Consider the following 68,367-nt stretch of genomic DNA (forward strand, 5'->3'; position numbering starts at 1 on the left):
ATGCTGTGGGGCCCAACTCGCCCTTTGGAAGGAAGCCTAAACGTTGTGCCTTTCAGCTCTAGGGCAATGGAGCACACCCAGAGCAGAAGTCCTACTTCAGCCAGATCAGGCCTGCAAAGAAACTGCGTTTCACAGGCCTTTGGAAGAGATGTTCCCGGTAGGCTGTAAGAGCACTGTGCAGAGCGAGTTATATCTTAGCTTCCCAAAGAGCTGGAAGCAAGATGCTGTGGGGCCCAACTCGGCCTTTGGAAAGAAGCCTGCACGTTGTGCCTTTCAGCTCTAGGGCAAAGTAGCACACCCAGAACAGAAGTCCTACTTCAGCAAGATCAGGCCTGCAAAGAAACTGCGTTTCACAGGCCGTTGGAAGAGATGTTCCCGGTAGGCTGTAAGAGCACTGTGCAGAGCGAGTTGTTTCTTAGCTTCCCAAAGAGCTGGAAGCAAGATGCTGTGGGGCCCAACTCGCCCTTTGGAAAGAAGCCTGCACGTTGTGCCTTTCAGCTCTAGGGCAATGTAGCACACCGAGAGCAGAAGTACTACTTTAGCCAGATCAGGCCTGCAAAGAAACTGCGTTTCACAGGCCTTTGGAAGAGATGTTCCCACTAGGCTGTAAGAGCACTGTGCAGAGCGAGTTGTTTCTTAGCTTCCGCAAGTGCTGGAAGCAAGATGCTGTGGGGCCCAACTCGCCCTTTGGAAAGAAGCCTGCACGTTGTGCCTTTCAGCTCTAGGGCAATGGGGCACACCCAGAGCAGAAGTCCTACTTCAGCCAGATCAGGCCTGCAAAGGAACTGCGTTTCACAGGCCTTTGGAAGAGATGTTCCCGGTAGGCTGTAAGAGCACTGTGCAGAGCGAGTTGTTTCTTAGCTTCCCAAAGAGCTGGAAGCAAGATGCTGTGGGGCCCAACTCGCCCTTTGGAAAGAAGCCTGCACGTTGTGCCTTTCAGCTCTAGGGCAAAGTAGCACACCCAGAGCAGAAGTCCTACTTCACCCAGATCAGGCCTGCAAAGAAACTGCGTTTCACAGGCCTTTGGAAGAGATGTTCCCAGTAGGCTGTAAGAGCACTGTGCAGAGCGAGTTGTTTCTTAGCTTCCCAAAGAGCTGGAAGCAAGATGCTGTGGGGCCCAACTCGCCCTTTGGAAGGAAGCCTGCACGTTGTGCCTTTCAGCTCTAGGGCAATGGAGCACACCCAGAGCAGAAGTCCTACTTCAGCCAGATGAGGCCTGCAAAGAAACTGCGTTTCACAGGCCTTTGGAAGAGATGTTCCCGGTAGGCTGTAAGAGCACTGTGCAGAGCGAGTTGTTTCTTAGCTTCCCAAAGAGCTGGAAGCAAGATGCTGTGGGGCCCAACTCGGCCTTTGGAAAGAAGCCTGCACGTTGTGCCTTTCAGCTCTAGGGCAAAGTAGCACACCCAGAACAGAAGTCCTACTTCAGCCAGATCAGGCCTGCAAAGAAACTGCGTTTCACAGGCCTTTGGAAGAGATGTTCCCGGTAGGCTGTAAGAGCACTGTGCAGAGCGAGTTGTTTCTTAGCTTCCCAAAGAGCTGGAAGCAAGATGCTGACTGCCACAACTCGCCCTTTGGAAAGAAGCCTGCACGTGGTGCCTTTCAGCTCTAGGGCAATGTAGCACACCGAGAGGAGAAGTACTACTTTAGCCAGATCAGGCCTGCAAAGAAACTGCGTTTCACAGGCCTTTGGAAGAGATGTTCCCGGTAGGCTGTAAGAGCACTGTGCAGAGCGAGTTGTTTCTTAGCTTCCCAAAGAGCTGGAAGCAAGATGCTGTGGGGCCCAACTCGCCCTTTGGAAAGAAGCCTGCACGTTGTGCCTTTCAGCTCTAGGGCAATGGAGCACACCGAGAGCATAAGTACTACTTCAGCCAGATCAGGCCTGAAAAGAAACTGTGTTTCACAGGCCTTTGGAAGAGATGTTCACGGTAGGCTGTAAGAGCACTGTGCAGAGCGAGTTGTTTCTTAGCTTCCCAAAGAGCTGGAAGCAAGATGCTGTGGGGCCCAACTCGCTCTTTGGAAAGAAGCCTGCACGTTGTGCCTTTCAGCTCTAGGGCAATGTAGCACACCCAGAACAGAAGTCCTACTTCAGCCAGATCAGGCCTGCAAAGAAACTGCGTTTCACAGGCCTTTGGAAGAGACGTTCCTGGTAGGCTGTGAGAGCACTGTGCAGAGCGAGTTGTATCTTAGCTTCCCAAAGAGCTGGAAGCAAGATGCTGTGGGGACCAACTCGCCCTTTGGAAAGAAGCCTGCATGTTGTGCCTTTCAGCTCTAGGGCAATGGAGCACACCCAGAGCAAAAGTCCTACTTCAGCCAGATCAGGCCTGCAAAGAAACTGCGTTTCACAGGCCTTTGGAAGAGATGTTCCCGGTAGGCTGTAAGAGCACTGTGCAGAGCGAGTTGTTTCTTAGCTTCCCTAAGAGCTGGAAGCAAGATGCTGTGGGGCCCAACTCGCCCTTTGGAAGGAAGCGTGCACGTTGTGCCTTTCAGCTCTAGGGCAATGGAGCACACCCAGAGCAGAAGTCCTACTTCAGACAGATCAGGCCTGCAAAGAAACTGCGTTTCACAGGCCTTGGGAAGAGATGTTCCCGGTAGGCTGTAAGAGCACTGTGCAGAGCGAGTTGTTTCTTAGCTTCCCAAAGAGCTGGAAGCAAGATGCTGTGGGGCCCAACTCGCCCTTTAGAAAGAAGCCTGCACGTTGTGCATTTCAGCTCTAGGGCAAAGTAGCACACCCAGAGCACAAGTCCTACTTCAGCCAGATGAGGCCTGCAAAGAAACTGCGTTTCACAGGCCTTTGGAAGAGATGTTCCCGGTAGGCTGTAAGAGCACTGTGCAGAGAGAGTTATTTCTTAGCTTCCCAAAGAGCTGGAAGCAAGATGCTGTGGGGCCCAACTCGGCCTTTGGAAAGAAGCCTGCACGTTGTGCCTTTCAGCTCTAGGGCAAAGTAGCACACCCAGAACAGAAGGCCTACTTCAGCCAGATCAGGCCTGCAAAGAAACTGCGTTTCACAGGCCGTTGGAAGAGATGTTCCCGGTGGGCTGTAAGAGCACTGTGCAGAGCGTGTTGTTTCTAAGCTTCCCAAAGAGCTGGAAGCAAGATGCTGTGGGGCCCAACGCTCGCTTTGGAAAGAAGCCTGCACGTTGTGCCTTTCAGCTCTAGGGCAAAGGAGCACACCCAGAGCAGAAGTCCTACTTCAGCCAGATCAGGCCTGCAAAGAAACTGCGTTTCACAGGCCTTTGGAAGAGATGTTCCCGGTAGGCTGTAAGAGCACTGTGAGAGCGAGTTGTTTCTTAGCTTCCCAAAGAGCTGGAAGCAAGATGCTGAGGGGCCCAACTCGCCCTTTGGAAAGAAGCCTGCACCTTGTGCCTTTCAGCTCTAGGGCAAAGTAGCACACCCATAGCAGAAGGCCCACTTCAGCCAGTTCAAGCCTGCAAACAAACTGCGTTTCACAGGCCTTTGGAAGAGATGTTCCCGGTAGGCTGTAAGAGCACTGTGCAGAGCGAGTTGTTTCTTAGCTTCCCAAAGAGATGGAAGCAAGATGCTGTGGGGCCCAACTCGCCCTTTGGAAGGAAGCCTGCACGTTGTGCCTTTCAGCTCTAGGGCAATGGAGCACACCCAGAGCAGAAGTCCTACTTCAGCCAGATGAGGCCTGCAAAGAAACTGCGTTTCACAGGCCTTTGGAAGAGATGTTCCCGGTAGGCTGTAAGAGCACTGTGCAGAGCGAGTTGTTTCTTAGCTTCCCAAAGAGCTGGAAGCAAGATGCTGTGGGGCCCAACTCGGCCTTTGGAAAGAAGCCTGCACGTTGTGCCTTTCAGCTCTAGGGCAAAGTAGCACACCCAGAACAGAAGTCCTACTTCAGCCAGATCAGGCCTGCAAAGAAACTGCGTTTCACAGGCCTTTGGAAGAGATGTTCCCGGTAGGCTGTAAGAGCACTGTGCAGAGCGAGTTGTTTCTTAGCTTCCCAAAGAGCTGGAAGCAAGATGCTGACTGCCACAACTCGCCCTTTGGAAAGAAGCCTGCACGTGGTGCCTTTCAGCTCTAGGGCAATGTAGCACACCGAGAGGAGAAGTACTACTTTAGCCAGATCAGGCCTGCAAAGAAACTGCGTTTCACAGGCCTTTGGAAGAGATGTTCCCGGTAGGCTGTAAGAGCACTGTGCAGAGCGAGTTGTTTCTTAGCTTCCCAAAGAGCTGGAAGCAAGATGCTGTGGGGCCCAACTCGCCCTTTGGAAAGAAGCCTGCACGTTGTGCCTTTCAGCTCTAGGGCAGTGGAGCACACCGAGAGCATAAGTACTACTTCAGCCAGATCAGGCCTGAAAAGAAACTGTGTTTCACAGGCCTTTGGAAGAGATGTTCACGGTAGGCTGTAAGAGCACTGTGCAGAGCGAGTTGTTTCTTAGCTTCCCAAAGAGCTGGAAGCAAGATGCTGTGGGGCCCAACTCGCTCTTTGGAAAGAAGCCTGCACGTTGTGCCTTTCAGCTCTAGGGCAATGTAGCACACCCAGAACAGAAGTCCTACTTCAGCCAGATCAGGCCTGCAAAGAAACTGCGTTTCACAGGCCTTTGGAAGAGACATTCCTGGTAGGCTGTGAGAGCACTGTGCAGAGCGAGTTGTATCTTAGCTTCCCAAAGAGCTGGAAGCAAGATGCTGTGGGGACCAACTCGCCCTTTGGAAAGAAGCCTGCACGTTGTGCCTTTCAGCTCTAGGGCAATGGAGCACACCCAGAGCAAAAGTCCTACTTCAGCCAGATCAGGCCTGCAAAGAAACCGCGTTTCACAGGCCTTTGGAAGAGATGTTCCCGGTAGGCTGTAAGAGCACTGTGCAGAGCGAGTTGTTTCTTAGCTTCCCTAAGAGCTGGAAGCAAGATGCTGTGGGGCCCAACTCGCCCTTTGGAAGGAAGCGTGCACGTTGTGCCTTGCAGCTCTAGGGCAATGGAGCACACCCAGAGCAGAAGTCCTACTTCAGACAGATCAGGCCTGCAAAGAAACTGCGTTTCACAGGCCTTGGGAAGAGATGTTCCCGGTAGGCTGTAAGAGCACTGTGCAGAGCGAGTTGTTTCTTAGCTTCCCAAAGAGCTGGAAGCAAGATGCTGTGGGGCCCAACTCGCCCTTTAGAAAGAAGCCTGCACGTTGTGCATTTCAGCTCTAGGGCAAAGTAGCACACCCAGAGCACAAGTCCTACTTCAGCCAGATCAGGCCTGCAAAGAAACTGCGTTTCACAGGCCTTTGGAAGAGATGTTCCCGGTAGGCTGTAAGAGCACTGTGCAGAGCGAGTTATTTCTTAGCTTCCCAAAGAGCTGGAAGCAAGATGCTGTGGGGCCCAACTCGGCCTTTGGAAAGAAGCCTGCACGTTGTGCCTTTCAGCTCTAGGGCAAAGTAGCACACCCAGAACAGAAGGCCTACTTCAGCCAGATCAGGCCTGCAAAGAAACTGCGTTTCACAGGCTGTTGGAAGAGATGTTCCCGGTGGGCTGTAAGAGCACTGTGCAGAGCGTGTTGTTTCTTAGCTTCCCAAAGAGCTGGAAGCAAGATGCTGTGGGGCCCAACGCTCGCTTTGGAAAGAAGCCTGCACGTTGTGCCTTTCAGCTCTAGGGCAAAGGAGCAAACCCAGAGCAGAAGTCCTACTTCAGCCAGATCAGGCCTGCAAAGAAACTGCGTTTCACAGGCCTTTGGAAGAGATGTTCCCGGTAGGCTGTAAGAGCACTGTGCAGAGCGAGTTGTTTCTTAGCTTCCCAAAGAGCTGGAAGCAAGATGCTGTGGGGCCCAACTCGCCCTTTGGAAAGAAGCCTGCACCTTGTGCCTTTCAGCTCTAGGGCAAAGTAGCACACCCATAGCAGAAGGCCCACTTCAGCCAGATCAAGCCTGCAAAGAAACTGCGTTTCACAGGCCTTTGGAAGAGATGTTCCCGGTAGGCTGTAAGAGCACTGTGCAGAGCGAGTTGTTTCTTAGCTTCCCAAAGAGATGGAAGCAAGATGCTGTGGGGCCCAACTCGCCCTTTGGAAGGAAGCCTGCACGTTGTGCCTTTCAGCTCTAGGGCAATGGAGCACACCCAGAGCAGAAGTCCTACTTCAGCCAGATCAGGCCTGCAAAGAAACTGCGTTTCACAGGCCTTTGGAAGAGACGTTCCTGGTAGGCTGTGAGAGCACTGTGCAGAGCGAGTTGTATCTTAGCTTCCCAAAGAGCTGGAAGCAAGATGCTGTGGGGACCAACTCGCCCTTTGGAAAGAAGCCTGCATGTTGTGCCTTTCAGCTCTAGGGCAATGGAGCACACCCAGAGCAAAAGTCCTACTTCAGCCAGATCAGGCCTGCAAAGAAACTGCGTTTCACAGGCCTTTGGAAGAGATGTTCCCGGTAGGCTGTAAGAGCACTGTGCAGAGCGAGTTGTTTCTTAGCTTCCCTAAGAGCTGGAAGCAAGATGCTGTGGGGCCCAACTCGCCCTTTGGAAGGAAGCGTGCACGTTGTGCCTTTCAGCTCTAGGGCAATGGAGCACACCCAGAGCAGAAGTCCTACTTCAGACAGATCAGGCCTGCAAAGAAACTGCGTTTCACAGGCCTTGGGAAGAGATGTTCCCGGTAGGCTGTAAGAGCACTGTGCAGAGCGAGTTGTTTCTTAGCTTCCCAAAGAGCTGGAAGCAAGATGCTGTGGGGCCCAACTCGCCCTTTAGAAAGAAGCCTGCACGTTGTGCATTTCAGCTCTAGGGAAGAGTAGCACACCCAGAGCACAAGTCCTACTTCAGCCAGATCAGGCCTGCAAAGAAACTGCGTTTCACAGGCCTTTGGAAGAGATGTTCCCGGTAGGCTGTAAGAGCACTGTGCAGAGCGAGTTATTTCTTAGCTTCCCAAAGAGCTGGAAGCAAGATGCTGTGGGGCCCAACTCGGCCTTTGGAAAGAAGCCTGCACGTTGTGCCTTTCAGCTCTAGGGCAAAGTAGCACACCCAGAACAGAAGGCCTACTTCAGCCAGATCAGGCCTGCAAAGAAACTGCGTTTCACAGGCCGTTGGAAGAGATGTTCCCGGTGGGCTGTAAGAGCACTGTGCAGAGCGTGTTGTTTCTTAGCTTCCCAAAGAGCTGGAAGCAAGATGCTGTGGGGCCCAACGCTCGCTTTGGAAAGAAGCCTGCATGTTGTGCCTTTCAGCTCTAGGGCAAAGGAGCACACCCAGAGCAGAAGTCCTACTTCAGCCAGATCAGGCCTGCAAAGAAACTGCGTTTCACAGGCCTTTGGAAGAGATGTTCCCGGTAGGCTGTAAGAGCACTGTGCAGAGCGAGTTGTTTCTTAGCTTCCCAAAGAGCTGGAATCAAGATGCTGTGGGGCCCAACTCGCCCTTTGGAAAGAAGCCTGCACGTTGTGCCTTTCAGCTCTAGGGCAAAGAAGCACACCCAGAGCAGAAGTCCTACTTCAGCCAGATCAGGCCTGCAAAGAAACTGCGTTTCACAGGCCTTTGGAAGAGACTTTCCTGGTAGGCTGTAAGAGCACTGTGCAGAGCGAGTTGTTTCTTAGCTTCCCAAAGAGCTGGAAGCAAGATGCTGTGGGGCCCAACTCGGCCTTTGGAAAGAAGCCTGCACGTTGTGCCTTTCAGCTCTAGGGCAAAGTAGCACACCCAGAGCAGAAGTCCTACTTCAGCCAGATCAGGCCTGCAAAGAAACTGCGTTTCACAGGCCTTTGGAAGAGATGTTCCCGGTACGCTGTAAGAGCACTGTGCAGAGCGAGTTGTTTCTTAGCTTCCCAAAGAGCTGGAAGCAAGATGCTGTGGGGCCCAACTCACCCTTTGGAAAGAAGCCTGCACGTTGTGCCTTTCAGCTGTAGGGCAAAGTAGCACAACCAGAGCAGAAGTCCTACTTCAGCCAGATCCGGCCTGCAAAGAAACTGCGTTTCACATGCCTTTGGAAGAGATGTTCCCACTAGGCTGTAAGAGCACTGTGCAGAGCGAGTTGTTTCTTAGCCTCCTAAAGAGCTGGAAGCAAGATGCTGTGGGGCCCAACTCACCCTTTGGAAAGAAGCCTGCACGTTGTGCCTTTCAGCTCTAGGGCAAAGTAGCACACCCAGAGCAGAAGTCCTACTTCAGCCACATGAGGCCTGCAAAGAAACTGCGTTTCACAGGCCTTTGGAAGAGTTCTTCCTGGTAGGCTGTAAGAGCACTGTGCAGAGCGAGTTGTTTCTTAGCTTCCCAAAGAGCTGGAAGCAAGATGCTGACTGCCCCAACTCGCCCTTTGGAAAGAAGCCTGCACGTTGTGCCTTTCAGCTCTAGGGCAATGTAGCTCACCGAGAGCAGAAGTACTACCCTAGCCAGATCAGGCCTGCAAAGAATCTGCGTTTCACAGGCCTTTGGAAGAGATGTTCCCACTAGGCTGTAAGAGCACTGTGCAGAGCGAGTTGTTTCCTAGCTTCCCAAAGTGCTGGAAGCAAGATGCTGTGGGGCCCAACTCGCCCTTTGGAAAGAAGCCTGCACGTTGTGCCTTTCAGCTCTAGGGCAATGGAGCACACCCAGAGCAGAAGTCCTACTTCTGCCAGATCAGGCCTGCAAAGAAACTGCGTTTCACAGGCCTTTGGAAGAGATGTTCCCGGTAGGCTGTAAGAGCACTGTGCAGAGCGAGTTGTTTCTTAGCTTCCCAAAGAGCTGGAATCAAGATGCTGTGGGGCCCAACTCGCCCTTTGGAAAGAAGCCTGCACGTTGTGCCTTTCAGCTCTATTGCAATGGAGCACACATAGAGCAGAAGTCCTACTTCAGCCAGATCAGGCCTGCAAAGAAACTGCGTTTCACAGGCCTTTGGAAGAGACGTTCCTGGTAGGCTGTAAGAGCACTGTGCAGAGCGAGCTGTTTCTTAGCTTCCCAAAGAGCTGGAAGCAAGATGCTGTGGGGCCCAACTCACCCTTTGGAAAGAAAGCTGCACGTTGTGCCTTTCAGCTCTAGGGCAATGGAGCACACCCAGAGCAGAAGTCCTACTTCAGCCAGCTCAGGCCTGCAAAGAAACTGCGTTTCACAGGCCTTTGGAAGAGATGCTCCCGGTAGGCTGTAAGAGCACTGTGCAGAGCGAGTTGTTTCTTAGCTTCCCAAAGAGCTGGAAGCAAGATTCTGTGGGGCCCAACTCGCCCTTTGGAAAGAAAGCTGCACGTTGTGCCTTTCAGCTCTAGGGTAATGGAGCACACCCAGAGCAAAAGTCCTACTTCAGCCAGATCAGGCCTGCAAAGAAACTGCGTTTCACAGACCTTTGGAAGAGATGTTCCCGGTAGGCTGTAAGAGCACTGTGCAGAGCGAGCTGTTTCTTAGCTTCCCAAAGAGCTGGAAGCAAGATGCTGTGCGGCCCATCTCGCCATATGGAAAGAAGCCTTCACGTTGTGCCTTTCAGCTCTAGGGTAATGGAGCACACCCAGAGCAGAAGTCCTACTTCAGCCAGATCAGGCCTGCAAAGAAACTGCGTTTCACAGGCCTTTGGAAGAGATGTTCCCAAGGCTTTAAGACCACTGTGCAGAGCGAGTTGTTCCTTAGCTTCCCAAAGAGCTGGAAGCAAGATGCTGTGGGGCCCAACTCGCCCTTTGGAAAGAAGCCTGCACGTTGTGCCTTTCAGCTCTAGGGCAATGTAGCACACCCAGAGCAGAAGTCCTACTTCAGCCAGATCAGGCCTGTAAAGAAACTGCGTTTCACAATCCTTTGGAAGTGATGTTCCCGGTAGGCTGTAAGAGCACTGTGCAGAGCGAGTTGTTTCATAGCTTCCCAAAGAGCTGGAAGCAAGATGCTGTGGGGCCCAACTCGCCCTTTGGAAAAAAGCCTGCACGTTGTGCCTTTCAGCTCTGCGGCAATGGAGCAGACCCAGAGCAGAAGTCCTACTTCAGCCAGATCAGGCCTGCAAAGAATCTGCGTTTCACAGGCCTTTGGAAGAGATGTTCCCACTAGGCTGTAAGAGCACTGTGCAGAGCGAGTTGTTTCTTAGCTTCCCAAAGAGCTGGAAGCAAGATGCTGTGGGGCCCAGCTCGCCCTTTGGAAAGAAGCCTGCACGTTCTTCCTTTCAGCTCTAGGGCAAAGGAGCACACCCAGAGCAGAAGTCCTACTTCAGCCATATCAGGCCTGCAAAGAAACTGCGTTTCGCAGGCCTTTGGAAGAGATGTTCCCGGTAGGCTGTAAGAGCACTGTGCAGAGCGAGTTGTTTCTTAGCTTCCCAAAGAGCTGGAAGCAAGATGCTGTGGGGCCCAACTCGCCCTTTGGAAAGAAGCCTGCACGTTGTGCCTTTCAGCTCTAGGGCAAAGTAGCAAACCCAGAGCAGAAGTCCTACTTCAGCCAGATCAGGCCTGCAAAGAAACTGCGTTTCACAGGCCTTTGGAAGAGATGTTCCCGGTAGGCTGTAAGAGCACTGTGCAGAGCGAGTTGTTTCTTAGCTTCCCAAAGTGCTGGAAGCAAGATGCTGTGGGGCCCAACTCGCCCTTTGGAAAGAAGCCTGCACGTTGTGCCTTTCAGCTCTAGGGCAATGGAGCACACCCAGAGCAGAAGTCCTACTTCTGCCAGATCAGGCCTGCAAAGAAACTGCGTTTCACAGGCCTTTGGAAGAGATGTTCCCGGTAGGCTGTAAGAGCACTGTGCAGAGCGAGTTGTTTCTTAGCTTCCCAAAGTGCTGGAAGCAAGATGCTGTGGGGCCCAACTCGCCCTTTGGAAAGAAGCCTGCACGTTGTGCCTTTCAGCTCTAGGGCAATGGAGCACACCCAGAGCAGAAGTCCTACTTCTGCCAGATCAGGCCTGCAAAGAAACTGCGTTTCACAGGCCTTTGGAAGAGATGTTCCCGGTAGGCTGTAAGAGCACTGTGCAGAGCGAGTTGTTTCTTAGCTTCGCAAAGAGCTGGAATCAAGATGCTGTGGGGCCCAACTCACCCTTTGGAAAGAAGCCTGCACGTTGTGCCTTTCAGCTCTAGGGCAATGTAGCCCACCCAGAGCAGAAGTCCTACTTCAGCCAGATGAGGCCTGCAAAGAAACTGCGTTTCACAGGCCTTTGGAAGAGACGTTACTGGTAGGCTGTAAGAGCACTGTGCAGAGCGAGTTGTTTCTTAGCTTCCCAAAGAGCTGGAAGCAAGATGCTGTGGGGCCCAACTCGCCCTTTGGAAAGAAGCCTGCACGTTGTGCCTTTCAGCTCTAGGGCAATGGAGCACACCCAGAGCAGAAGTCCTACTTCAGCCAGATGAGGCCTGCAAAGAAACTGCGTTTCACAGGCCTTTGGAAGAGATGTTCCCGGTAGGCTGTAAGAGCACTGTGCAGAGCGAGTTGTTTCTTAGCTTCCCAAAGAGCTGGAAGCAAGATGCTGTGGGGCCCAACTCGCTCTCTGGAGCGAAGCCAGCACGTTGTGCCTTTCAGCTCTAGGGCAATGGAGCACACCCAGAGCAGAAGTCCTACTTCAGCCAGATCAGGCCTGCAAAGAAACTGCGTTTCAAAGGCCTTTGGAAGAGATGTTCCCGGTAGGCTGTATGAGCACTGTGCAGAGCGAGTTGTTTCTTAGCTTCCCAAAGAGCTGGAAGCAAGATGCTGTGGGGCCCAACTCGCCCTTTGGAAAGAAGCCTGCACGTTGTGCCTTTCAGCTCTAGTGCAATGGAGCACACCCAGAGCAGAAGTCCTACTTCACCCAGATCAGGTCTGCAAAGAAACTGCGTTTCACATTCCTTTGGAAGAGATGTTCCCAGTAGGCTGTAAGAGCACTGTGCAGAGCGAGTTGTTTCTTAGCTTCCCAAAGAGCTGGAAGCAAGATGCTGTGGGGCCCAACTCGCCCTTTGGAACAAAGCCTGCACGTTGTGCCTTTCAGCTCTAGGGCAATGGAGCACACCCAGAGCAGAAGTCCTACTTCAGCCAGATCAGGCCTGCAAAGAAACTGCGTTTCACAGGCCTTTGGAAGAGATGTTCCCGGTAGTCTGTAAGAGCACTGTGCAGAGCGAGTTGTTTCTTACCTTCCCAAAGAGCTGGAAGCAAGATGCTGTGGGACCCAACTCGCCCTTTGGAAAGAAGCCTGCACGTTGTGCCTTTCAGCTCTAGGGCATTGTAGCACACCCAGAGCAGAAGTCCTACTTCAGCCAATCAGGCCTGCAAAGGAACTGCGTTTCACAGGCCTTTGGAAGAGATGTTCCCGGTAGGCTGTGAGAGCACTGTGCAGAGCGAGTTGTTTCTTAGCTTCCCAAAGAGCTGGAAACAAGATGCTGTGGGGCCCAACTCGCCCTTTGGAAAGAAGCCTGCACGTTGTGCCTTTCAGCTCTAGGGCAATGGAGCACACCCAGAGCAGAAGTCCTACTTCAGCCAGATCAGGCCTGCAAAGAAACTGCGTTTCAGAGGTCTTTTTAAGAGATGTTCCCAGTAGGCTGTAAGAGCACTGTGCAGAGCGAGTTGTTTCTTGCTTCCCAAAGAGCTGGAAGCAATATGCTCTGTGGCCCAACTTGCCCTTTGGAAAGAAGCCTGCACGTTGTGCCTTTCAGCTCTAGGGCAATGTAGCCCACCCAGAGGAGAAGTCCTACTTCAGCCAGATCAGGCCTGCAAGGAAACTGCGTTTCACAGGCCTTTGGAAGAGTTCTTCCCGGTAGGCTGTAAGAGCACTGTGCAGAGCGAGTTGTTTCTTAGCTTCCCAAAGAGCTGGAATCAAGATGCTGTGAGGCGCAACGCGCCCTTTGGAAAGAAGCCTGCACGTTGGGCCTTTCAGCTCTAGGGCAATGGAGCCCACCCAGAGCAGAAGTCCTACATCAGCCAGATCAGGCCTGCAAAGAAACTGCGTTTCACAGGCCTTGGGAAGAGATGTTCCCGGTTGGCTGTAAGAGCACTGGGCAGAACGAGTTGTTTCTTAGCTTCCCAAAGAGCTGGAAGCAAGATGCTGTGGGGCCCAACTCGCCCTTTGTAAAGAAGCCTGCACGTTGTGCCTTTCAGCTCTAGGGCAATGGAGCACACCCAGAGCAGAAGTCCTACTTCAGCCAGATCAGGCCTGCAAAGAAACTGCGTTTCACAGGCCTTTGGAAGAGATGTTCCCGGTAGGCTGTAAGAGCACTGTGCAGAGCGAGTTGTTTCTTAGCTTCCCAAAGAGCTGGAAGCAAGATGCTGTGGGGCCCAACTCGCCCTTTGGAAAGAAGCCTGCACGTTGTGCCTTTCAGCTCTAGGGCAATGGAGCACACCCAGAGCAGAAGTCCTACTTCAGCCAGATCAGGCCTGCAAAGAATCTGCGTTTCACATTCCGTTGGAGGAGATGTTCCCGGTAGGCTGTAAGAGCACTGTGCAGAGCGAGTTCTTTCTTAGCTTCTCAAAGAGCTGGAAGCAAGATGCTGTGGGACCCAACTCGCCCTTTGGAAAGAAGCCTGCACGTTGTGCCTTTCAGCTCTAGGGCAATGGAGCACACCCAGAGCAGAAGTCCTACATCAGCCAGATCAGGCCTGCAAAGAAACTGCGTTTCACAGGCCTTTGGAAGAGATGTTCCCGGTAGGCTGTAAGAGCACTGTGCAGAGCGAGTTGTTTCTTAGCTTCGCAAAGAGCTGGAAGCAAGATGCTGTGGGGCCCAACTCGCCCTTTGGAAAGAAGCCTGCACGTTGTGCCTTTCAGCTCTATTGCAATGGAGCACACCCAGAGCAGAAGTCCTACTTCAGCCAGATCAGGCCTGCAAAGAAACTGCGTTTCACATTCCGTCAGAAGAGATGTTCCCAGTAGGCTGTAAGAGCACTGTGCAGAGCGAGTTGTTTCTTAGCTTCCCAAAGAGCTGGAAGCAAGATGCTGTGGGGACCAACTCGCCCTTTGGAAAGAAGCCTGCACGTTGTGCCTTTCAGCTCTAGGGCAATGGAGCACACCCAGAGCAGAAGTCCTACTTCAGCCAGATCAGGCCTGCAAAGAAACTGCGTTTCAGAGGTCTTTTTAAGAGATGTTCCCAGTAGGCTGTAAGAGCACTGTGCAGAGCGAGTTGTTTCTTGCTTTCCAAAGAGCTGGAAGCAAGATGCTGTGTGGCCCAACTCGCCCTTTGGAAAGAAGCCTGCACGTTGTGCCTTTCAGCTCTAGGGCAATGTAGCCCACCCAGAGCAGAAGTCCTACTTCAGCCAGATCAGGCCAGCAAAGAAACTGCGTTTCACAGGCCTTTGGAAGAGATGTTCCAGGTAGGCTGTAAGAGCACTGTGAGAGCGAGTTGTTTCTTTGCTTCCCAAAGAGCTGGAAGCAAGATGCTGTGGGGCCCAAATCGCCCTTTGGAAAGAAGCCTGCACGTTGTGCCTTTCAGCTCTAGGGCAAAGAAGGACACCCAGAGCAGAAGTCCTACTTCAGCCAGATCAGGCCTGCAAAGAAACTGCGTTTCACAGGCCTTGGGAAGAGATGTTCCCGGTAGGCTGTAAGAGCACTGTGCAGAGCGAGTTGTTTCTTAGCTTCCCAAAGAGCTGGAAGCAAGATGCTGTGGGGCCCAACTCGCCCTTTGGAAAGAAGCCTGCACGTTGTGCCTTTCAGCTCTAGGGCAAAGTAGCACACCCAGAGCAGAAGTCCTACTTCAGCCAGATCAGGCCTGCAAAGAAACTGCGTTTCACAGGCCTTTGGAAGAGATGTTCTCGGTAGGCTGTAAGAGCACTGTGCAGAGCGAGTTGTTTCTTACCTTCCCAAAGAGCTGGAAGGAAGATGCTGTGGGACCCAACTCGCCCTTTGGAAAGAAGCCTGCACGTTGTGCCTTTCAGCTCTAGGGCATTGTAGCACACCCAGAGCATAAGTCCTACTTCAGCCAATCAGGCCTGCAAAGAAACTGCGTTTCACAGGCCTTTGGAAGAGATGTTCCCGGTAGGCTGTAACAGCACTGTGCAGAGCGAGTTGTTTCTTAGCTTCCCAAAGAGCTGGAAGCAAGATGCTGTGGGGCCCAACTCGCCCTTTGGAAAGAAGCCTGCACGTTGTGCCTTTCAGCTCTAGGGCAATGGAGCACACCCAGAGCAGAAGTCCTACTTCAGCCAGATCAGGCCTGCAAAGAAACTGCGTTTCACAGGCCTTTGGAAGAGATGTTCCCGGTAGGCTGTAAGAGCACTGTGCAGAGCGAGTTGTTTCTTAGCTTCCCAAAGAGCTGGAAGCAAGATGCAGTGGGGCCCAACGCGCCCCTTGGAAAGAAGCCTGCACGTTGAGCCTTTCAGCTCTAGGGCAATGGAGCACACCCAGAGCAGAAGTCCTACTTCAGCCAGATCAGGCCTGCAAAGAAACTGCGTTTCACAGGCCTTTGGAAGAGATGTTCCCGGTAGGCTGTAAGAGCACTGTGCAGAGCGAGTTGTTTCTTAGCTTCCCAAAGAGCTGGAAGCAAGATGCTGTGGGGCCCAACTCGCCCTTTGGAAAGAAGCCTGCACGTTGTGCCTTTCAGCTCTAGGGCAATGGAGCACACCCAGAGCAGAAGTCCTACTTCAGCCAGATCAGGCCTGCAAAGAAACTGCGTTTCACATTCCGTTGGAGGAGATGTTCCCGGTAGGCTGTAAGAGCACTGTGCAGAGCGAGTTGTTTCTTAGCTTCCCAAAGAGCTGGAAGCAAGATGCTGTGGGGCCCAACTGTCCCTTTGGAACGAAGCCTGCACGTTGTGCCTTTCAGCTCTAGGGCAATGGAGCACACCCAGAGCAGAAGTGCTACTTCAGCCAGATCAGGCCTGCAAAGACACTGCGTTTCACAGGCCTTTGGAAGAGATGTTCCCACTAGGCTGTAAGAGCACTGTGCAGAGCGAGTTGTTTCTTAGCTTCCCAAAGAGCTGGAAGCAAGATGCTGTGGCGCCCAACTCGGCCTTTGGACAGAAGCCTGCACGTTGTGCCTTTCAGCTCTAGGGAAAAGTAGCACACCCAGAGCAGAAGTCCTACTTCAGCCAGATCAGGCCTGCAAAGAAACTGCGTTTCACAGGCCTTTGGAAGAGATGTTCCCGGCAGGCTGTAAGAGCACTGTGCAGAGCGAGTTGTTTCTTAGCTTCCCAAATAGCTGGAAGCAAGATGCTGTGGGGCCCAACTCGCCCTTTGGAAAAAAGCCTGCACGTTGTGCCTTTCAGCTCTAGGGCAAAGTAGCACACCCAGAGCAGAAGTCCTACTTCAGCCAGATCCGGCCTGCAAAGAAACTGCGTTTCACAGGCCTTTGGAAGAGATGTTCCCACTAGGCTGTAAGAGCACTGTGCAGAGCGAGTTGTTTCTTAGCTTACCAAAGAGCTGGAAGCAAGATGCTGTGAGGCCCAACTCACCCTTTGTAAAGAAGCCTGCACGTTGTGCCTTTCAGCTCTAGGGCAAAGTAGCACACCCAGAGCAGAAGTCCTACTTCAGCCAGATGAGGCCTGCAAAGAAACTGCGTTTCACAGGCCTTTGGAAGAGTTCTTCTCGGTAGGCTGTAAGAGCACTGTACAGAGCGAGTTGTTTCTTAGCTTCCCAAACAGCTGGAAGCAAGATGCTGACTGCCCCAACTCGCCCTTTGGAAAGAAGCCTGCACGTGGTGCCTTTCAGCTCTAGGGCAATGTAGCACACCCAGAACAGAAGTCCTAAATCAGCCAGATCAGGCCTGCAAAGAAACTGCGTTTCACAGGCCTTTGGAAGAGATGTTCCCGGTAGGCTGTAAGAGCACTGTGCAGAGCGAGTTCTTTCTTAGCTTCCCAAAGAGCTGGAAGCAAGATGCTGTGGGGCCCAGCTCGCCCTTTGGAAAGAAGCCTGCACGTTGTGCCTTTCAGCTCTAGGGCAATGGAGCACACCCAGAGCAGAAGTCCTACTTCAGCCAGATCAGGCCTGCAAAGAAACTGCGTTTCACAGGCCTTTGGAAGAGATGTTCCCGGTAGGCTGTAAGAGCACTGTGCAGAGCGAGTTGTTTCTTAGCTTCCCAAAGAGCTGGAAGCAAGATGCTGTGGGGCCCAACTCGCCCTTTGGAAAGAAGCCTGCACGTTGTGCCTTTCAGCTCTAGGGCAATGGAGCACACCCAGAGCAGAAGTCCTACTTCAGCCAGATCAGGCCTGCAAAGAAACTGCGTTTCACATTCCGTTGGAGGAGATGTTCCCGGTAGGCTGTAAGAGCACTGTGCAGAGCGAGTTGTTTCTTAGCTTCCCAAAGAGCTGGAAGCAAGATGCTGTGGGGCCCAACTCGCCCTTTGGAAAGAAGCCTGCACGTTGTGCCTTTCAGCTCTAGGGCAATGGAGCACACCCAGAGCAGAAGTCCTACTTCAGCCAGATCAGGCCTGCAAAGAATCTGCGTTTCACATTCCGTTGGAGGAGATGTTCCCGGTAGGCTGTAAGAGCACTGTGCAGAGCGAGTTCTTTCTTAGCTTCTCAAAGAGCTGGAAGCAAGATGCTGTGGGACCCAACTCGCCCTTTGGAAAGAAGCCTGCACGTTGTGCCTTTCAGCTCTAGGGCAATGGAGCACACCCAGAGCAGAAGTCCTACATCAGCCAGATCAGGCCTGCAAAGAAACTGCGTTTCACAGGCCTTTGGAAGAGATGTTCCCGGTAGGCTGTAAGAGCACTGTGCAGAGCGAGTTGTTTCTTAGCTTCCCAAAGAGCTGGAAGCAAGATGCTGTGGGGCCCAACTCGCCCTTTGGAAAGAAGCCTGCACGTTGTGCCTTTCAGCTCTATTGCAATGGAGCACACCCAGAGCAGAAGTCCTACTTCAGCCAGATCAGGCCTGCAAAGAAACTGCGTTTCAGAGGTCTTTTTAAGAGATGTTCCCAGTAGGCTGTAAGAGCACTGTGCAGAGCGAGTTGTTTCTTGCTTTCCAAAGAGCTGGAAGCAAGATGCTGTGTGGCCCAACTCGCCCTTTGGAAAGAAGCCTGCACGTTGTGCCTTTCAGCTCTAGGGCAATGTAGCCCACCCAGAGCAGAAGTCCTACTTCAGCCAGATCAGGCCAGCAAAGAAACTGCGTTTCACAGGCCTTTGGAAGAGATGTTCCAGGTAGGCTGTAAGAGCACTGTGAGAGCGAGTTGTTTCTTTGCTTCCCAAAGAGCTGGAAGCAAGATGCTGTGGGGCCCAACTCGCCCTTTGGAAAGAAGCCTGCACGTTGTGCCTTTCAGCTCTAGGGCAAAGAAGGACACCCAGAGCAGAAGTCCTACTTCAGCCAGATCAGGCCTGCAAAGAAACTGCGTTTCACAGGCCTTGGGAAGAGATGTTCCCGGTAGGCTGTAAGAGCACTGTGCAGAGCGAGTTGTTTCTTAGCTTCCCAAAGAGCTGGAAGCAAGATGCTGTGGGGCCCAACTCGCCCTTTGGAAAGAAGCCTGCACGTTGTGCCTTTCAGCTCTAGGGCAAAGTAGCACACCCAGAGCAGAAGTCCTACTTCAGCCAGATCAGGCCTGCAAAGAAACTGCGTTTCACAGGCCTTTGGAAGAGATGTTCTCGGTAGGCTGTAAGAGCACTGTGCAGAGCGAGTTGTTTCTTACCTTCCCAAAGAGCTGGAAGCAAGATGCTGTGGGACCCAACTCGCCCTTTGGAAAGAAGCCTGCACGTTGTGCCTTTCAGCTCTAGGGCATTGTAGCACACCCAGAGCATAAGTCCTACTTCAGCCAATCAGGCCTGCAAAGAAACTGCGTTTCACAGGCCTTTGGAAGAGATGTTCCCGGTAGGCTGTAACAGCACTGTGCAGAGCGAGTTGTTTCTTAGCTTCCCAAAGAGCTGGAAGCAAGATGCTGTGGGGCCCAACTCGCCCTTTGGAAAGAAGCCTGCACGTTGTGCCTTTCAGCTCTAGGGCAATGGAGCACACCCAGAGCAGAAGTCCTACTTCAGCCAGATCAGGCCTGCAAAGAAACTGCGTTTCACAGGCCTTTGGAAGAGATGTTCCCGGTAGGCTGTAAGAGCACTGTGCAGAGCGAGTTGTTTCTTAGCTTCCCAAAGAGCTGGAAGCAAGATGCAGTGGGGCCCAACGCGCCCCTTGGAAAGAAGCCTGCACGTTGAGCCTTTCAGCTCTAGGGCAATGGAGCACACCCAGAGCAGAAGTCCTACTTCAGCCAGATCAGGCCTGCAAAGAAACTGCGTTTCACAGGCCTTTGGAAGAGATGTTCCCGGTAGGCTGTAAGAGCACTGTGCAGAGCGAGTTGTTTCTTAGCTTCCCAAAGAGCTGGAAGCAAGATGCTGTGGGGCCCAACTCGCCCTTTGGAAAGAAGCCTGCACGTTGTGCCTTTCAGCTCTAGGGCAATGGAGCACACCCAGAGCAGAAGTCCTACTTCAGCCAGATCAGGCCTGCAAAGAAACTGCGTTTCACATTCCGTTGGAGGAGATGTTCCCGGTAGGCTGTAAGAGCACTGTGCAGAGCGAGTTGTTTCTTAGCTTCCCAAAGAGCTGGAAGCAAGATGCTGTGGGGCCCAACTCTCCCTTTGGAACGAAGCCTGCACGTTGTGCCTTTCAGCTCTAGGGCAATGGAGCACACCCAGAGCAGAAGTGCTACTTCAGCCAGATCAGGCCTGCAAAGACACTGCGTTTCACAGGCCTTTCGAAGAGATGTTCCCACTAGGCTGTAAGAGCACTGTGCAGAGCGAGTTGTTTCTTAGCTTCCCAAAGAGCTGGAAGCAAGATGCTGTGGGGCCCAACTCACCCTTTGGAAAGAAGCCTGCACGTGGTGCCTTTCAGCTCTAGGGCAATGTAGCACACCCAGAACAGAAGTCCTAATTCAGCCAGATCAGGCCTGCAAAGAAACTGCGTTTCACAGGCCTTTGGAAGAGATGTTCCCGGTAGGCTGTAAGAGCACTGTGCAGAGCGAGTTCTTTCTTAGCTTCCCAAAGAGCTGGAAGCAAGATGCTGTGGGGCCCAGCTCGCCCTTTGGAAAGAAGCCTGCACGTTGTGCCTTTCAGCTCTAGGGCAATGGAGCACACCCAGAGCAGAAGTCCTACTTCAGCCAGATCAGGCCTGCAAAGAAACTGCGTTTCACAGGCCTTTGGAAGAGATGTTCCCGGTAGGCTGTAAGAGCACTGTGCAGAGCGAGTTGTTTCTTAGCTTCCCAAAGAGCTGGAAGCAAGATGCTGTGGGGCCCAACTCGCCCTTTGGAAAGAAGCCTGCACGTTGTGCCTTTCAGCTCTAGGGCAATGGAGCACACCCAGAGCAGAAGTCCTACTTCAGCCAGATCAGGCCTGCAAAGAAACTGCGTTTCACATTCCGTTGGAGGAGATGTTCCCGGTAGGCTGTAAGAGCACTGTGCAGAGCGAGTTGTTTCTTAGCTTCCCAAAGAGCTGGAAGCAAGATGCTGTGGGGCCCAACTCGCCCTTTGGAAAGAAGCCTGCACGTTGTGCCTTTCAGCTCTAGGGCAATGGAGCACACCCAGAGCAGAAGTCCTACATCAGCCAGATCAGGCCTGCAAAGAAACTGCGTTTCACAGGCCTTTGGAAGAGATGTTCCCGGTAGGCTGTAAGAGCACTGTGCAGAGCGAGTTGTTTCTTAGCTTCGCAAAGAGCTGGAAGCAAGATGCTGTGGGGCCCAACTCGCCCTTTGGAAAGAAGCCTGCACTTTGTGCCTTTCAGCTCTATTGCAATGGAGCACACCCAGAGCAGAAGTCCTACTTCAGCCAGATCAGGCCTGCAAAGAAACTGCGTTTCACATTCCGTTAGAAGAGATGTTCCCAGTAGGCTGTAAGAGCACTGTGCAGAGCGAGTTGTTTCTTAGCTTCCCAAAGAGCTGGAAGCAAGATGCTGTGGGGCCCAACTCGCCCTTTGGAAAGAAGCCTGCACGTTGTGCCTTTCAGCTCTAGGGCAAAGTAGCACACCCAGAGCAGAAGTCCTACTTCAGCCAGATCAGGCCTGCAAAGAAACTGCGTTTCACAGGCCTTTGGAAGAGATGTTCTCGGTAGGCTGTAAGAGCACTGTGCAGAGCGAGTTGTTTCTTACCTTCCCAAAGAGCTGGAAGCAAGATGCTGTGGGACCCAACTCGCCCTTTGGAAAGAAGCCTGCACGTTGTGCCTTTCAGCTCTAGGGCATTGTAGCACACCCAGAGCATAATTCCTACTTCAGCCAATCAGGCCTGCAAAGAAACTGCGTTTCACAGGCCTTTGGAAGAGATGTTCCCGGTAGGCTGTAACAGCACTGTGCAGAGCGAGTTGTTTCTTAGCTTCCCAAAGAGCTGGAAGCAAGATGCTGTGGGGCCCAACTCGCCCTTTGGAAAGAAGCCTGCACGTTGTGCCTTTCAGCTCTAGGGCAATGGAGCACACCCAGAGCAGAAGTCCTACTTCAGCCAGATCAGGCCTGCAAAGAAACTGCGTTTCACAGGCCTTTGGAAGAGATGTTCCCGGTAGGCTGTAAGAGCACTGTGCAGAGCGAGTTGTTTCTTAGCTTCCCAAAGAGCTGGAAGCAAGATGCAGTGGGGCCAAACGCGCCCCTTGGAAAGAAGCCTGCACGTTGAGCCTTTCAGCTCTAGGGCAATGTAGCACACCCAGAGCAGAAGTCCTACTTCAGCCAGATCAGGCCTGCAAAGAAACTGCGTTTCACAGGCCTTTGTAAGAGATGTTCCCGGTAGGCTGTAAGAGCACTGTGCAGAGCGAGTTGTTTCTTAGCTTCCCAAAGAGCTGGAAGCAAGATGCTGTGGGGCCCAACTCGCCCTTTGGAAAGAAGCCTGCACGTTGTGCCTTTCAGCTCTAGGGCAATGGAGCACACCCAGAGCAGAAGTCCTACTTCAGCCAGATCAGGCCTGCAAAGAAACTGCGTTTCACATTCCGTTGGAGGAGATGTTCCCGGTAGGCTGTAAGAGCACTGTGCAGAGCGAGTTGTTTCTTAGCTTCCCAAAGAGCTGGAAGCAAGATGCTGTGGGGCCCAACTCTCCCTTTGGAACGAAGCCTGCACGTTGTGCCTTTCAGCTCTAGGGCAATGGAGCACACCCAGAGCAGAAGTGCTACTTCAGCCAGATCAGGCCTGCAAAGACACTGCGTTTCACAGGCCTTTGGAAGAGATGTTCCCACTAGGCTGTAAGAGCACTGTGCAGAGCGAGTTGTTTCTTAGCTTCCCAAAGAGCTGGAAGCAAGATGCTGTGGCGCCCAACTCGGCCTTTGGACAGAAGCCTGCACGTTGTGCCTTTCAGCTCTAGGGCAAAGTAGCACACCCAGAGCAGAAGTCCTACTTCAGCCAGATCAGGCCTGCAAAGAAACTGCGTTTCACAGGCCTTTGGAAGAGATGTTCCCGGCAGGCTGTAAGAGCACTGTGCAGAGCGAGTTGTTTCTTAGCTTCCCAAATAGCTGGAAGCAAGATGCTGTGGGGCCCAACTCGCCCTTTGGAAAAAAGCCTGCACGTTGTGCCTTTCAGCTCTAGGGCAAAGTAGCACACCCAGAGCAGAAGTCCTACTTCAGCCAGATCCGGCCTGCAAAGAAACTGCGTTTCACAGGCCTTTGGAAGAGATGTTCCCACTAGGCTGTAAGAGCACTGTGCAGAGCGAGTTGTTTCTTAGCTTACCAAAGAGCTGGAAGCAAGATGCTGTGGGGCCCAACTCACCCTTTGGAAAGAAGCCTGCACGTTGTGCCTTTCAGCTCTAGGGCAAAGTAGCACACCCAGAGCAGAAGTCCTACTTCAGCCAGATGAGGCCTGCAAAGAAACTGCGTTTCACAGGCCTTTGGAAGAGTTCTTCCCGGTAGGCTGTAAGAGCACTGTACAGAGCGAGTTGTTTCTTAGCTTCCCAAAGAGCTGGAAGCAAGATGCTGACTGCCCCAACTCGCCCTTTGGAAAGAAGCCTGCACGTGGTGCCTTTCAGCTCTAGGGCAATGTAGCACACCCAGAACAGAAGTCCTAATTCAGCCAGATCAGGCCTGCAAAGAAACTGCGTTTCACAGGCCTTTGGAAGAGATGTTCCCGGTAGGCTGTAAGAGCACTGTGCAGAGCGAGTTCTTTCTTAGCTTCCCAAAGAGCTGGAAGCAAGATGCTGTGGGGCCCAGCTCGCCCTTTGGAAAGAAGCCTGCACGTTGTGCCTTTCAGCTCTAGGGCAATGGAGCACACCCAGAGCAGAAGTCCTACTTCAGCCAGATCAGGCCTGCAAAGAATCTGCGTTTCACAGGCCTTTGGAAGAGATGTTCCCGGTAGGCTGTAAGAGCACTGGGCAGAGCGAGTTGTTTCTTAGCTTCCCAAAGAGCTGGAAGCAAGATGCTGTGGGGCCCAACTCGCCCTTTGGAAAGAAGCCTGCACGTTGTGCCTTTCAGCTCTAGGGCAATGGAGCACACCCAGAGCAGAAGTCCTACTTCAGCCAGATCAGGCCTGCAAAGAAACTGCGTTTCACATTCCGTTGGAGGAGATGTTCCCGGTAGGCTGTAAGAGCACTGTGCAGAGCGAGTTGTTTCTTAGCTTCTCAAAGAGCTGGAAGCAAGATGCTGTGGGGCCCAACTCGCCCTTTGGAAAGAAGCCTGCACGTTGTGCCTTTCAGCTCTAGGGCAATGGAGCACACCCAGAGCAGAAGTCCTACATCAGCCACATCAGGCCTGCAAAGAAACTGCGTTTCACAGGCCTTTGGAAGAGATGTTCCCGGTAGGCTGTAAGAGCACTGTGCAGAGCGAGTTGTTTCTTAGCTTCCCAAAGAGCTGGAAGCAAGATGCTGTGGGGCCCAACTCGCCCTTTGGAAAGAAGCCTGCACTTTGTGCCTTTCAGCTCTATTGCAATGGAGCACACCCAGAGCAGAAGTCCTACTTCAGCCAGATCAGGCCTGCAAAGAAACTGCGTTTCACATTCCGTTAGAAGAGATGTTCCCAGTAGGCTGTAAGAGCACTGTGCAGAGCGAGTTGTTTCTTAGCTTCCCAAAGAGCTGGAAGCAAGATGCTTTGGGGCCCAACTCGCCCTTTGGAAAGAAGCCTGCACGTTGTGCCTTTCAGCTCTAGGGCAATGGAGCACACCCAGAGCAGAAGTCCTACTTCAGCCAGATCAGGCCTGCAAAGAAACTGCGTTTCAGAGGTCTTTTTAAGAGATGTTCCCAGTAGGCTGTAAGAGCACTGTGCAGAGCGAGTTGGTTCTTGCTTCCCAAAGAGCTGGAAGCAAGATGCTCTGTGGCCCAACTCGCCCTTTGGAAAGAAGCCTGCACGTTGTGCCTTTCAGCTCTAGGGCAATGTAGCCCACCCAGAGCAGAAGTCCTACTTCAGCCAGATCAGGCCTGCAAAGAAACTGCGTTTCACAGGCCTTTGGAAGAGACGTTCCCGGTAGGCTGTAAGAGCACTGTGCAGAGCGAGTTGTTTCTTAGCTTCCCAAAGAGCTGGAAGCAAGATGCTGTGGGACCCAACTCGCCCTTTGGAAAGAAGCCTGCACGTTGTGCCTTTCAGCTCTAGGGCATTGTAGCACACCCAGAGCAGAAGTCCTACTTCAGCCAGATCAGGCCTGCAAAGAAACTGCGTTTCACAGGCCATTTGAAGAGATGTTCCCGGTAGGCTGTAAGAGCACTGTGCAGAGCGAGTTGTTTCTTAGCTTCCCAAAGAGCTGGAAGCAAGATGCTGTGGGGCCCAACTCGCCCTTTGGAAAGAAGCCTGCACGTTGTGCCTTTCAGCTCTAGGGCAATGGAGCACACCCAGAGCAGAAGTCCTACTTCAGCCAGATCAGGCCTGCAAAGAAACTGCATTTCACATGCCTTTGGAAGAGATGTTCCCGGTAGGCTGTAAGAGCACTGTGCAGAGAGAGTTGTTTCTTAGCTTCCCAAAGAGCTGGAAGCAAGATGCTGTGGGGCCCAACTCGCCCTTTGGAAAAAAGCCTGCACGATGCGCCTTTCAGCTCTAGGGCAAAGTAGCACACCCAGAGCAGAAGTCCTACTTCAGCCAGATCCGGCCTGCAAAGAAACTGCGTTTCACAGGCCTTTGGAAGAGATGTTTCCACTAGGCTGTAAGAGCACTGTGCAGAGCTAGTTGTTTCTTAGCTTCCCAAAGAGCTGGAAGCAAGATGCTGTGGGGCCCAACTCACCCTTTGGAAAGAAGCCTGCACGTTGTGCCTTTCAGCTCTAGGGCAAAGTAGCACACCCAGAGCAGAAGTCCTACTTCAGCCAGATCCGGCCTGCAAAGAAACTGCGTTTCACAGGCCTTTGGAAGAGTTCTTCCCGGTAGGCTGTAAGAGCACTGTGCAGAGCGAGTTGTTTCTTAGCTTCCCAAAGAGCTGGAAGCAAGATGCTGTGGGGCCCAACTCGCCCTTTGGAAAGAAAGCTGCACGTTGTGCCTTTCAGCTCTAGGGCAATGGAGGACACCCAGAGCAGAAGTCCTACTTCAGCCTGATCAGACCTGCAAAGAAACTGCGTTTCACAGGCCTTTGGAAGAGATGTTCCCGGTAGGCTGTAAGAGCACTGTGCAGAGCGAGTTGTTTCTTAGCTTCCCAAAGAGCTGGAAGCAAGATGCTGTGGGGCCCAACTCGCCCTTTGGAAAGAAGCCTGCACGTTGTGCCTTTCAGCTCTAGGGCAATGGAGCACACCCAGAGCAGAAGTCCTACTTCAGCCAGATCAGGCCTGCAAAGAAACTGCGTTTCACAGGCCTTTGGAAGAGATGTTCCCGGTAGGCTGTAAGAGCACTGTGCAGAGCGAGTTGTTTCTTAGCTTCCCAAAGAGCTGGAATCAAGAAGCTGTGGGAACCAACTCGCCTTTTGGAAAGAAGCCTGCACGTTGTGCCTTTCAGCTCTAGGGCAATGTAGCCCACCCAGAGCAGAAGTCCTACTTCAGCCAGATCAGGCCTGCAAAGAAACTGCGTTTCACAGGCCTTGGGAAGAGATGTTCCCGGTAGGCTGTAAGACCACTGTGCAGAGCGAGTTGTTTCTTAGCTTCCCAAAGAGCTGGAAGCAAGATGCTGTGGGGCCCAACTCGCCCTTTGGAAAGAAGCCTGCACGTTGTGCCTTTCAGCTCTAGGGCAATGGAGCACACCCAGAGCAGAAGTCCTACATCAGCCAGATCAGGCCTGCAAAGAAACTGCGTTTCACAGGCCTTTGGAAGAGATGTTCCCGGTAGGCTGTAAGAGCACTGTGCAGAGCGAGTTGTTTCTTAGCTTCCCAAAGAGCTGGAAGCAAGATGCTGTGGGGCCCAACTCGCCCTTTGGAAAGAAGCCTGCACGTTGTGCCTTTCAGCTCTAGGGCAATGGAGCACACCCAGAGCAGAAGTCCTACTTCAGCCAGATCAGGCCTGCAAAGAAACTGCGTTTCACATTCCGTTGGAAGAGATGTTCCCAGTAGGCTGTAAGAGCAATGTGCAGAGCGAGTTGTTTCTTAGCTTCCCAAAGAGCTGGAAGCAAGATGCTGTGGGGCCCAACTCGCCCTTTGGAAAGAAGCCTGCACGTTGTGCCTTTCAGCTCTAGGGCAATGGAGCACACCCAGAGCAGAAGTCCTACTTCAGCCAGATGAGGCCTGCAAAGAAACTGCGTTTCACATTCCGTTGGAGGAGATGTTCCCGGTAGGCTGTAAGAGCACTGTGCAGAGCGAGTTGTTTCTTAGCTTCCCAAAGAGCTGGAAGCAAGATGCTGTGGGGCCCAACTCTCCCTTTGGAACGAAGCCTGCACGTTGTGCCTTACAGCTCTAGGGCAATGGAGCACACCCAGAGCAGAAGTCCTACTTCAGCCAGATCAGGCCTGCAAAGAAACTGCGTTTCACCGGCCTTTGGAAGAGATGTTCCCACTAGGCTGTAAGAGCACTGTGCAGAGCGAGTTGTTTCTTAGCTTCCCAAAGAGCTGGAAGCAAGATGCTGTGGGGCCCAACTCGCCCTTTGGAAAGAAAGCTGCACGTTGTGCCTTTCAGCTCTAGGGCAATGGAGGACACCCAGAGCAGAAGTCCTACTTCAGCCAGATCAGACCTGCAAAGAAACTGCGTTTCACAGGCCTTTGGAAGAGATGTTCCCGGTAGGCTGTAAGAGCACTGTGCAGAGCGAGTTGTTTCTTAGCTTCCCAAAGAGCTGGAAGCAAGATGCTGTGGGGCCCAACTCGCCCTTTGGAAAGAAGCCTGCACGTTGTGCCTTTCAGCTCTAGGGCAATGGAGCACACCCAGAGCAGAAGTCCTACTTCAGCCAGATCAGGCCTGCAAAGAAACTGCGTTTCACATTCCGTTGGAGGAGATGTTCCCGGTAGGCTGTAAGAGCACTGTGCAGAGCGAGCTGTTTCTTAGCTTCCCAAAGAGCTGGAAGCAAGATGCTGTGGGGCCCAACTCGCCCTTTGGAACGAAGCCTGCACGTTGTGCCTTTCAGCTCTAGGGCAATGGAGCACACCCAGAGCAGAAGTCCTACTTCAGCCAGATCAGGCCTGCAAAGAAACTGCGTTTCACAGGCCTTTGGACGAGATGTTCCTGGTGGCTGTAAGACCACTGTGCAGAGCGAGTTGTTTCTTAGCTTCTCAAAGAGCTGGAAGCAAGATGCTGTGGGGCCCAACTCGCCCTTTGGAAAGAAGCCTGCACGTTGTGCCTTTCAGCTCTATTGCAATGGAGCACACCCAGAGCAGAAGTCCTACTTCAGCCAATCAGGCCTGCAAAGAAACTGCGTTTCACAGGCCTTTGGAAGAGATGTTCCCGGTAGGCTGTAAGAGCACTGTGCAGAGCGAGTTGTTTCTTAGCTTCCCAAAGAGCTGGAAGCAAGATGCTGTGGGGCCCAACTCGCCCTTTGGAAAGAAGCCTGCACGTTGTGCCTTTCAGCTCTAGGGCAATGGAGCACACCCAGAGCAGAAGTCCTACTTCAGAGATAAGGCCTGCAAAGAAACTGCGTTTCAGAGGTCTTTGGAAGAGATGTTCCCAGTAGGCTGTAAGAGCACTGTGCAGAGCGAATTGTTTCTTGCTTCCCAAAGAGCTGGAAGCAAGATGCTGTGGGGCCCAACTCGCCCTTTGGAAAGAAGCCTGCACGTTGTGCCTTTCAGCTCTAGGGCAATGGAGCACACCCAGAGCAGAAGTCCTACTTCAGCCAGATCAGGCCTGCAAAGAAACTGCGTTTCACAGGCCTTTGGAAGAGATGTTCCCGGTAGGCTGTAAGAGCACTGTGCAGAGCGAGTTGTTTCTTAGATTCCCAAAGAGCTGGAATCAAGATACTGTGGGGCCCAACTCACCCTTTGGAAAGAAGCCTGCACGTTGTGCCTTTCAGCTCTAGGGCTGTGTAGCCCACCCAGAGCAGAAGTCCTACTTCAGCCAGATCAGGCCTGCAAAGAAACTGCGTTTCACAGGCCTTTGGAAGAGATGTTCCCGGTAGGCTGTAAGAGCACTGTGCAGAGCGAGTTGTTTCTTAGCTTCCCAAAGAGCTGGAAGCAAGATGCTGTGGGGCCCAACTCACCCTTTGGAAAGAAGCCTGCACGTTGTGCCTTTCAGCTCTAGGGCAAAGTAGCACACCCAGAACAGATGGCCTACTTCAGCCAGATCAGGCCTGCAAAGAAACTGCGTTTCACAGGCCCTTGGAAGAGATGTTCCCGGGAGGGTGTAAGAGCACTGTGCACAGCGAGTTGTTTCTTACCTTCCCAAAGAGCTGGAAGCAAGATGCTGTGGGGCCCAACTCGCCCTTTGGAACGAAGCCTGCACGTTGTGCCTTTCAGCTCTAGGGCAATGGAGCACACCCAGAGCAGAAGTCCTACTTCAGCCAGATCAGGCCTGCAAAGAAACTGCGTTTCACAGGCCTTTGGAAGAGATGTTCCCAGTAGGCTGTAAGAGCACTGTGCAGAGCGAGTTGATTCTTAGCTTCCCAAAGAGCTGGAAGCAAGATGCTGTGGGGCCCAACTCGCCCTTTGTAAAGAAGCCTGCACGTTGTGCCTTTCAGCTCTAGGGCAATGGAGCACACCCAGAGCAGAAGTCCTACTTCAGCCAGATCAGGCCTGCATAGAAACTGCGTTTCACAGGCCTTTGGAAGAGATGTTCCCGGTAGGCTGTAAGACCACAGTGCAGAGCGAGTTCTTTCTTAGCTTCCCAAAGAGCTGGAAGCAAGATGCTGTGGGGCCCAACTCGCCCTTTGGAAAGAGGCCTGCACGTTGTGCCTTTCAGCTCTAGGGCAATGGAGCACACCCAGAGCAGAAGTCCTACTTCAGCCAGATCAGGCCTGCAAAGAAACTGCGTTTCACAGGCCTTTGGAAGAGATGTTCCCGGTAGGCTGTAAGAGCACTGTGCAGAGCGAGTTGTTTCTTAGCTTCTCAAAGAGCTGGAAGCAAGATGCTGTGGGGCCCAACTCGCCCTTTGGAGGGAAGCCTGCACGTTGTGCCTTTCAGCTCTAGGGCAATGGAGCACACCCAGAGGAGAAGTCATACTTCAGCCAGATCAGGCCTGCAAAGAAACTGCGTTTCACAGGCCTTTGGAAGAGATGTTCCCGGTAGGCTGTAAGAGCACTGTGCAGAGCGAGTTGTTTCTTAGCTTCCCAAAGAGCTGGAAGCAAGATGCTGTGGGGCCCAACTCGCCCTTTGGAAAGAAGCCTGCACGTTGTGCCTTTCAGCTCTAGGGCAATGGAGCACACCCAGAGCAGAAGTCCTACTTCAGCCAGATCAGGCCTGCAAAGAAACTGCGTTTCACATTCCGTTGGAAGAGATGTTCCCAGTAGGCTGTAAGAGCACTGTGCAGAGCGAGTTGTTTCTTAGCTTCCCAAAGAGCTGGAAGCAAGATGCTGTGGGGCCCAACTCGCCCTTTGGAACGAAGCCTGCACGTTGTGCCTTTCAGCTCTAGGGCAATGGAGCACACCCAGAGCAGAAGTCCTACTTCAGCCAGATCAGGCCTGCAAAGAAACTGCGTTTCACAGGCCTTTGGAAGAGATGTTCCTGGTGGCTGTAAGACCACTGTGCAGAGCGAGTTGTTTCTTAGCTTCCCAAAGAGCTGGAAGCAAGATGCTGTGGGGCCCAACTCGCCCTTTGGAAAGAAAGCTGCACGTTGTGCCTTTCAGCTCTAGGGCAATGGAGCTCACCCAGAGCAGAAGTCCTACTTCAGCCAGATCAGGCCTGCAAAGAAACTGCGTTTCACAGGCCTTTGGAAGAGATGTTCCCGGTAGGCTGTAAGAGCACTGTGCAGAGCGAGTTGTTTCTTAGCTTCCCAAAAAGCTGGAAGCAAGATGCTGTGGGGACCAACTCGCCCTTTGGAAAGAAGCCTGCACGTTGTGCCTTTCAGCTCTAGGGCATTGTAGCACACCCAGAGCAGAAGTCCTACTTCAGCCAATCAGGCCTGCAAAGAAACTGCGTTTCACAGGCCTTTGGAAGAGATGTTCCCGGTAGGCTGTAAGAGCACTGTGCAGAGCGAGTTGTTTCTTAGCTTCCCAAAGAGCTGGAAGCAAGATGCTGTGGGGCCCAACTCGCCCTTTGGAAAGAAGCCTGCACGTTGTGCCTTTCAGCTCTAGGGCAATGGAGCACACCCAGAGCAGAAGTCCTACTTCAGAGATAAGGCCTGCAAAGAAACTGCGTTTCAGAGGTCTTTGGAAGAGATGTTCCCAGTAGGCTGTAAGAGCACTGTGCAGAGCGAGTTGTTTCTTGCTTCCCAAAGAGCTGGAAGCAAGATGCTGTGTGGCCCAACTCGCCATTTGGAAAGAAGCCTGCACGTTGTGCCTTTCAGCTCTCGGGCAATGGAGCACACCCAGAGCAGAAGTCCTACTTCAGCCAGATCAGGCCTGCAAAGAAACTGCGTTTCACAGGCCTTTGGAAGAGATGTTCCCGGTAGGCTGTAAGAGCACTGTGCAGTGCGAGTTGTTTCTTAGCTTCCCAAAGAGCTGGAATCAAGATACTGTGGGGCCCAACTCACCCTTTGGAAAGAAGCCTGCACGTTGTGCCTTTCAGCTCTAGGGCTGTGTAGCCCACCCAGAGCAGAAGTCCTACTTCAGCCAGATCAGGCCTGCAAAGAAACTGCGTTTCACAGGCCTTTGGAAGAGATGTTCCCGGTAGGCTGTAAGAGCACTGTGCAGAGCGAGTTGTTTCTTAGCTTCCCAAAGAGCTGGAAGCAAGATGCTGTGGGGCCCAACTCACCCTTTGGAAAGAAGCCTGCACGTTGTGCCTTTCAGCTCTAGGGCAAAGTAGCACACCCAGAACAGATGGCCTACTTCAGCCAGATCAGGCCTGCAAAGAAACTGCGTTTCACATTCCTTTGGAAGAGATGTTCCCGGGAGGGTGTAAGAGCACTGTGCACAGCGAGTTGTTTCTTACCTTCCCAAAGAGCTGGAAGCAAGATGCTGTGGGGCCCAACTCGCCCTTTGGAACGAAGCCTGCACGTTGTGCCTTTCAGCTCTAGGGCAATGGAGCACACCCAGAGCAGAAGTCCTACTTCAGCCAGATCAGGCCTGCAAAGAAACTGCGTTTCAGAGGCCTTTGGAAGAGATGTTCCCAGTAGGCTGTAAGAGCACTGTGCAGAGCGAGTTGATTCTTAGCTTCCCAAAGAGCTGGAAGCAAGATGCTGTGGGGCCCAACTCGCCCTTTGGAAAGAAGCCTGCACGTTGTGCCTTTCAGCTCTAGGGCAATGGAGCACACCCAGAGCAGAAGTCCTACTTCAGCCAGATCAGGCCTGCATAGAAACTGCGTTTCACAGGCCTTTGGAAGAGATGTTCCCGGTAGGCTGTAAGACCACAGTGCAGAGCGAGTTCTTTCTTAGCTTCCCAAAGAGCTGGAAGCAAGATGCTGTGGGGCCCAACTCGCCCTTTGGAAAGAGGCCTGCACGTTGTGCCTTTCAGCTCTAGGGCAATGGAGCACACCCAGAGCAGAAGTCCTACTTCAGCCAGATCAGGCCTGCAAAGAAACTGCGTTTCACAGGCCTTTGGAAGAGATGTTCCCGGTAGGCTGTAAGAGCACTGTGCAGAGCGAGTTGTTTCTTAGCTTCTCAAAGAGCTGGAAGCAAGATGCTGTGGGGCCCAACTCGCCCTTTGGAGGGAAGCCTGCACGTTGTGCCTTTCAGCTCTAGGGCAATGGAGCACACCCAGAGGAGAAGTCATACTTCAGCCAGATCAGGCCTGCAAAGAAACTGCGTTTCACAGGCCTTTGCAAGAGATGTTCCCGGTAGGCTGTAAGAGCACTGTGCAGAGCGAGTTGTTTCTTAGCTTCCCAAAGAGCTGGAAGCAAGATGCTGTGGGGCCCAACTCGCCCTTTGGAAAGAAGCCTGCACGTTGTGCCTTTCAGCTCTAGGGCAATGGAGCACACCCAGAGCAGAAGTCCTACTTCAGCCAGATCAGGCCTGCAAAGAAACTGCGTTTCACATTCCGTTGGAAGAGATGTTCCCAGTAGGCTGTAAGAGCACTGTGCAGAGCGAGTTGTTTCTTAGCTTCCCAAAGAGCTGGAAGCAAGATGCTGTGGGGCCCAACTCGCCCTTTGGAAAGAAGCCTGCACGTTGTGCCTTTCAGCTCTAGGGCAATGGAGCACACCCAGAGCAGAAGTCCTACTTCAGCCAGATGAGGCCTGCAAAGAAACTGCGTTTCACATTCCGTTGGAGGAGATGTTCCCGGTAGGCTGTAAGAGCACTGTGCAGAGCGAGTTGTTTCTTAGCTTCCCAAAGAGCTGGAAGCAAGATGCTGTGGGGCCCAACTCTCCCTTTGGAACGAAGCCTGCACGTTGTGCCTTTCAGCTCTAGGGCAATGGAGCACACCCAGAGCAGAAGTCCTACTTCAGCCAGATCAGGCCTGCAAAGAAACTGCGTTTCACCGGCCTTTGGAAGAGATGTTCCCACTAGGCTGTAAGAGCACTGTGCAGAGCGAGTTGTTTCTTAGCTTCCCAAAGAGCTGGAAGCAAGATGCTGTGGGGCCCAACTCGCCCTTTGGAAAGAAAGCTGCACGTTGTGCCTTTCAGCTCTAGGGCAATGGAGGACACCCAGAGCAGAAGTCCTACTTCAGCCAGATCAGACCTGCAAAGAAACTGCGTTTCACAGGCCTTTGGAAGAGATGTTCCCGGTAGGCTGTAAGAGCACTGTGCAGAGCGAGTTGTTTCTTAGCTTCCCAAAGAGCTGGAAGCAAGATGCTGTGGGGCCCAACTCGCCCTTTGGAAAGAAGCCTGCACGTTGTGCCTTTCAGCTCTAGGGCAATGGAGCACACCCAGAGCAGAAGTCCTACTTCAGCCAGATCAGGCCTGCAAAGAAACTGCGTTTCACATTCCGTTGGAGGAGATGTTCCCGGTAGGCTGTAAGAGCACTGTGCAGAGTGAGTTGTTTCTTAGCTTGCAAAGAGCTGGAAGCAAGATGCTGTGGGGCCCAACTCGCCCTTTGCAAAGAAGACTGCACCTTGTGCCTTTCAGCTCTAGGGCAATGGAGCACACCCAGAGCAGAAGTCCTACTTCAGCCAGATCAGGCCTGCAAAGAAACTGCGTTTCACAGGCCTTTGGACGAGATGTTCCTGGTGGCTGTAAGACCACTGTGCAGAGCGAGTTGTTTCTTAGCTTCTCAAAGAGCTGGAAGCAAGATGCTGTGGGGCCCAACTCGCCCTTTGGAAAGAAGCCTGCACGTTGTGCCTTTCAGCTCTATTGCAATGGAGCACACCCAGAGCAGAAGTCCTACTTCAGCCAGATCAGGCCTGCAAAGAAACTGCGTTTCACATTCCGTTGGAAGAGATGTTCCCAGTAGGCTGTAAGAGCACTGTGCAGAGCGAGTTGTTTCTTATCTTCCCAAAGAGCTGGAAGCAAGATGCTGTGGGGCCCAACTCGCCCTTTGGAACGAAGCCTGCACGTTGTGCCTTTCAGCTCTAGGGCAATGGAGCACACCCAGAGCAGAAGTCCTACTTCAGCCAGATCAGGCCTGCAAAGAAACTGCGTTTCACAGGCCTTTGGAAGAGATGTTCCTGGTGGCTGTAAGAGCACTGTGCAGAGCGAGTTGTTTCTTAGCTTCCCAAAGAGCTGGAAGCAAGATGCTGTGGGGCCCAACTCGCCCTTTGGAAAGAAAGCTGCACGTTGTGCCTTTCAGCTCTAGGGCAATGGAGCTCACCCAGAGCAGAAGTCCTACTTCAGCCAGATCAGGCCTGCAAAGAAACTGCGTTTCACAGGCCTTTGGAAGAGATGTTCCCGGTAGGCTGTAAGAGCACTGTGCAGAGCGAGTTGTTTCTTAGCTTCCCAAAAAGCTGGAAGCAAGATGCTGTGGGGACCAACTCGCCCTTTGGAAAGAAGCCTGCACGTTGTGCCTTTCAGCTCTAGGGCATTGTAGCACACCCAGAGCAGAAGTCCTACTTCAGCCAATCAGGCCTGCAAAGAAACTGCGTTTCACAGGCCTTTGGAAGAGATGTTCCCGGTAGGCTGTAAGAGCACTGTGCAGAGCGAGTTGTTTCTTAGCTTCCCAAAGAGCTGGAAGCAAGATGCTGTGGGGCCCAACTCGCCCTTTGGAAAGAAGCCTGCACGTTGTGCCTTTCAGCTCTAGGGCAATGGAGCACACCCAGAGCAGAAGTCCTACTTCAGCCAGATCAGGCCTGCAAAGAAACTGCGTTTCACAGGCCTTTGGAAGAGATGTTCCCAGTAGGCTGTAAGAGCACTGTGCAGAGCGAGTTGATTCTTAGCTTCCCAAAGAGCTGGAAGCAAGATGCTGTGGGGCCCAACTCGCCCTTTGTAAAGAAGCCTGCACGTTGTGCCTTTCAGCTCTAGGGCAATGGAGCACACCCAGAGCAGAAGTCCTACTTCAGCCAGATCAGGCCTGCATAGAAACTGCGTTTCACAGGCCTTTGGAAGAGATGTTCCCGGTAGGCTGTAAGACCACAGTGCAGAGCGAGTTCTTTCTTAGCTTCCCAAAGAGCTGGAAGCAAGATGCTGTGGGGCCCAACTCGCCCTTTGGAAAGAGGCCTGCACGTTGTGCCTTTCAGCTCTAGGGCAATGGAGCACACCCAGAGCAGAAGTCCTACTTCAGCCAGATCAGGCCTGCAAAGAAACTGCGTTTCACAGGCCTTTGGAAGAGATGTTCCCGGTAGGCTGTAAGAGCACTGTGCAGAGCGAGTTGTTTCTTAGCTTCTCAAAGAGCTGGAAGCAAGATGCTGTGGGGCCCAACTCGCCCTTTGGAGGGAAGCCTGCACGTTGTGCCTTTCAGCTCTAGGGCAATGGAGCACACCCAGAGGAGAAGTCATACTTCAGCCAGATCAGGCCTGCAAAGAAACTGCGTTTCACAGGCCTTTGGAAGAGATGTTCCCGGTAGGCTCTAAGAGCACTGTGCAGAGCGAGTTGTTTCTTAGCTTCCCAAAGAGCTGGAAGCAAGATGCTGTGGGGCCCAACTCGCCCTTTGGAAAGAAGCCTGCACGTTGTGCCTTTCAGCTCTAGGGCAATGGAGCACACCCAGAGCAGAAGTCCTACTTCAGCCAGATCAGGCCTGCAAAGAAACTGCGTTTCACATTCCGTTGGAAGAGATGTTCCCAGTAGGCTGTAAGAGCACTGTGCAGAGCGAGTTGTTTCTTAGCTTCCCAAAGAGCTGGAAGCAAGATGCTGTGGGGCCCAACTCGCCCTTTGGAAAGAAGCCTGCACGTTGTGCCTTTCAGCTCTAGGGCAATGGAGCACACCCAGAGCAGAAGTCCTACTTCAGCCAGATGAGGCCTGCAAAGAAACTGCGTTTCACATTCCGTTGGAGGAGATGTTCCCGGTAGGCTGTAAGAGCACTGTGCAGAGCGAGTTGTTTCTTAGCTTCCCAAAGAGCTGGAAGCAAGATGCTGTGGGGCCCAACTCTCCCTTTGGAACGAAGCCTGCACGTTGTGCCTTTCAGCTCTAGGGCAATGGAGCACACCCAGAGCAGAAGTCCTACTTCAGCCAGATCAGGCCTGCAAAGAAACTGCGTTTCACCGGCCTTTGGAAGAGATGTTCCCACTAGGCTGTAAGAGCACTGTGCAGAGCGAGTTGTTTCTTAGCTTCCCAAAGAGCTGGAAGCAAGATGCTGTGGGGCCCAACTCGCCCTTTGGAAAGAAAGCTGCACGTTGTGCCTTTCAGCTCTAGGGCAATGGAGGACACCCAGAGCAGAAGTCCTACTTCAGCCAGATCAGACCTGCAAAGAAACTGCGTTTCACAGGCCTTTGGAAGAGATGTTCCCGGTAGGCTGTAAGAGCACTGTGCAGAGCGAGTTGTTTCTTAGCTTCCCAAAGAGCTGGAAGCAAGATGCTGTGGGGCCCAACTCGCCCTTTGGAAAGAAGCCTGCACGTTGTGCCTTTCAGCTCTAGGGCAATGGAGCACACCCAGAGCAGAAGTCCTACTTCAGCCAGATGAGGCCTGCAAAGAAACTGCGTTTCACATTCCGTTGGAGGAGATGTTCCCGGTAGGCTGTAAGAGCACTGTGCAGAGCGAGTTGTTTCTTAGCTTCCCAAAGAGCTGGAAGCAAGATGCTGTGGGGCCCAACTCGCCCTTTGGAACGAAGCCTGCACGTTGTGCCTTTCAGCTCTAGGGCAATGGAGCACACCCAGAGCAGAAGTCCTACTTCAGCCAGATCAGGCCTGCAAAGAAACTGCGTTTCACAGGCCTTTGGACGAGATGTTCCTGGTGGCTGTAAGACCACTGTGCAGAGCGAGTTGTTTCTTAGCTTCTCAAAGAGCTGGAAGCAAGATGCTGTGGGGCCCAACTCGCCCTTTGGAAAGAAAGCTGCACGTTGTGCCTTTCAGCTCTAGGGCAATGGAGCACACCCAGAGCAGAAGTCCTACTTCAGCCAGATCAGGCCTGCAAAGAAACTGCGTTTCACAGGCCTTTGGAAGAGATGTTCCCGGTAGGCTGTAAGAGCACTGTGCAGAGCGAGTTCTTTCTTAGCTTCCCAAAGAGCTGGAAGCAAGATGCTGTGGGGCCCAACTCGCCCTTTGGAAAGAAGCCTGCACGTTGTGCCTTTCAGCTCTAGGGCAATGTAGCCCACCCAGAGCAGAAGTCCTACTTCAGCCAGATCAGGCCTGCAAAGAAACTGCGTTTCACAGGCCTTTGGAAGAGATGTTCCCGGTAGGCTGTAAGAGCACTGTGCAGTGCGAGTTGTTTCTTAGCTTCCCAAAGAGCTGGAATCAAGATACTGTGGGGCCCAACTCACCCTTTGGAAAGAAGCCTGCACGTTGTGCCTTTCAGCTCTAGGGCTGTGTAGCCCACCCAGAGCAGAAGTCCTACTTCAGCCAGATCAGGCCTGCAAAGAAACTGCGTTTCACAGGCCTTTGGAAGAGATGTTCCCGGTAGGCTGTAAGAGCACTGTGCAGAGCGAGTTGTTTCTTAGCTTCCCAAAGAGCTGGAAGCAAGATGCTGTGGGGCCCAACTCACCCTTTGGAAAGAAGCCTGCACGTTGTGCCTTTCAGCTCTAGGGCAAAGTAGCACACCCAGAACAGATGGCCTACTTCAGCCAGATCAGGCGTGCAAAGAAACTGCGTTTCACATTCCTTTGGAAGAGATGTTCCCGGGAGGGTGTAAGAGCACTGTGCACAGCGAGTTGTTTCTTACCTTCCCAAAGAGCTGGAAGCAAGATGCTGTGGGGCCCAACTCGCCCTTTGGAACGAAGCCTGCACGTTGTGCCTTTCAGCTCTAGGGCAATGGAGCACACCCAGAGCAGAAGTCCTACTTCAGCCAGATCAGGCCTGCAAAGAAACTGCGTTTCACAGGCCTTTGGAAGAGATGTTCCCAGTAGGCTGTAAGAGCACTGTGCAGAGCGAGTTGATTCTTAGCTTCCCAAAGAGCTGGAAGCAAGATGCTGTGGGGCCCAACTCGCCCTTTGGAAAGAAGCCTGCACGTTGTGCCTTTCAGCTCTAGGGCAATGGAGCACACCCAGAGCAGAAGTCCTACTTCAGCCAGATCAGGCCTGCATAGAAACTGCGTTTCACAGGCCTTTGGAAGAGATGTTCCCGGTAGGCTGTAAGACCACAGTGCAGAGCGAGTTCTTTCTTAGCTTCCCAAAGAGCTGGAAGCAAGATGCTGTGGGGCCCAACTCGCCCTTTGGAAAGAGGCCTGCACGTTGTGCCTTTCAGCTCTAGGGCAATGGAGCACACCCAGAGCAGAAGTCCTACTTCAGCCAGATCAGGCCTGCAAAGAAACTGCGTTTCACAGGCCTTTGGAAGAGATGTTCCCGGTAGGCTGTAAGAGCACTGTGCAGAGCGAGTTGTTTCTTAGCTTCTCAAAGAGCTGGAAGCAAGATGCTGTGGGGCCCAACTCGCCCTTTGTAGGGAAGCCTGCACGTTGTGCCTTTCAGCTCTAGGGCAATGGAGCACACCCAGAGGAGAAGTCATACTTCAGCCAGATCAGGCCTGCAAAGAAACTGCGTTTCACAGGCCTTTGGAAGAGATGTTCCCGGTAGGCTGTAAGAGCACTGTGCAGAGCGAGTTGTTTCTTAGCTTCCCAAAGAGCTGGAAGCAAGATGCTGTGGGGCCCAACTCGCCCTTTGGAAAGAAGCCTGCACGTTGTGCCTTTCAGCTCTAGGGCAATGGAGCACACCCAGAGCAGAAGTCCTACTTCAGCCAGATCAGGCCTGCAAAGAAACTGCGTTTCACATTCCGTTGGAAGAGATGTTCCCAGTAGGCTGTAAGAGCACTGTGCAGAGCGAGTTGTTTCTTAGCTTCCCAAAGAGCTGGAATCAAGATGCTGTGGGGCCCAACTCGCCCTTTGGAAAGAAGCCTGCACGTTGTGCCTTTCAGCTCTAGGGCAATGGAGCACACCCAGAGCAGAAGTCCTACTTCAGCCAGATGAGGCCTGCAAAGAAACTGCGTTTCACATTCCGTTGGGGGAGATGTTCCCGGTAGGCTGTAAGAGCACTGTGCAGAGCGAGTTGTTTCTTAGCTTCCCAAAGAGCTGGAAGCAAGATGCTGTGGGGCCCAACTCTCCCTTTGGAACGAAGCCTGCACGTTGTGCCTTTCAGCTCTAGGGCAATGGAGCACACCCAGAGCAGAAGTCCTACTTCAGCCAGATCAGGCCTGCAAAGAAACTGCGTTTCACCGGCCTTTGGAAGAGATGTTCCCACTAGGCTGTAAGAGCACTGTGCAGAGCGAGTTGTTTCTTAGCTTCCCAAAGAGCTGGAAGCAAGATGCTGTGGGGCCCAACTCGCCCTTTGGAAAGAAAGCTGCACGTTGTGCCTTTCAGCTCTAGGGCAATGGAGGACACCCAGAGCAGAAGTCCTACTTCAGCCAGATCAGGCCTGCAAAGAAACTGCGTTTCACAGGCCTTTGGAAGAGATGTTCCCGGTAGGCTGTAAGAGCACTGTGCAGAGCGAGTTGTTTCTTAGCTTCCCAAAGAGCTGGAAGCAAGATGCTGTGGGGCCCAACTCGCCCTTTGGAAAGAAGCCTGCACGTTGTGCCTTTCAGCTCTAGGGCAATGGAGCACACCCAGAGCAGAAGTCCTACTTCAGCCAGATCAGGCCTGCAAAGAAACTGCGTTTCACATTCCGTTGGAGGAGATGTTCCCGGTAGGCTGTAAGAGCACTGTGCAGAGCGAGTTGTTTCTTAGCTTCCCAAAGAGCTGGAAGCAAGATGCTGTGGGGCCCAACTCGCCCTTTGGAACGAAGCCTGCACGTTGTGCCTTTCAGCTCTAGGGCAATGGAGCACACCCAGAGCAGAAGTCCTACTTCAGCCAGATCAGGCCTGCAAAGAAACTGCGTTTCACAGGCCTTTGGACGAGATGTTCCTGGTGGCTGTAAGACCACTGTGCAGAGCGAGTTGTTTCTTAGCTTCTCAAAGAGCTGGAAGCAAGATGCTGTGGGGCCCAACTCGCCCTTTGGAAAGAAAGCTGCACGTTGTGCCTTTCAGCTCTCGGGCAATGGAGCACACCCAGAGCAGAAGTCCTACTTCAGCCAGATCAGGCCTGCAAAGAAACTGCGTTTCACAGGCCTTTGGACAGATGTTCCCGGTAGGCTGTAAGAGCACTGTGCAGAGCGAGTTGTTTCTTAGCTTCCCAAAGAGCTGGAAGCAAGATGCTGTGGGGCCCAACTCGCCCTTTGGAAAGAAGCCTGCACGTTGTGCCTTTCAGCTCTAGGGCAATGTAGCCCACCCAGAGCAGAAGTCCTACTTCAGCCAGATCAGGCCTGCAAAGAAACTGCGTTTCACAGGCCTTGGGAAGAGATGTTCCCGGTAGGCTGTAAGAGCACTGTGCAGAGCGAGTTGTTTCTTAGCTTCCCAAAGAGCTGGAAGCAAGATGCTGTGGGGCCCAACTCGCCCTTTGGAAAGAAGCCTGCACGTTGTGCCTTTCAGCTCTAGGGCAATGGAGCACACCCAGAGCAGAAGTCCTACATCAGCCAGATCAGGCCTGCAAAGAAACTGCGTTTCACAGGCCTTTGGAAGAGATGTTCCCGGTAGGCTGTAAGAGCACTGTGCAGAGCGAGTGGTTTCTTACCTTCCCAAAGAGCTGGAAGCAAGATGCTGTGGGGCCCAACTCGCCCTTTGGAAAGAAGCCTGCACGTTGTGCCTTTCAGCTCTATTGCAATGGAGCACACCCAGAGCAGAAGTCCTACTTCAGCCAGATCAGGCCTGCAAAGAAACTGCGTTTCACATTCCGTTGGAAGAGATGTTCCCAGTAGGCTGTAAGAGCACTGTGCAGAGCGAGTTGTTTCTTATCTTCCCAAAGAGCTGGAAGCAAGATGCTGTGGGGCCCAACTCGCCCTTTGGAACGAAGCCTGCACGTTGTGCCTTTCAGCTCTAGGGCAATGGAGCACACCCAGAGCAGAAGTCCTACTTCAGCCAGATCAGGCCTGCAAAGAAACTGCGTTTCACAGGCCTTTGGAAGAGATGTTCCTGGTGGCTGTAAGACCACTGTGCAGAGCGAGTTGTTTCTTAGCTTCCCAAAGAGCTGGAAGCAAGATGCTGTGGGGCCCAACTCGCCCTTTGGAAAGAAAGCTGCACGTTGTGCCTTTCAGCTCTAGGGCAATGGAGCTCACCCAGAGCAGAAGTCCTACTTCAGCCAGATCAGGCCTGCAAAGAAACTGCGTTTCACAGGCCTTTGGAAGAGATGTTCCCGGTAGGCTGTAAGAGCACTGTGCAGAGCGAGTTGTTTCTTAGCTTCCCAAAAAGCTGGAAGCAAGATGCTGTGGGGACCAACTCGCCCTTTGGAAAGAAGCCTGCACGTTGTGCCTTTCAGCTCTAGGGCATTGTAGCACACCCAGAGCAGAAGTCCTACTTCAGCCAATCAGGCCTGCAAAGAAACTGCGTTTCACAGGCCTTTGGAAGAGATGTTCCCGGTAGGCTGTAAGAGCACTGTGCAGAGCGAGTTGTTTCTTAGCTTCCCAAAGAGCTGGAAGCAAGATGCTGTGGGGCCCAACTCGCCCTTTGGAAAGAAGCCTGCACGTTGTGCCTTTCAGCTCTAGGGCAATGGAGCACACCCAGAGCAGAAGTCCTACTTCAGAGATAAGGCCTGCAAAGAAACTGCGTTTCAGAGGTCTTTGGAAGAGATGTTCCCAGTAGGCTGTAAGAGCACTGTGCAGAGCGAGTTGTTTCTTGCTTCCCAAAGAGCTGGAAGCAAGATGCTGTGTGGCCCAACTCGCCCTTTGGAAAGAAGCCTGCACGTTGTGCCTTTCAGCTCTCGGGCAATGGAGCACACCCAGAGCAGAAGTCCTACTTCAGCCAGATCAGGCCTGCAAAGAAACTGCGTTTCACAGGCCTTTGGAAGAGATGTTCCCGGTAGGCTGTATGAGCACTGTGCAGTGCGAGTTGTTTCTTAGCTTCCCAAAGAGCTGGAATCAAGCTACTGTGGGGCCCAACTCACCCTTTGGAAAGAAGCCTGCACGTTGTGCCTTTCAGCTCTAGGGCTGTGTAGCCCACCCAGAGCAGAAGTCCTACTTCAGCCAGATCAGGCCTGCAAAGAAACTGCGTTTCACAGGCCTTTGGAAGAGATGTTCCCAGTAGGCTGTAAGAGCACTGTGCAGAGCGAGTTGTTTCTTAGCTTCCCAAAGAGCTGGAAGCAAGATGCTGTGGGGCCCAACTCACCCTTTGGAAAGAAGCCTGCACGTTGTGCCTTTCAGCTCTAGGGCAAAGTAGCACACCCAGAACAGATGGCCTACTTCAGCCAGATCAGGCCTGCAAAGAAACTGCGTTTCACATTCCTTTGGAAGAGATGTTCCCGGGAGGGTGTAAGAGCACTGTGCACAGCGAGTTGTTTCTTACCTTCCCAAAGAGCTGGAAGCAAGATGCTGTGGGGCCCAACTCGCCCTTTGGAACGAAGCCTGCACGTTGTGCCTTTCAGCTCTAGGGCAATGGAGCACACCCAGAGCAGAAGTCCTACTTCAGCCAGATCAGGCCTGCAAAGAAACTGCGTTTCACAGGCCTTTGGAAGAGATGTTCCCAGTAGGCTGTAAGAGCACTGTGCAGAGCGAGTTGATTCTTAGCTTCCCAAAGAGCTGGAAGCAAGATGCTGTGGGGCCCAACTCGCCCTTTGGAAAGAAGCCTGCACGTTGTGCCTTTCAGCTCTAGGGCAATGGAGCACACCCAGAGCAGAAGTCCTACTTCAGCCAGATCAGGCCTGCATAGAAACTGCGTTTCACAGGCCTTTGGAAGAGATGTTCCCGGTAGGCTGTAAGACCACAGTGCAGAGCGAGTTCTTTCTTAGCTTCCCAAAGAGCTGGAAGCAAGATGCTGTGGGGCCCAACTCGCCCTTTGGAAAGAGGCCTGCACGTTGTGCCTTTCAGCTCTAGGGCAATGGAGCACACCCAGAGCAGAAGTCCTACTTCAGCCAGATCAGGCCTGCAAAGAAACTGCGTTTCACAGGCCTTTGGAAGAGATGTTCCCGGTAGGCTGTAAGAGCACTGTGCAGAGCGAGTTGTTTCTTAGCTTCTCAAAGAGCTGGAAGCAAGATGCTGTGGGGCCCAACTCGCCCTTTGGAGGGAAGCCTGCACGTTGTGCCTTTCAGCTCTAGGGCAATGGAGCACACCCAGAGGAGAAGTCATACTTCAGCCAGATCAGGCCTGCAAAGAAACTGCGTTTCACAGGCCTTTGGAAGAGATGTTCCCGGTAGGCTGTAAGAGCACTGTGCAGAGCGAGTTGTTTCTTAGCTTCCCAAAGAGCTGGAAGCAAGATGCTGTGGGGCCCAACTCGCCCTTTGGAAAGAAGCCTGCACGTTGTGCCTTTCAGCTCTAGGGCAATGGAGCACACCCAGAGCAGAAGTCCTACTTCAGCCAGATCAGGCCTGCAAAGAAACTGCGTTTCAGAGGTCTTTTTAAGAGATGTTCCCAGTAGGCTGTAAGAGCACTGTGCAGAGAGAGTTGTTTCTTGCTTCCCAAAGAGCTGGAAGCAAGATGCTCTGTGGCCCAACTCGCCCTTTGGAAAGAAGCCTGCACGTTGTGCCTTTCAGCTCTAGGGCAATGTAGCCCACCCAGAGCAGAAGTCCTACTTCAGCCAGATCAGGCCTGCAAAGAAACTGCGTTTCACAGGCCTTTGGAAGAGATGTTCCCGGTAGGCTGTAAGAGCACTGTGCAGAGCGAGTTGTTTCTTAGCTTCCCAAAGAGCTGGAATCAAGATGCTGTGGGGCCCAACTCGCCCTTTGGAAAGAAGCCTGCACGTTGTGACTTTCAGCTCTAGGGCAATGGAGCCCACCCAGAGCAGAAGTCCTACATCAGCCAGATCAGGCCTGCAAAGAAACTGCGTTTCACAGGCCTTGGGAAGAGATGTTCCCGGTAGGCTGTAAGAGCACTGTGCAGAGCGAGTTGTTTCTTAGCTTCCCAAAGAGCTGGAAGCAAGATGCTGTGGTGCCCAACTCGCCCTTTGGAAAGAAGCCTGCACGTTGTGCCTTTCAGGTCTAGGGCAAAGTAGCACACCCAGAGCAAAAGTCCTACTTCAGCCAGATCAGGCCTGCAAAGAAACTGCATTTCACAGGCCTTTGGAAGACATGTTCCCGGTAGGCTGTAAGAGCACTGTGCAGAGCGAGTTGTTTCTTAGCTTCTCAAAGAGCTGGAAGCAAGATGCTGTGGGGCCCAACTCGCCCTTTGGAGGGAAGCCTGCACGTTGTGCCTTTCAGCTCTAGGGCAATGGAGCACACCCAGAGGAGAAGTCATACTTCAGCCAGATCAGGCCTGCAAAGAAACTGCGTTTCACAGGCCTTTGGAAGAGATGTTCCCGGTAGACTGTAAGAGCACTGTGCAGAGCGAGTTGTTTCTTAGCTTCCCAAAGTGCTGGAAGCAAGATGCTGTGGGGCCCAACTCGCCCTTTGGAAAGAAGCCTGCACGTTGTGCCTTTCAGCTCTAGGGCAATGGAGCACACCCAGAGCAGAAGTCCTACTTCAGCCAGATCAGGCCTGCAAAGAAACTGCGTTTCAGGGGTCTCTTTAAGAGATGTTCCCAGTAGGCTGTAAGAGCACTGTGCAGAGAGAGTTGTTTCTTGCTTCCCAAAGAGCTGGAAGCAAGATGCTGTGTGGCCCAACTCGCCCTTTGGAAAGAAGCCTGCACGTTGTGCCTTTCAGCTCTAGGGCAATGTAGCCCACCCAGAGCAGAAGTCCTACTTCAGCCAGATCAGGCCTGCAAAGAAACTGCGTTTCACAGGCCTTTGGAAGAGATGTTCCCGGTAGGCTGTAAGAGCACTGTGCAGAGCGAGTTGTTTCTTAGCTTCCCAAAGAGCTGGAAGCAAGATGCTGTGGGGCCCAACTCGCCGTTTGTAAAGAAGCCTGCACGTTGTGACTTTCAGGTCTAGGGCAATGGAGCCCACCCAGAGCAGAAGTCCTACATCATCCAGATCAGGCCTGCAAAGAAACTGCGTTTCACAGGCCTTGGGAAGAGATGTTCCCGGTAGGCTGTAAGAGCACTGTGCAGAGCGAGTTGTTTCTTAGCTTCCCAAAGAGCTGGAAGCAAGATGCTGTGGTGCCCAACTCGCACTTTGGAAAGAAGCCTGCACGTTGTGCCTTTCAGCTCTAGGGCAAAGTAGCACACCCAGAGCAGAAGTCCTATTTCAGCCAGATCAGGCCTGCAAAGAAACTGCGTTTCACAGGCCTTTGGAAGAGATGTTCCCGGTAGGCTGTAAGAGCACTGTGCAAGGCGAGTTGTTTCTTACCTTCCCAAAGAGCTGGAAGCAAGATGCTGTGGGACCCAACTCGCCCTTTGGAAAGAAGCCTGCACGTTGTGCCTTTCAGCTCTAGGGCATTTCAGCACACCCAGAGCAGAAGTCCTACTTCAGCCAATCAGGCCTGCAAAGAAACTGCGTTTCACAGGCCTTTGGAAGAGATGTTCCCGGTAGGCTGTAAGAGCACTGTGCAGAGCGAGTTGTTTCTTAGCTTCCCAAAGAGCTGGAAGCAAGATGCTGTGGGGCCCAACTCGCCCTTTGGAAAGAAGCCTGCACGTTGTGCCTTTCAGCTCTAGGGCAATGGAGCACACCCAGAGCAGAAGTCCTACTTCAGCCAGATCAGGCCTGCAAAGAAACTGCGTTTCACAGGCCTTTGGAAGAGATGTTCCCGGTAGGCTGTAAGAGCACTGTGAGAGCGAGTTGTTTCTTTGCTTCCCAAAGAGCTGGAAGCAAGATGCTGTGGGGCCCAACTCGCCCTTTGGAAAGAAGCCTGCACGTTGTGCCTTTCAGCTCTAGGGCAAAGAAGGACACCCAGAGCAGAAGTCCTACTTCAGCCAGGTCAGGCCTGCAAAGAAACTGCGTTTCACAGGCCTTTGCAAGAGATGTTCCCGGTAGGCTGTAAGAGCACTGTGCAGAGCGAGTTGTTTCTTAGCTTCCCAAAGAGCTGGAAGCAAGATGCTGTGGGGCCCAACTCGCCCTTTGGAAAGAAGCCTGCACGTTGTGCCTTTCAGCTCTAGGGCAATGGAGCACACCCAGAGCAGAAGTCCTACTTCAGCCAGATCAGGCGTGCAAAGAAACTGCGTTTCACAGGCCTTTGGAAGAGATGTTCCCGGTAGGCTGTGAGACCACAGTGCAGAGCGAGTTCTTTCTTAGCTTCCCAAAGAGCTGGAAGCAAGATGCTGTGGGGCCCAACTCGCCCTTTGGAAAGAGGCCTGCACGTTGTGCCTTTCAGCTCTAGGGCAATGGAGCACACCCAGAGCAGAAGTCCTACTTCAGCCAGATCAGGCCTGCAAAGAAACTGCGTTTCACAGGCCTTTGGAAGAGATGTTCCCGGTAGGCTGTAAGAGCACTGTGCAGAGCGAGTTGTTTCTTAGCTTCTCAAAGAGCTGGAAGCAAGATGCTGTGGGGCCCAACTCGCCCTTTGGAGGGAAGCCTGCACGTTGTGCCTTTCAGCTCTAGGGCAATGGAGCACACCCAGAGGAGAAGTCATACTTCAGCCAGATCAGGCCTGAAAAGAAACTGCGTTTCACAGGCCTTTGGAAGAGATGTTCCCGGTAGGCTGTAAGAGCACTGTGCAGAGCGAGTTGTTTCTTAGCTTCCCAAAGTGCTGGAAGCAAGATGCTGTGGGGCCCAACTCGCCCTTTGGAAAGAAGCCTGCACGTTGTGCCTTTCAGCTCTAGGGCAATGGAGCACACCCAGAGCAGAAGTCCTACTTCAGCCAGATCAGGCCTGCAAAGAAACTGCGTTTCAGAGGTCTTTTTAAGAGATGTTCCCAGTAGGCTGTAAGAGCACTGTGCAGAGAGAGTTGTTTCTTGCTTCCCAAAGAGCTGGAAGCAAGATGCTCTGTGGCCCAACTCGCCCTTTGGAAAGAAGCCTGCACGTTGTGCCTTTCAGCTCTAGGGCAATGTAGCCCACCCAGAGCAGAAGTCCTACTTCAGCCAGATCAGGCCTGCAAAGAAACTGCGTTTCACAGGCCTTTGGAAGAGATGTTCCCGGTAGGCTGTAAGAGCACTGTGCAGAGCGAGTTGTTTCTTAGCTTCCCAAAGAGCTGGAATCAAGATGCTGTGGGGCCCAACTCGCCCTTTGGAAAGAAGCCTGCACGTTGTGACTTTCAGCTCTAGGGCAATGGAGCCCACCCAGAGCAGAAGTCCTACATCAGCCAGAGCAGGCCTGCAAAGAAACTGCGTTTCACAGGCCTTGGGAAGAGATGTTCCCGGTAGGCTGTAAGAGCACTGTGCAGAGCGAGTTGTTTCTTAGCTTCCCAAAGAGCTGGAAGCAAGATGCTGTGGTGCCCAACTCGCCCTTTGGAAAGAAGCCTGCACGTTGTGCCTTTCAGGTCTAGGGCAAAGTAGCACACCCAGAGCAGAAGTCCTACTTCAGCCAGATCAGGCCTGCAAAGAAACTGCATTTCACAGGCCTTTGGAAGACATGTTCCCGGTAGGCTGTAAGAGCACTGTGCAGAGCGAGTTGTTTCTTAGCTTCTCAAAGAGCTGGAAGCAAGATGCTGTGGGGCCCAACTCGCCCTTTGGAGGGAAGCCTGCACGTTGTGCCTTTCAGCTCTAGGGCAATGGAGCACACCCAGAGGAGAAGTCATACTTCAGCCAGATCAGGCCTGCAAAGAAACTGCGTTTCAGAGGTCTCTTTAAGAGATGTTCCCAGTAGGCTGTAAGAGCACTGTGCAGAGAGAGTTGTTTCTTGCTTCCCAAAGAGCTGGAAGCAAGATGCTGTGTGGCCCAACTCGCCCTTTGGAAAGAAGCCTGCACGTTGTGCCTTTCAGCTCTAGGGCAATGTAGCCCACCCAGAGCAGAAGTCCTACTTCAGCCAGATCAGGCCTGCAAAGAAACTGCGTTTCACAGGCCTTTGGAAGAGATGTTCCCCTTAGGCTGTAAGAGCACTGTGCAGAGCGAGTTGTTTCTTAGCTTCCCAAAGAGCTGGAAGCAAGATGCTGTGGGGCCCAACTCGCCCTTTGGAAAGAAGCCTGCACGTTGTGACTTTCAGGTCTAGGGCAATGGAGCCCACCCAGAGCAGAAGTCCTACATCAGCCAGATCAGGCCTGCAAAGAAACTGCGTTTCACAGGCCTTGGGAAGAGATGTTCCCAGTAGGCTGTAAGAGCACTGTGCAGAGCGAGTTGTTTCTTAGCTTCCCAAAGAGCTGGAAGCAAGATGCTGTGGTGCCCAACTCGCACTTTGGAAAGAAGCCTGCACGTTGTGCCTTTCAGCTCTAGGGCAAAGTAGCACACCCAGAGCAGAAGTCCTACTTCAGCCAGATCAGGCCTGCAAAGAAACTGCGTTTCACAGGCCTTTGGAAGAGATGTTCCCTTTAGGCTGTAAGAGCACTGTGCAAGGCGAGTTGTTTCTTAGCTTCCCAAAGAGCTGGAAGCAAGATGCTGTGGGGCCCAACTCGCCCTTTGGAAAGAAGCCTGCACGTTGTGCCTTTCAGCTCTAGGGCAATGGAGCACACCCAGAGCAGAAGTCCTACTTCAGCCAGATCAGGCCTGCAAAGAAACTGCGTTTCACAGGCCTTTGGAAGAGATGTTCCCGGTAGGCTGTAAGAGCACTGTGCAGAGCGAGTTGTTTCTTAGCTTCCCAAAGAGCTGGAAGCAAGATGCTGTGGGGCCCAACTCGCCCTTTGGAAAGAAGCCTGCACGTTGTGCCTTTCAGCTCTAGGGCAAAGTAGCACACCCAGAGCAGAAGTCCTACTTCAGCCAGATCAGGCCTGCAAAGAAACTGCGTTTCACAGGCCTTTGGAAGAGATGTTCCCTTTAGGCTGTAAGAGCACTGTGCAAGGCGAGTTGTTTCTTAGCTTCCCAAAGAGCTGGAAGCAAGATGCTGTGGGGCCCAACTCGCCCTTTGGAAAGAAGCCTGCACGTTGTGCCTTTCAGCTCTAGGGCAATGGAGCACACCCAGAGCAGAAGTCCTACTTCAGCCAGATCAGGCCTGCAAAGAAACTGCGTTTCACAGGCCTTTGGAAGAGATGTTCCCGGTAGGCTGTAAGAGCACTGTGAGAGCGAGTTGTTTCTTTGCTTCCCAAAGAGCTGGAAGCAAGATGCTGTGGGGCCCAACTCGCCCTTTGGAAAGAAGCCTGCACGTTGTGCCTTTCAGCTCTAGGGCAAAGAAGAACACCCAGAGCAGAAGTCCTACTTCAGCCAGATCAGGCCTGCAAAGAAACTGCGTTTCACAGGCCTTGGGAAGAGATGTTCCCGGTAGGCTGTAAGAGCACTGTGCAGAGCGAGTTGTTTCTTAGCTTCCCAAAGAGCTGGAAGCAAGATGCTGTGGGGCCCAACTCGCCCTTTGGAAAGAAGCCTGCACGTTGTGCCTTTCAGCTCTAGGGCAATGGAGCACACCCAGAGCAGAAGTCCTACTTCAGCCAGATCAGGCCTGCAAAGAAACTGCGTTTCACAGGCTTTTGGAAGAGATGTTCCCGGTAGGCTGTAAGAGCACTGTGCAGAGCGAGTTGTTTCTTAGCTTCCCAAAGAGCTGGAAGCAAGATGCTGTGGGGCCCAACTCGCCCTTTGGAAAGAAGCCTGCACGTTGTGCCTTTCAGCTCTATTGCAATGGAGCACACCCAGAGCAGAAGTCCTACTTCAGCCAGATCAGGCCTGCAAAGAAACTGCGTTTCACATTCCGTTGGAAGAGATGTTCCCAGTAGGCTGTAAGAGCACTGTGCAGAGCGAGTTGTTTCTTAGCTTCCCAAAGAGCTGGAAGCAAGATGCTGTGGAGCGCAACTCGCCCTTTGGAAAGAAGCCTGCACGTTGTGCCTTTCAGCTCTAGGGCAATGGAGCACACCCAGAGCAGAAAACCTACTTCAGCCAGATCAGGCCTGCAAAGAAACTGCGTTTCACAGGCCTTTGGAAGAGATGTTCCCGGTAGGCTGTAAGAGCACTGTGCAGAGCGAGTTGTTTCTTAGCTTCCCAAAGAGCTGGAATCAAGATGCTGTGGGGCCCAACTCGCCCTTTGGAAAGAAGCCTGCACCTTGTGCCTTTCAGCTCTAGGGCAATGGAGCACACCCAGAGCAGAAGTCCTACTTCAGCCAGATCAGGCCTGCAAAGAATCTGCGTTTCACAGGCCTTTGGAAGAGATGTTCCCGGTAGGCTGTAAGAGCACTGTGCAGAGCGAGTTGTTTCTTAGCTTCCCAAAGAGCTGGAAGCAAGATGCTGTGGGGCCCAAAGCGCCCCTTGGAAAGAAGCCTGCACGTTGAGCCTTTCAGCTCTAGGGCAATGGAGCACACCCAGAGCAGAAGTCCTACTTCAGCCAGATCAGGCCTGCAAAGAAACTGCGTTTCACAGGCCTTGGGAAGAGATGTTCCCGGTAGGCTGTAAGAGCACTGTGCAGAAGGAGTTGTTTCTTAGCTTCCCAAAGAGCTGGAAGCAAGATGCTGTGGGGCCCAACGCGCCCCTTGGAAAGAAGCCTGCACGTTGAGCCTTTCAGCTCTAGGGCAATGTAGCCCACCCAGAGCAGAAGTCCTACTTCAGCCAGATCAGGCCTGCAAAGAAACTGCGTTTCACAGGCCTTTGGAAGAGATGTTCCCTGTAGGCTGTAAGAGCACTGTGCAGAGCGAGTTGTTTCTTAGCTTCCCAAAGAGCTGGAAGCAAGATGCTTTGGGGCCCAACTCGCCCTTTGCAAAGAAGCCTGCACGTTGTGCCTTTCAGCTCTAGGGCAAAGTAGCACACCCAGAGCAGAAGTCCTACTTCATCCAGATCAGGCCTGCAAAGAAACTGCGTTTCACATTCCTTTGGAACAGATGTTCCCAGTAGGCTGTAAGAGCACTGTGCAGAGCGTGTTGTTTCTTAGCTTCCCAAAGAGCTGGAAGCAAGATGCTGTGGGGCCCAACTCGCCCTTTGGAAAGAAGCCTGCACGTTGTGCCTTTCAGCTCTAGGGCAATGTAGCACACCCAGAGCAGAAGTCCTACTTCAGCCAGATCAGGCCTGCAAAGAAACTGCGTTTCACAGGCCTTTGGAAGAGATGTTCCCGGTAGGCTGTAAGAGCACTGTGCAGAGCGAGTTGTTTCTTACCTTCCCAAAGAGCTGGAAGCAAGATGCTGTGGGGCCCAAGTCGCCCTTTGGAAAGAAGCCAGCACGTTGTGCCTTTGAGCTCTAGGGCATTGTAGCACACCCAGAGCAGAAGTCCTACTTCAGCCAATCAGGCCTGCAACGAAACTGCGTTTCACAGGCCTTTGGAAGAGATGTTCCCGGTAGGCTGTAAGAGCACTGTGCAGAGAGAGTTGTTTCTTAGCTTCCCAAAGAGCTGGAAGCAAGATGCTGTGGGGCCCAACTCGCCCTTTGGAAAGAAGCCTGCACGTTGTGCCTTTCAGCTCTAGGGCAATGGAGCACACCCAGAGCAGAAGTCCTACTTCAGCCAGATCAGGCCTGCAAAGAAACTGCGTTTCACAGGCCTTTGGAAGAGATGTTCCCGGTAGGCTGTAAGAGCACTGTGCAGAGCGAGTGGTTTCTTACCTTCCCAAAGAGCTGGAAGCAAGATGCTGTGGGGCCCAACTCGCCCTTTGGAAAGAAGCCTGCACGTTGTGCCTTTCAGCTCTAGGTCAATGGAGCACACCCAGAGCAGAAGTCCTACTTCAGCCAGATCAGGCCTGCAAAGAAACGGCGTTTCACAGGCCTTGGGAAGAGATGTTCCCGGTAGGCTGTAAGAGCACTGTGCAGAGCGAGTTGTTTCTTAGCTTCCCAAAGAGCTGGAAGCAAGATGCTGTGGGGCCCAACTCGCCCTTTGGAAAGAAGCCTGCACGTTGTGCCTTTCAGCTCTAGGGCAATGCAGCACACCCAGAGCAGAAGTCCTACTTCAGCCAGATCAGGCCTGCAAAGAAACTGCGTTTCACAGGCCTTTGGAAGAGATGTTCCCGGTAGGCTGTAAGAGCAATGTGCAGAGCGAGTTGTTTCTTAGCTTCCCAAAGAGCTGGAAGCAAGATGCTGTGGGGCCCAACTCGCCCTTTGGAAAGAAGCCTGCACGTTGTGACTTTCAGCTCTAGGGCAATATCACGCACCCTGAGGAGCAGTCCTACTTCAGCCAGATCAGGCCTGCAAAGAAACTGCGTTTCACAGGCCTTTGGAAGAGATCTTCCCACTAGGCTGTCAGATCACTGAGCAGAGCGAGTTGTTTCTTAGCTTCCCAAAGAGCTGGAAGCAAGATGCTGTGGGGCCCAACTCGCCCTTTGGAAAGAAGCCTGCACGTTGTGACTTTCAGCTCTAGGGCAATGGAGCCCACCCAGAGCAGAAGTGCTACATCAGCCAGATCAGGCCTGCAAAGAAACTGTGTTTCACAGGCCTTGGGAAGAGATGTTCCCGGTAGGCTGTAAGAGCACTGTGCAGAGCGAGTTGTTTCTTAGCTTCCCAAAGAGCTGGAAGCAAGATGCTGTGGTGCCCAACTCGCCCTTTGGAAAGAAGCCTGCACGTTGTGCCTTTCAGCTCTAGGGCAAAGTAGCACACCCAGAGCAGAAGTCCTACTTCAGCCAGATCAGGCCTGCAAAGAAACTGCGTTTCACAGGCCTTTGGAAGAGATGTTCCCCGTAGGCTGTAAGAGCACTGTGCAAGGCGAGTTGTTTCTTACCTTCCCAAAGAGCTGGAAGCAAGATGCTGTGGGACCCAACTCGCCCTTTGGAAAGAAGCCTGCACGTTGTGCCTTTCAGCTCTAGGGCATTGTAGCACACCCAGAGCATAAGTCCTACTTCAGCCAATCAGGCCTGCAAAGAAACTGCGTTTCACAGGCCTTTGGAAGAGATGTTCCCGGTAGGCTGTAAGAGCACTGTGCAGAGCGAGTTGTTTCTTAGCTTCCCAAAGAGCTGGAAGCAAGATGCTGTGGGGCCCAACTCGCCCTTTGGAAAGAAGCCTGCACGTTGTGCCTTTCAGCTCTAGGGCAATGGAGCACACCCAGAGCAGAAGTCCTACTTCAGCCAGATCAGGCCTGCAAAGAAACTGCGTTTCACAGGCCTTTGGAAGAGATGTTCCCGGTAGGCTGTAAGAGCACTGTGAGAGCGAGTTGTTTCTTTGCTTCCCAAAGAGCTGGAAGCAAGATGCTGTGGGGCCCAACTCGCCCTTTGGAAACAAGCCTGCACGTTGTGCCTTTCAGCTCTAGGGCAAAGAAGGACACCCAGAGCAGAAGTCCTACTTCAGCCAGATCAGGCCTGCAAAGAAACTGCGTTTCACAGGCCGTGGGAAGAGATGTTCCCGGTAGGCTGTAAGAGCACTGTGCAGAGCGAGTTGTTTCTTAGCTTCCCAAAGAGCTGGAAGCAAGATGCTGTGGGGCCCAACTCGCCCTTTGGAAAGAAGCCTGCACGTTGTGCCTTTCAGCTCTAGGGCAATGGAGCACACCCAGAGCAGAAGTCCTACTTCAGCCAGATCAGGCCTGCAAAGAAACTGCGTTTCAGAGGTCTCTTTAAGAGATGTTCCCAGTAGGCTGTAAGAGCACTGTGCAGAGAGAGTTGTTTCTTGCTTCCCAAAGAGCTGGAAGCAAGATGCTGTGTGGCCCAACTCGCCCTTTGGAAAGAAGCCTGCACGTTGTGCCTTTCAGCTCTAGGGCAATGTAGCCCACCCAGAGCAGAAGTCCTACTTCAGCCAGATCAGGCCTGCAAAGAAACTGCGTTTCACAGGCCTTTGGAAGAGATGTTCCCGGTAGGCTGTAAGAGCACTGTGCAGAGCGAGTTGTTTCTTAGCTTCCCAAAGAGCTGGAAGCAAGATGCTGTGGGGCCCAACTCGCCCTTTGGAAAGAAGCCTGCACGTTGTGACTTTCAGGTCTAGGGCAATGGAGCACACCCAGAGCAGAAGTCCTACATCAGCCAGATCAGGCCTGCAAAGAAACTGCGTTTCACAGGCCTTGGGAAGAGATGTTCCCGGTAGGCTGTAAGAGCACTGTGCAGAGCGAGTTGTTTCTTAGCTTCCCAAAGAGCTGGAAGCAAGATGCTGTGGTGCCCAACTCGCACTTTGGAAAGAAGCCTGCACGTTGTGCCTTTCAGCTCTAGGGCAAAGTAGCACACCCAGAGCAGAAGTCCTACTTCAGCCAGATCAGGCCTGCAAAGAAACTGCGTTTCACAGGCCTTTGGAAGAGATGTTCCCTTTAGGCTGTAAGAGCACTGTGCAAGGCGAGTTGTTTCTTACCTTCCCAAAGAGCTGGAAGCAAGATGCTGTGGGACCCAACTCGCCCTTTGGAAAGAAGCCTGCACGTTGTGCCTTTCAGCTCTAGGGCATTGTAGCACACCCAGAGCAGAAGTCCTACTTCAGCCAACCAGGCCTGCAAAGAAACTGCGTTTCACAGGCCTTTGGAAGAGTTGTTCCCGGTAGGCTGTAAGAGCACTGTGCAGAGCGAGTTGTTTCTTAGCTTCCCAAAGAGCTGGAAGCAAGATGCTGTGGGGCCCAACTCGCCCTTTGGAAAGAAGCCTGCACGTTGTGCCTTTCAGCTCTAGGGCAATGGAGCACACCCAGAGCAGAAGTCCTACTTCAGCCAGATCAGGCCTGCAAAGAAACTGCGTTTCACAGGCCTTTGGAAGAGATGTTCCCGGTAGGCTGTAAGAGCACTGTGAGAGCGAGTTGTTTCTTTGCTTCCCAAAGAGCTGGAAGCAAGATGCTGTGGGGCCCAACTCGCCCTTTGGAAAGAAGCCTGCACGTTGTGCCTTTCAGCTCTAGGGCAAAGAAGGACACCCAGAGCAGAAGTCCTACTTCAGCCAGATCAGGCCTGCAAAGAAACTGCGTTTCACAGGCCTTGGGAAGAGATGTTCCCGGTAGGCTGTAAGAGCACTGTGCAGAGCGAGTTGTTTCTTAGCTTCCCAAAGAGCTGGAAGCAAGATGCTGTGGGGCCCAACTCGCCCTTTGGAAAGAAGCCTGCACGTTGTGCCTTTCAGCTCTAGGGCAATGGAGCACACCCAGAGCAGAAGTCCTACTTCAGCCAGATCAGGCCTGCAAAGAAACTGCGTTTCACAGGCTTTTGGAAGAGATGTTCCCGGTAGGCTGTAAGAGCACTGTGCAGAGCGAGTTGTTTCTTAGCTTCCCAAAGAGCTGGAAGCAAGATGCTGTGGGGCCCAACTCGCCCTTTGGAAAGAAGCCTGCACGTTGTGCCTTTCAGCTCTATTGCAATGGAGCACACCCAGAGCAGAAGTCCTACTTCAGCCAGATCAGGCCTGCAAAGAAACTGCGTTTCACATTCCGTTGGAAGAGATGTTCCCAGTAGGCTGTAAGAGCACTGTGCAGAGCGAGTTGTTTCTTAGCTTCCCAAAGAGCTGGAAGCAAGATGCTGTGGAGCCCAACTCGCCCTTTGGAAAGAAGCCTGCACGTTGTGCCTTTCAGCTCTAGGGCAATGGAGCACACCCAGAGCAGAAAACCTACTTCAGCCAGATCAGGCCTTCAAAGAAACTGCGTTTCACAGGCCTTTGGAAGAGATGTTCCCGGTAGGCTGTAAGAGCACTGTGCAGAGCGAGTTGTTTCTTAGCTTCCCAAAGAGCTGGAAGCAAGATGCTGTGGGGCCCAACTCGCCCTTTGGAAAGAAGCCTGCACGTTGTGCCTTTCAGCTCTAGGGCAATGGAGCACACCCAGAGCAGAAGTCCTACTTCAGCCAGATCAGGCCTGCAAAGAATCTGCGTTTCACAGGCCTTTGGAAGAGATGTTCCCGGTAGGCTGTAAGAGCACTGTGCAGAGCGAGTTGTTTCTTAGCTTCCCAAAGAGCTGGAAGCAAGATGCTGTGGGGCCCAAAGCGCCCCTTGGAAAGAAGCCTGCACGTTGAGCCTTTCAGCTCTAGGGCAATGGAGCACACCCAGAGCAGAAGTCCTACTTCAGCCAGATCAGGCCTGCAAAGAAACTGCGTTTCACAGGCCTTGGGAAGAGATGTTCCCGGTAGGCTGTAAGAGCACTGTGCAGAGCGAGTTGTTTCTTAGCTTCCCAAAGAGCTGGAAGCAAGAAGCTGTGGGGCCCAACGCGCCCCTTGGAAAGAAGCCTGCACGTTGAGCCTTTCAGCTCTAGGGCAATGTAGCCCACCCAGAGCAGAAGTCCTACTTCAGCCAGATCAGGCCTGCAAAGAAACTGCGTTTCACAGGCCTTTGGAAGAGATGTTCCCTGTAGGCTGTAAGAGCACTGTGCAGAGCGAGTTGTTTCTTAGCTTCCCAAAGAGCTGGAAGCAAGATGCTTTGGGGCCCAACTCGCCCTTTGCAAAGAAGCCTGCACGTTGTGCCTTTCAGCTCTAGGGCAAAGTAGCACACCCAGAGCAGAAGTCCTACTTCATCCAGATCAGGCCTGCAAAGAAACTGCGTTTCACATTCCTTTGGAACAGATGTTCCCAGTAGGCTGTAAGAGCACTGTGCAGAGCGTGTTGTTTCTTAGCTTCCCAAAGAGCTGGAAGCAAGATGCTGTGGGGCCGAACTCGCCCTTTGGAAAGAAGCCTGCACGTTGTGCCTTTCAGCTCTAGGGCAATGTAGCACACCCAGAGCAGAAGTCCTACTTCAGCCAGATCAGGCCTGCAAAGAAACTGCGTTTCACAGGCCTTTGGAAGAGATGTTCCCGGTAGGCTGTAAGAGCACTGTGCAGAGCGAGTTGTTTCTTACCTTCCCAAAGAGCTGGAAGCAAGATGCTGTGGGGCCCAACTCGCCCTTTGGAAAGAAGCCTGCACGTTGTGCCTTTCAGCTCTAGGGCAATGGAGCACACCCAGAGCAGAAGTCCTACTTCAGCCAGATCAGGCCTGCAAAGAAACTGCGTTTCACAGGCCTTTGGAAGAGATGTTCCCGGTAGGCTGTAAGAGCACTGTGCAGAGCGAGTGGTTTCTTACCTTCCCAAAGAGCTGGAAGCAAGATGCTGTGGGGCCCAACTCGCCCTTTGGAAAGAAGCCTGCACGTTGTGCCTTTCAGCTCTAGGGCAATGGAGCACACCCAGAGCAGAAGTCCTACTTCAGCCAGATCAGGCCTGCAAAGAAACTGCGTTTCACAGGCCTTTGGAAGAGATGTTCCCGGTAGGCTGTAAGAGCACTGTGCAGAGCGAGTGGTTTCTTACCTTCCCAAAGAGCTGGAAGCAAGATGCTGTGGGGCCCAACTCGCCCTTTGGAAAGAAGCCTGCACGTTGTGCCTTTCAGCTCTAGGGCAATGGAGCACACCCAGAGCAGAAGTCCTACTTCAGCCAGATCAGGCCTGCAAAGAAACTGCGTTTCACAGGCCTTTGGAAGAGATGTTCCCGGTAGGCTGTAAGAGCACTGTGAGAGCGAGTTGTTTCTTTGCTTCCCAAAGAGCTGGAAGCAAGATGCTGTGGGGCCCAACTCGCCCTTTGGAAAGAAGCCTGCACGTTGTGCCTTTCAGCTCTAGGGCAAAGAAGGACACCCAGAGCAGAAGTCCTACTTCAGCCAGATCAGGCCTGCAAAGAAACTGCGTTTCACAGGCCTTGGGAAGAGATGTTCCCGGTAGGCTGTAAGAGCACTGTGCAGAGCGAGTTGTTTCTTAGCTTCCCAAAGAGCTGGAAGCAAGATGCTGTGGGGCCCAACTCGCCCTTTGGAAAGAAGACTGCACGTTGTGCCTTTCAGCTCTAGGGCAATGGAGCACACCCAGAGCAGAAGTCCTACTTCAGCCAGATCAGGCCTGCAAAGAAACTGCGTTTCACAGGCTTTTGGAAGAGATGTTCCCGGTAGGCTGTAAGAGCACTGTGCAGAGCGAGTTGTTTCTTAGCTTCCCAAAGAGCTGGAAGCAAGATGCTGTGGGGCCCAACTCGCCCTTTGGAAAGAAGCCTGCACGTTGTGCCTTTCAGCTCTATTGCAATGGAGCACACCCAGAGCAGAAGTCCTACTTCAGCCAGATCAGGCCTGCAAAGAAACTGCGTTTCACATTCCGTTGGAAGAGATGTTCCCAGTAGGCTGTAAGAGCACTGTGCAGAGCGAGTTGTTTCTTAGCTTCCCAAAGAGCTGGAAGCAAGATGCTGTGGGGCCCAACTCGCCCTTTGGAAAGAAGCCTGCACGTTGTGCCTTTCAGCTCTAGGGCAATGGAGCACACCCAGAGCAGAAAACCTACTTCAGCCAGATCAGGCCTGCAAAGAAACTGCGTTTCACAGGCCTTTGGAAGAGATGTTCCCGGTAGGCTGTAAGAGCACTGTGCAGAGCGAGTTGTTTCTTAGCTTCCCAAAGAGCTGTAAGCAAGATGCTGTGGGGCCCAACTCGCCCTTTGGAAAGAAGCCTGCACGTTGTGCCTTTCAGCTCTAGGGCAATGGAGCACACCCAGAGCAGAAGTCCTACTTCAGCCAGATCAGGCCTGCAAAGAATCTGCGTTTCACAGGCCTTTGGAAGAGATGTTCCCGGTAGGCTGTAAGAGCACTGTGCAGAGCGAGTTGTTTCTTAGCTTCCCAAAGAGCTGGAAGCAAGATGCTGTGGGGCCCAAAGCGCCCCTTGGAAAGAAGCCTGCACGTTGAGCCTTTCAGCTCTAGGGCAATGGAGCACACCCAGAGCAGAAGTCCTACTTCAGCCAGATCAGGCCTGCAAAGAAACTGCGTTTCACAGGCCTTGGGAAGAGATGTTCCCGGTAGGCTGTAAGAGCACTGTGCAGAGCGAGTTGTTTCTTAGCTTCCCAAAGAGCTGGAAGCAAGATGCTGTGGGGCCCAACGCGCCCCTTGGAAAGAAGCCTGCACGTTGAGCCTTTCAGCTCTAGGGCAATGTAGCCCACCCAGAGCAGAAGTCCTACTTCAGCCAGATCAGGCCTGCAAAGAAACTGCGTTTCACAGGCCTTTGGAAGAGATGTTCCCTGTAGGCTGTAAGAGCACTGTGCAGAGCGAGTTGTTTCTTAGCTTCCCAAAGAGCTGGAAGCAAGATGCTTTGGGGCCCAACTCGCCCTTTGCAAAGAAGCCTGCACGTTGTGCCTTTCAGCTCTAGGGCAAAGTAGCACACCCAGAGCAGAAGTCCTACTTCATCCAGATCAGGCCTGCAAAGAAACTGCGTTTCACATTCCTTTGGAACAGATGTTCCCAGTAGGCTGTAAGAGCACTGTGCAGAGCGTGTTGTTTCTTAGCTTCCCAAAGAGCTGGAAGCAAGATGCTGTGGGGCCCAACTCGCCCTTTGGAAAGAAGCCTGCACGTTGTGCCTTTCAGCTCTAGGGCAATGTAGCACACCCAGAGCAGAAGTCCTACTTCAGCCAGATCAGGCCTGCAAAGAAACTGCGTTTCACAGGCCTTTGGAAGAGATGTTCCCGGTAGGCTGTAAGAGCACTGTGCAGAGCGAGTTGTTTCTTACCTTCCCAAAGAGCTGGAAGCAAGATGCTGTGGGGCCCAAGTCGCCCTTTGGAAAGAAGCCTTCACGTTGTGCCTTTCAGCTCTAGGGCATTGTAGCACACCCAGAGCAGAAGTCCTACTTCAGCCAATCAGGCCTGCAAAGAAACTGCGTTTCACAGGCCTTTGGAAGAGATGTTCCCGGTAGGCTGTAAGAGCACTGTGCAGAGCGAGTTGTTTCTTAGCTTCCCAAAGAGCTGGAAGCAAGATGCTGTGGGGCCCAACTCGCCCTTTGGAAAGAAGCCTGCACATTGTGCCTTTCAGCTCTAGGGCAATGGAGCACACCCAGAGCAGAAGTCCTACTTCAGCCAGATCAGGCCTGCAAAGAAACTGCGTTTCACAGGCCTTTGGAAGAGATGTTCCCGGTAGGCTGTGAGAGCACTGTGCAGAGCGAGTGGTTTCTTACCTTCCCAAAGAGCTGGAAGCAAGATGCTGTGGGGCCCAACTCGCCCTTTGGAAAGAAGCCTGCACGTTGTGCCTTTCAGCTCTAGGTCAATGGAGCACACCCAGAGCAGAAGTCCTACTTCAGCCAGATCAGGCCTGCAAAGAAACGGCGTTTCACAGGCCTTGGGAAGAGATGTTCCCGGTAGGCTGTAAGAGCACTGTGCAGAGCGAGTTGTTTCTTAGCTTCCCAAAGAGCTGGAAGCAAGATGCTGTGGGGCCCAACTCGCCCTTTGGAAAGAAGCCTGCACGTTGTGCCTTTCAGCTCTAGGGCAATGGAGCACACCCAGAGCAGAAGTCCTACTTCAGCCAGATCAGGACTGCAAAGAAACTGCGTTTCACAGGCCTTTGGAAGAGATGTTCCCGGTAGGCTGTAAGAGCACTGTGCAGAGCGAGTGGTTTCTTACCTTCCCAAAGAGCTGGAAGCAAGATGCTGTGGGGCCCAACTCGCCCTTTGGAAAGAAGCCTGCACGTTGTGCCTTTCAGCTCTAGGGCAATGGAGCACACCCAGAGCAGAAGTCCTACTTCAGCCAGATCAGGCCTGCAAAGAAACTGCGTTTCACAGGCCTTTGGAAGAGATGTTCCCGGTAGGCTGTAAGAGCACTGTGCAGAGCGAGTGGTTTCTTACCTTCCCAAAGAGCTGGAAGCAAGATGCTGTGGGGCCCAACTCGCCCTTTGGAAAGAAGCCTGCACGTTGTGCCTTTCAGCTCTATGTCAATGGAGCACACCCAGAGCAGAAGTCCTACTTCAGCCAGATCAGGCCTGCAAAGAAACGGCGTTTCACAGGCCTTGGGAAGAGATGTTCCCGGTAGGCTTTAAGAGCACTGTGCAGAGCGAGTTGTTTCTTAGCTTCCCAAAGAGCTGGAAGCAAGATGCTGTGGGGCCCAACTCGCCCTTTGGAAAGAAGCCTGCACGTTGTGACTTTCAGCTCTAGGGCAATGGAGCCCACCCAGAGCAGAAGTCCTACATCAGCCAGATCAGGCCTGCAAAGAAACTGTGTTTCACAGGCCTTGGGAAGAGATGTTCCCGGTAGGCTGTAAGAGCACTGTGCAGAGCAAGTTGTTTCTTAGCTTCCCAAAGAGCTGGAAGCAAGATGCTGTGGTGCCCAACTCGCCCTTTGGAAAGAAGCCTGCACGTTGTGCCTTTCAGCTCTAGGGCAAAGTAGCACACCCAGAGCAGAAGTCCTACTTCAGCCAGATCAGGCCTGCAAAGAAACTGCGTTTCACAGGCCTTTGGAAGAGATGTTCCCGGTAGGCTGTAAGAGCACTGTGCAAGGCGAGTTGTTTCTTACCTTCCCAAAGAGCTGGAAGCAAGATGCTGTGGGACCCAACTCGCCCTTTGGAAAGAAGCCTGCACGTTGTGCCTTTCAGCTCTAGGGCATTGTAGCACACCCAGAGCATAAGTCCTACTTCAGCCAATCAGGCCTGCAAAGAAACTGCGTTTCACAGGCCTTTGGAAGAGATGTTCCCGGTAGGCTGTAAGAGCACTGTGCAGAGCGAGTTGTTTCTTAGCTTCCCAAAGAGCTGGAAGCAAGATGCTGTGGGGCCCAACTCGCCCTTTGGAAAGAAGCCTGCACGTTGTGCCTTTCAGCTCTACGGCAATGGAGCACACCCAGAGCAGAAGTCCTACTTCAGCCAGATCAGGCCTGCAAAGAAACTGCGTTTCACAGGCCTTTGGAAGAGATGTTCCCGGTAGGCTGTAAGAGCACTGTGAGAGCGAGTTGTTTCTTTGCTTCCCAAAGAGCTGGAAGCAAGATGCTGTGGGGCCCAACTCGCCCTTTGGAAAGAAGCCTGCACGTTGTGCCTTTCAGCTCTAGGGCAAAGAAGGACACCCAGAGCAGAAGTCCTACTTCAGCCAGATCAGGCCTGCAAAGAAACTGCGTTTCACAGGCCGTGGGAAGAGATGTTCCCGGTAGGCTGTAAGAGCACTGTGCAGAGCGAGTTGTTTCTTAGCTTCCCAAAGAGCTGGAAGCAAGATGCTGTGGGGCACAACTCGCCCTTTGGAAAGAAGCCTGCACGTTGTGCCTTTCAGCTCTAGGGCAATGGAGCACACCCAGAGCAGAAGTCCTACTTCAGCCAGATCAGGCCTGCAAAGAAACTGCATTTCACAGGCCCTTGGAAGAGATGTTCCCGGTAGGCTGTAAGAGCACTGTGCAGAGCGAGTTGTTTCTTAGCTTCCCAAAGAGCTGGAAGCAAGATGCTGTGGGGCCCAACTCGCCCTTTGGAAAGAAGCCTGCACGTTGTGCCTTTCAGCTCTATTGCAATGGAGCACACCCAGAGCAGAAGTCCTACTTCAGCCAGATCAGGCCTGCAAAGAAACTGCGTTTCACATTCCGTTGGAAGAGATGTTCCCAGTAGGCTGTAAGAGCACTGTGCAGAGCGAGTTGTTTCTTAGCTTCCCAAAGAGCTGGAAGCAAGATGCTGTGGGGCCCAACTCGCCCTTTGGAAAGAAGCCTGCACGTTGTGCCTTTCAGCTCTAGGGCAATGGAGCACACCCAGAGCAGAAAACCTACTTCAGCCAGATCAGGCCTGCAAAGAAACTACGTTTCACAGGCCTTTGGAAGAGATGTTCCCGGTAGGCTGTAAGAGCACTGTGCAGAGCGAGTTGTTTCTTAGCTTCCCAAAGAGCTGGAAGCAAGATGCTGTGGGGCCCAACTCGCCCTTTGGAAAGAAGCCTGCACGTTGTGCCTTTCAGCTCTAGGGCAATGGAGCACACCCAGAGCAGAAGTCCTACTTCAGCCAGATCAGGCCTGCAAAGAAACTGCGTTTCACAGGCCTTTGGAAGAGATGTTCCCACTAGGCTGTAAGAGCACTGTGCAGAGCGAGTGGTTTCTTAGCTTCCCAAAGAGCTGGAAGCAAGATGCTGTGGGGCGCAAAGCGCCCCTTGGAAAGAAGCCTGCACGTTGAGACTTTCAGCTCTAGGGCAATGGAGCACACCCAGAGCAGAAGTCCTACTTCAGCCAGATCAGGCCTGCAAAGAAACTGCATTTCACAGGCCTTGGGAAGAGATGTTCCCGGTAGCTGTAAGAGCACTGTGCAGAGCGAGTTGTTTCTTAGCTTCCCAAAGAGCTGGAAGCAAGATGCTGTGGGGCCCAACGCGCCCCTTGGAAAGAAGCCTGCACGTTGAGCCTTTCAGCTCTAGGGCAATGTAGCCCACCCAGAGCAGAAGTCCTACTTCAGCCAGATCAGGCCTGCAAAGAAACTGCGTTTCACAGGCCTTTGGAAGAGATGTTCCCTGTAGGCTGTAAGAGCACTGTGCAGAGCGAGTTGTTTCTTAGCTTCCCAAAGAGCTGGAAGCAAGATGCTTTGGGGCCCAACTCGCCCTTTGCAAAGATGCCTGCACGTTGTGCCTTTCAGCTCTAGGGCAAAGTAGCACACCCAGAGCAGAAGTCCTACTTCAGCCAGATCAGGCCTGCAAAGAAACTGCGTTTCACATTCCTTTGGAAGAGATGTTCCCAGTAGGCTGTAAGAGCACTGTGCAGAGCGAGTTGTTTCTTACCTTCCCAAAGAGCTTTAAGCAAGATGCTGTGGGGCCCAACTCGCCCTTCGGAAAGAAGCCTGCACGTTGTGCCTTTCAGCTCTAGGGCAATGTAGCACACCCAGAGCAGAAGTCCTACTTCAGCCAGATCAGGCCTGCAAAGAAACTGCGTTTCACAGGCCTTTGGAAGAGATGTTCCCGGTAGGCTGTAAGAGCACTGTGCAGAGCGAGTTGTTTCTTACCTTCCCAAAGAGCTGGAAGCAAGATGCTGTGGGGCCCAAGTCGCCCTTTGGAAAGAAGCCTGCACGTTGTGCCTTTCAGCTCTAGGGCATTGTAGCACACCCAGAGCAGAAGTCCTATTTCAGCCAATCAGGCCTGCAAAGAAACTGCGTTTCACAGGCCTTTGGAAGAGATGTTCCCGGTAGGCTGTAAGAGCACTGTGCAGAGCGAGTTGTTTCTTAGCTTCCCAAAGAGCTGGAAGCAAGATGCTGTGGGGCCCAACTCGCCCTTTGGAAAGAAGCCTGCACGTTGTGCCTTTCAGCTCTATTGCAATGGAGCACACCCAGAGCAGAAGTCCTACTTCATCCAGATCAGGCCTGCAAAGAAACTGCGTTTCACATTCCTTTGGAAGAGATGTTCCCAGTAGGCTGTAAGAGCACTGTGCAGAGCGAGTTGTTTCTTAGCTTCCCAAAGAGCTGGAAGCAAGATGCTGTGGGGCCCAACTCGCCCTTTGGAACGAAGCCTGCACGTTGTGCCTTTCAGCTCTAGGGCAATGGAGCACACCCAGAGCAGAAGTCCTACTTCAGCCAGATCAGGCCTGCAAAGAAACTGCGTTTCACAGGCCTTTGGAAGAGATGTTCCCGGTAGGCTGTAAGAGCACTGTGCAGAGGGAGTTGTTTCTTAGCTTCCCAAAGAGCTGGAAGCAAGATGCTGTGGGGCCCAACTCGCCCTTTGGAAAGAAGCCTGCACGTTGTGCCTTTCAGCTCTAGGGCATTGTAGCACACCCAGAACAGATGTCCTACTTCAGCCAGATCAGGCCTGCAAAGAAACTGCGTTTCACAGGCCCTTGGAAGAGATGTTCCCGGTAGGCTGTAAGAGCACTGTGCAGAGCGAGTTGTTTCTTAGCTTCCCAAAGAGCTGGAAGCAAGATGCTGTGGGGTCCAACTTGCCCTTTGGAAAGAAGCCTGCACGTTGTGCCTTTCAGCTCTAGGGCAAAGTAGCACACCCAGAGCAGAAGTCCTACTTCAGCCAGATCAGGCCTGCAAAGAAACTGCGTTTCACAGGTCTTTGGAAGAGATGTTCCCGGTAGGCTGTAAGAGCACTGTGCAGAGCGAGTTGTTTCTTAGCTTCCCAAAGAGCTTTAAGCAAGATGCTGTGGTTCCCAACTCGCCCTTTGGAAAGAAGCCTGCACGTTGTGCCTTTCAGCTCTAGGGAAATGGAGCACACCCAGAGCAGAAGTCCTACTTCAGCCAGATCAGGCCTGCAAAGAAACTGCGTTTCACAGGCCTTGGGAAGAGATTTTCCCGGTAGGCTGCAAGAGCACTGTGCAGAGCGAGTTGTTTCTTAGCTTCCCAAAGAGCTGGAAGCAAGATGCTGTGGGGCCCAACTCGCCCTTTGGAAAGAAGCCTGCACGTTGTGCCTTTCAGCTCTAGGGCAATGGAGCACACCCAGAGCAGAAGTCCTACTTCAGCCAGATCAGGCCTGCAAAGAAACTGCGTTTCACAGGCCTTTTGAAGAGATGTTCCCGGTAGGCTGTAAGATCACTGTGCAGAGCGAGTTGTTTCTTAGCTTCCCAAAGAGCTGGAAGCAAGATGCTGTGGGGCCCAACTCGCCCTTTGGAAAGAAGCCTGAACGTTGTGCCTTTCAGCTCTAGGGCAATGGAGCACACCCAGAGCAGAAGTCCTACTTCAGCCAGATCAGGCCTGCAAAGAAACTGCGTTTCACATTCCGTTGGAGGAGATGTTCCCGGTAGGCTGTAAGAGCACTGTGCAGAGCGAGTTGTTTCTTAGCTTCCCAAAGAGCTGGAAGCAAGATGCTGTGGGGCCCAACTCGCCCTTTGGAAAGAAGCCTGCACGTTGTGCCTTTCAGCTCTAGGGCAATGGAGCACACCCAGAGCAGAAGTCCTACTTCAGCCAGATCAGGCCTGCAAAGCAACTGCGTTTCACAGGCCTATTGAAGAGATGTTCCCGGTAGGCTGTAAGATCACTGTGCAGAGCGAGTTGTTTCTTAGCTTCCCAAAGAGCTGGAAGCAAGATGCTGTGGGGCCCAACTCGCACTTTGGAAAGAAGCCTGCACGTTGTGCCTTTCAGCTCTAGGGCAATGGAGCACACCCAGAGCAGAAGTCCTACTTCAGCCAGATCAGGCCTGCAAAGAAACTGCGTTTCACAGGCCTTTGGAAGAGATGTTCCCGGTAGGCTGTAAGAGCACTGTGCAGAGCGAGTTGTTTCTTAGCTTCCCAAAGAGCTGGAATCAAGATAATGTGGGGACCAACTCACCCTTTGGAAAGAAGCCTGCAGGTTGTGCCTTTCAGCTCTAGGGCAGTGTAGCCCACCCAGAGCAGACGTCCTACTTCAGCCAGATCAGGCCTGCAAAGAAACTGCGTTTCACAGGCCTTTGGAAGAGATGTTCCCGGTAGGCTGTAAGAGCACTGTGCAGAGCGAGTTGTTTCTTAGCTTCCCAAAGAGCTGGAAGCAAGATGCTGTGGGGCCCAACTCGCCCTTTGGAAAGAAGCCTGCACGTTGTGCCTTTCAGCTCTAGGGCAAAGGAGCACACCCAGAGCAGAAGTCCTACTTCAGCCAGATCAGGCCTGCAAAGAAACTGCGTTTCACAGGCCTTTGGAAGAGATGTTCCCGGTAGGCTGTAAGAGCACTGTGCAGAGCGAGTTGTTTCTTAGCTTCCCAAAGAGCTGGAATCAAGATACTGTGGGGACCAACTCACCCTTTGGAAAGAAGCCTGCAGGTTGTGCCTTTCAGCTCTAGGGCAGTGTAGCCCACCCAGAGCAGAAGTCCTACTTCAGCCAGATCAGGCATGCAAAGAAACTGCGTTTCACAGGCCTTTGGAAGAGATGTTCCCGGTAGGCTGTAAGAGCACTGTGCAGAGCGAGTTGTTTCTTAGCTTCCCAAAGAGCTGGAAGCAAGATGCTGTGGGGCCCAACTCGCCCTTTGGAAAGAAGCCTGCACGTTGTGCCTTTCAGCTCTAGGGCAATGGAGCACACCCAGAGCAGAAGTCCTACTTCAGCCAGATCAGGCCTGCAAAGAAACTGCGTTTCAGAGGTCTTTGGAAGAGATGTTCCCAGTAGGCTGTAAGAGCACTGTGCAGAGCGAGTTGTTTCTTGCTTCCCAAAGAGCTGGAAGCAAGATGCTGTGGGGCCCAACTCGCCCTTTGTAAAGAAGCCTGCACGTTGTGCCTTTCAGCTCTAGGGCAATGGAGCACACCCAGAGCAGAAGTCCTACTTCAGCGAGATCAGGCCTGCAAAGAAACTGCGTTTCACAGGCCTTTTGAAGAGATGTTCGCGGTAGGCTGTAAGATCACTGTGCAGAGCGAGTTGTTTCTTAGCTTCCCAAAGAGCTGGAAGCAAGATGCTGTGGGGCCCAACTCGCCCTTTGGAAAGAAGCCTGCACGTTGTGCCTTTCAGCTCTAGGGCAAAGGAGCACACCCAGAGCAGAAGTCCTACTTCAGCCAGATCAGGCCTGCAAAGAAACTGCGTTTCACAGGCCTTTGGAAGAGATGTTCCCGGTAGGCTGTAAGAGCACTGTGCAGAGCGAGTTGTTTCTTAGCTTCCCAAAGAGCTGGAAGCAAGATGCTGTGGGGCCCAACTCGCCCTTTGCAAAGAAGCCTGCACGTTGTGCCTTTCAGCTCTAGGGCAATGGAGCACACCCAGAGCAGAAGTCCTACTTCAGCCAGATCAGGCCTGCAAAGAAACTGCGTTTCACAGGCCTTTGGAAGAGATGTTCCCGGTAGGCTGTAAGAGCACTGTGCAGAGTGAGTTGTTTCTTAGCTTCCCAAAGAGCTGGAATCAAGATACTGTGGGGACCAACTCACCCTTTGGAAAGAAGCCTGCAGGTTGTGCCTTTCAGCTCTAGGGCAGTGTAGCCCACCCAGAGCAGAAGTCCTACTTCAGCCAGATCAGGCCTGCAAAGAAACTGCGTTTCACAGGCCTTTGGAAGAGATGTTCCCGGTAGGCTGTAAGAGCACTGTGCAGAGTGAGTTGTTTCTTAGCTTCCCAAAGAGCTGGAATCAAGATACTGTGGGGACCAACTCACCCTTTGGAAAGAAGCCTGCAGGTTGTGCCTTTCAGCTCTAGGGCAGTGTAGCCCACCCAGAGCAGAAGTCCTACTTCAGCCAGATCAGGCCTGCAAAGAAACTGCGTTTCACAGGCCTTTGGAAGAGATGTTCCCGGTAGGCTGTAAGAGCACTGTGCAGAGCGAGTTGTTTCTTAGCTTCCCAAAGAGCTGGAAGCAAGATGCTGTGGGGCCCAACTCGCCCTTTGGAAAGAAGCCTGCACGTTGTGCCTTTCAGCTCTAGGGCAATGGAGCACACCCAGAGCAGAAGTCCTACTTCAGCCAGATCAGGCCTGCAAAGAAACTGCGTTTCAGAGGTCTTTGGAAGAGATGTTCCCAGTAGGCTGTAAGAGCACTGTGCAGAGCGAGTTGTTTCTTGCTTCCCAAAGAGCTGGAAGCAAGATGCTGTGGGGCCCAACTCGCCCTTTGTAAAGAAGCCTGCACGTTGTGCCTTTCAGCTCTAGGGCAATGGAGCACTCCCAGAGCAGAAGTCCTACTTCAGCCAGATCAGGCCTGCAAAGAAACTGCGTTTCACAGGCCTTTTGAAGAGATGTTCCCGGTAGGCTGTAAGATCACTGTGCAGAGCGAGTTGTTTCTTAGCTTCCCAAAGAGCTGGAAGCAAGATGCTGTGGGGCCCAACTCGCCCTTTGGAAAGAAGCCTGCACGTTGTGCCTTTCAGCTCTAGGGCAATGTAGCCCACCCAGAGCAGAAGTCCTACTTCAGCCAGATCAGGCCTGCAAAGAAACTGCGTTTCACAGGCCTTGGGAAGAGATTTTCACGGTAGGCTGCAAGAGCACTGTGCAGAGCGAGTTGTTTCTTAGCTTCCCAAAGAGCTGGAAGCAAGATGCTGTGGGGCCCAACTCGCCCTTTGGAAAGAAGCCTGCACGTTGTGCCTTTCAGCTCTAGGGCAATGGAGCACACCCAGAGCAGAAGTCCTACTTCAGCCAGATCAGGCCTGCAAAGAAACTGCGTTTCACAGGCCTTTTGAAGAGATGTTCCCGGTAGGCTGTAAGATCACTGTGCAGAGCGAGTTGTTTCTTAGCTTCCCAAAGAGCTGGAAGCAAGATGCTGTGGGGCCCAACTCGCCCTTTGGAAAGAAGCCTGCACGTTGTGCCTTTCAGCTCTAGGGCAATGGAGCACACCCAGAGCAGAAGTCCTACTTCAGCCAGATCAGGCCTGCAAAGAAACTGCGTTTCACATTCCGCTGGAGGAGATGTTCCCGGTAGGCTGTAAGAGCACTGTGCAGAGCGAGTTGTTTCTTAGCTTCCCAAAGAGCTGGAAGCAAGATGCTGTGGGGCCCAACTCGCCCTTTGTAAAGAAGCCTGCGCGTTGTGCCTTTCAGCTCTAGGGCAATGGAGCACACCCAGAGCAGAAGTCCTACTTCAGCCAGATCAGGCCTGCAAAGAAACTGCGTTTCACAGGCCTATTGAAGAGAAGTTCCCGGTAGGCTGTAAGATCACTGTGCAGAGCGAGTTGTTTCTTAGCTTCCCAAAGAGCTGGAAGCAAGATGCTGTGGGGCCCAACTCGCCCTTTGGACAGAAGCCTGCACGTTGTGCCTTTCAGCTCTAGGGCAATGGAGCACAACCAGAGCAGAAGTCCTACTTCAGCCAGATCAGGCCTGCAAAGAAACTGCATTTCACA

This window comes from Equus caballus, chromosome 8 (assembly GCF_041296265.1).
Source record: "Equus caballus isolate H_3958 breed thoroughbred chromosome 8, TB-T2T, whole genome shotgun sequence".
In the NCBI taxonomy this organism is placed as follows: Eukaryota; Metazoa; Chordata; class Mammalia; order Perissodactyla; family Equidae; genus Equus; species Equus caballus.